Here is a 72,089-nt window from a genome sequence, read left to right on the forward strand (position 1 = left end):
CTGGTATGCCAAGGTCCTGGAATGAGAAACAGAGATAAAGTAGCTCCTGATTTATGTGCGGCCCTGAAAAGCTGGCTTGCTGTATGAGGCAATTTAGGACAAGACTGAAAACTTGAAGGAAAGTGAGAGGGGAATTCCAGTAGTGATTCAGACTGTTGTATGGAAAGATGAAAGAATGCTAAGGTACTCCCTGAGAGAAGATAAGGTGATCTAGCATAAGCTATTAAATCAGAGGTTTTGGGATCTAACTGAGAAAGTAACATAATTTGTATCCCAAGCAGGGGAGGCATGGGTGACATTCAGTTGACACTTGACTATTTGAGTTACTCTAAACAAAGTATGCAGTCAGTGGTTCATTCCATATGAAAAATAAATTAGGTATACACGCTTGAGTAACTAACTGTATTTGTTAAATAGAACACAAAGTCCATTTTTTAACTCAAAAATAACTTAAAAAATCTCATCTCTGACCACATCTTTGATAAATTCATTTTGATGTGTTCACCAATCCAAGTGAATGATTTCAGTTCATGATTTCTTAACTACTCTAACGTGAACTTACATCATTTATCTGCAATCCTCAAATCCAAAAAAGTTCTGAGAACCTTATTTTACATGTATCCTAGTGCTGACAAAAACTGAAGTAGCCACTCATGGGGGGGGGGAGGAAAGGACGGAGGGAGGGGGAGAGAGAGAGAGAGAGAGAGAGAGAGAGAGAGAGAGAGAGAGAGAGAGAGAGAGAGAATATTAATTTTGAAACACATCTGGCCTCGAGGGTGAAAACAACTGTCCTTGGACCTGTAGTTAAAGTGGATTACATAGAAAGTCAGAATTAATTACATATGGGGTTGGGTATTAATACTTAACAGATGAATTAATAGCTGGAGTAGCTACCTCTCTGCCTGCCTTCCTCTCTCTTTTCTCTATCTAAATATTTACTAAGTAGTAGATCAGTGACACATAGCTATAAACAAGATGGTCACGTTTCATGTCTTTGTAGGTCTTACAGTTTAGTAAATAATTACGTAGTCTCAGCAGAGTGTAAGTATTACATCAGAAGATATTCAGAACATTACAGGAACAGAAAGAGAGATACAAAATCTGGATATAAGAGTCTGTGGATTTCATTCTTCTTTATAGCCGAGTAGATGCTTGACCACTGCACTGTACACCTGAAGCTGAAGTTGAATAATATTGTATGTCAACTATAATTTAATATATATGTAGTCACAGGATATGCAGTACAGCACAGGGAATAGAGTCAATGGAATTGTAATAGCCATATATGATGTCAGAGGAACAACAGATCAGGGAGGGTTACCACTTTGTAAGGGGTAAAATGTCTAACTACTGCATTGTTTTGTACACCTAAAACTAATAAAAAAATAAATTAGAAAAAAGAGTCTGTGGAGTTTAGCTGTTTTGCATAATGGAGTGAGAAGTATTTGGAGATCCTAGGAACTATATCAGAGGAAAAGAGTGGAGAAACAGGGCAAAAAAAAAAATAGTTATTACTTACATAGCCCTTGCCTATGAAGCAGGCACTGTTCATAGCAACCCTATGAGATAGATGCTATTAATATCTTCATTTTACAGGGACTTCATGGCATGAAAAAACAGGAAAGATACAATCCATATACTAGTTCACAGGAAAATCTGCTTGACTGTGTTCTTTTGCAAGATTAAAGTATCCTCTCCCACATTAAATTTGATTCACTTTAACTGGATTAGGGGCAAAGTTTCGGAAATGTTAACGAAAGATTGTGACTATAATTTCTGTCAAGTCGATGTCATCTGTTTACAAAATTATATAATCATTTGCTGGAGACCCAGAACCATCTTTCTCTAATTGTAATCCTTCAATAATAGAATTATTGAAGCTGGTTTGTTGGTATGCAAGTTATAACAATTATACCACCAATCTGAAGGGCAAAATAACTTTTTTGCTTATGTCCAGCAACGGTGATTAATAAAACACAACATTCATTATATTTCTTAGAAATTGATTCTGAGTGTATAACATCACATTTATTAATGTATTAATTAATTAATTGAATATAAGTAGAATAAATGCTTGATATTTTTGGGGATTTTAAGAAAATATAAAAGGGCTTTGTAAAAACATTAAAATAAATGTTTTCTTAAATATTCTAAGCACAAATATAAAATCAAATGGTTTAAATAACATTTAAACTTACAATGAATCATTTTTTATAACTAATTATTTTATAATTGATTATTTTCCTTAAAAGAACTATATGTAGCATCATATTTGAACTATGATACCTCTAATGCTTTGGTGTTACCCTATATAAAAGTAATGATACAAAAATCATACTTCTTACAACAGTAATGAGTAACTGTACTGTGAATTAAATTCAAGGCACCGTGTATCCTGTTTCAGTATTTGACAGTTTACTTATAGACCTGAGACACAGATTAGCTTATTGGATTTTATAGAATCAAACAGAGTATTTAAAAAGTCCTTTACATGTGTTTCCACAAAAATAATTTTATAATTAATTTTCAAATACTAGCAATTATGCCAACTTTCTAAGTTATTTTAGATTTCAAAAGGAAAGGATACATACATACATACATACATACATACATACATATATATTTATATGTATATATATATGTATATATACACTTGTATATAGATATAGTAAAAATGAAATAGAATTCTTCTTTGGAATAAAAAGCTTCTTTCTCTCTCTCTTTCTCTCTTTCTTTTTTCTTTTTAATATTTATTACAAAAAACTTGGCTACTTTCTCCTTATATCCCACTGTATTATATCATAGTTAGGTGTGGTTCTGAGGATTCATTTACTCTGTAGCCAATTCTTTTTATTTTTATAATGCAATCCCACATGAACCATTATTCCTAAAATGAAAGAAAAGCCATATGGCTATAATGTATGTTGTCAGTATTCCATCTAGTGAAGAAAGAGAATCCTGATAAAATTTAACCTGGCATTCTAAAACAACCTAAGAAATGTGTTTCAATGAATGCATTTTTTATGTTCTATAATAAAATTATAAGGATAAGTATTATATGTGGATAACTGTTAAGGTTCACTTTTTCCTACTGGTTTACCAATGAACTTTAAGACAAATTTAGGGGACATTTCTAAGAAATATGTCTTTTTCTCTAGTTGTATTTTTTAAATGTTTAAATAAAATTATTAGAAATGCATGAAATAATTAGAATCATAGTATGTCAGTTCTATTTTTATATGAACTCATCCATAGATAAAGTTGACCAATGCTTCTTTTGTGCTTCACTTAGATATTATTCACACTTCTTATTTTTGCATTGATATGTCTAAATTGCAATTCAGTAATCTACTTGTAAATCTCTATTAATTTGTGTACTCTTTGAGTACCGACAATATACATTTTTCTTTGTCCCCAACAATGTGCCTCACATATTAAAAAATTCCATAAATGTTTATTGACTTAAATTTAAAAATTTGTTTAATCACTGTTGTTTATGTTTATTAGTTTTTAATATGAATATTTGTAAAATAAATGAAGAAATTTCTAAATCTGATACAAACTGCAAGTAGCAAGAGAGAAAAAAAGGTTCGCAGGAGACATGGGTATTAAATGGATTGAACTAGGAATATGAATTGTGAGCAAGTTATTCTTTAAGTGGGAATAAGTAACTTTGGTGAAACAATTCAGAAAGGTAGAGGTGATATGAGAAAAGCCTGTAATGTTGAGGAATCTCAAATTTTGATAATTTCTATGATCTAAATGACTACATAGATGTCTCTAATAATATGCAAACTTTATTTTTCTTTACTAAAATTACCTGTGCTTAAATGAAAGATTGCAATACATTAATAGTGTAGAAATAATGATGTTTCGCAAAGAAAATTAAACACAGACTCAGAAAGTGATCTTTATATTGTATCTGGGCTGTGAGGACGTTCATTTACCACTACTGGGTCTTACATTCGTTTCCACATTATATAAGTTTTGACATTCAAAACTTTGAATAAAGAATACAAGTTATATAAACTTAACATTGAGCAAAAGCAAATGATCAAATTATGTAATAATATTTTTTTATGAAAGGTGTAAAGGATATAGTATACTATTATGGCCTTCACTCTTTGGTTTCTATATTGCTAAGAAAATATTTTGAGACTTTTAAACTGAGTAACTCTACAGATCAGAGCATTATACAAAGCCAGAACCAGCTGATTCATCAGAAAAATCTGTTAACCACGGACGGATATTTATTTTTAAATAAAGTATTTTCTATGGATTTAAGCCATAAAATGATGAAGAATTGTGACTCAGAAGGTAACTCCCTTCCAGCACAGCCTGGTATTCTTGATTCAGTAGAAATATTTTCCTTTCTTAGTGGTTTTTGGAAAAATTTCAGGCAATGTTTTGTTTTTTAACTTAAGAGATTAACAAATGTATAGAAGTATAATTTTCTAAAACATAATTTCATCTTTAGATAAACTCTTTTATTTTCTGAGAGAAATATTTGCATTGTCCCCCTTTGTTTTACACACACACACACACACACACACACACACAGACACCCCACATTTTTTAATCATTTCAGGGATTATTGACTTTACAATTCTATTACATTCCTCTTCAATGTATGCTCAGTATAAAAGCATAAAATATCAAAATAATATTTGAAGATGAAAAATACATATCTTTAAATCATTGTAAACTATGCATCAAGGTAATGATCGGTAATTTGTAAATAATCAAAACCATTCTAATCATCTTGGCACCAAATGTGTACATGTGTGTGTGTTAGATCTGGTAATTAACCGACCACCGCAAGTCAGAGGGGAGAGAGCAGAGGCAGTGCTTTCTTCTCAGTGGACTTTCACCTCAAAGCCCATAGTGTACTCTGAAGCCTCTTGCAGTGTTATTCCAGACTGAAGGAGACATATACCTCGGATCTTTGGATCTTTTTTGGTTTCTATCATTGACTTCCTGGGAGTCAATATCTCAAGACTAGATGTTGTTAGTAGATACAAAGTTTTCCAAAGAGCTAGGTGGAGATTTAAACTGAGAAGTGTTCAGTTCTCAGTGTAAGAGAAAGGTTACACCTTAGTATTCCAGAATGATAAATACAGTTCTCTAATTCCTCAATGTAAATTCATATTGTGAAGTTTTCCCTCACACATCACTCATAATTCTCAAGAGCACAAGCCAATCTCAAAGATTCAAGTCAACTCTATGAATAAAATAAAGACACTAGATCTATGAAGCTTGTCCAAACTATTGACTCTGATGAATTAACTGTGGTTATGTAACTTTTTTAGATCTCGTTGAGAGTTGCTGGATTGCTCAACTGATATTCTTCTTATATCCCTTTAATCACTACTATAGTCTATCTTTGAGACAAGATGAGCTTGATTTTCAGACTTGAAAGAAAAAAATCACTGTAGAGAACTATGTCTCAGACATATCCTTTATAATGTAATACATGCTTCTGTGGTTCCTATCCTGCATGAAAATAGAAAGTGTTCCAGTATTTTTTAGTAAAATATTTATATTCCTAATTTTAGAAAAACAATATAAAATTTATCACAAGAGTAATTTAACCTGCATCAGTCCCACAGAATATGTTTACTATGGTTCAATTATTTAATCAGCTCCTTATACACAGGCTGTGAATACTGGTATTGAGTGACCATTAGAGTGAACCAAATATTCCTGTAATTCTTTTAGAATCTTCTAGTTCTAATTATATGATTAAGTGCTTTGAATCATGCATTCAGTCTGAAGAAGATCCAAATATAGAGGCATTACTTAAATTAGACCAAGTTGTCCTGTCCAGATAAAATTACAGTGGGAATAGTCTATGCGAGGTCTAACAATTAAGTTCACAAACTTGTTGCAATGATGTTGCTGAGCATTTTTGATATCAGAGGGATTATTAATTATGAACTTGTACTAACAGGACAAACAGTTAACCAAGTTTACTATTTGGAAGTGTTGAAAAGGCTGCATAAAAAAGTTAGATGAAAACGACCTGAACTTTTCACCAATTCATGCATCATGACAATGCACCAGCTCATACAGCATTGTCTGTGAGGGAATTTTTAGCCACTAAACAAATAACTATATTGGAACACCGTCCCTACTACCTGATCTGGCCCCCAATAACTTCTTTCTTTACTCAAAAATAAAGGAAATATTGAAAGGAAGACATTTTGGTGACATTCAGGACGTCAAGGCTAATACAACCACAGCTCTGATGACCATTTCAGAAAGAGAGTTCCAAAATTGCTTTGAAGGGTGGACTAGGCACTGGTGTCAGTACATAGATTCCCAAGGGGAGTACTTTGAAGGTGACCATAGTGATATTCAGCAATAAAATATGTTGCACGTTTTCTAGGATCAGTTTGCAAACATAATTGTCTCACCTCGTATGTTTATAAAATCTACAGATCATTTTCCAATAAGACTAGGATATATAAACAATTTGAGACCTTGGCATAGCCTTCTGAAGAGAGCTTTTAGTCTTCACTGTCCTCGTAATTTGTTTATTCCCCTTTTTCTCACTCAAGTTTTCTCAATGCAGAACTTCAGTCACATAACTAGCTTGTCTTTTTATATTAAATCTAATTAATGATTATTACATCAAGCATGAATTTCATTTGCCCTATAAATGAAAAGAAATTCACTATCCTTCAAATTGGAGAATCTTGCAAAAACTAACAAATATTATGTAAATGTTTATTAAAAGTAATTCAACTTAATTCAACCTGCACTGATATGGCTATGTTCTCTAATTGCTTTAATATCTAGATGTCATTCTCATAATAAGTATTCAAACGAAGAATGTCATTATGATAGCAAAATTACATCTTGGAAGAAGAGCTATCATTTATTCCCTAACACTGAATTATATGCTTTTACTGTACTAACCTCTCATGTACATTGTTTTATTTAACCATCATAACAATCCTGTCAGTTCTATTAACAAAGAAAAAAACTGAGTCTCCAGCAGTTAAAATTCTTGCCAAAATCATACAAATATTTTGTAGCTGAGTCAAGATTAGATTACAGGCTTGCCTAGCTTGAATGGCTAAAATCTTTGCACAATGGTATATATCCCTGTTTCTAAGAAATAAAATTAAAGATTGGTTATTATTGAATATGAAAAATTTGACTTATTTGCAAACATAAGACTCAACCCCATATCAGGCATTATTCACTACTATTAAATTTCTAATGTAGTTTGTTTCTACACTATATGCAAGTCACAATCCTTCAGAAGTATATGTATGTGTGTGTGTGTGTGTGTGTGAGTGTGTTAGACTTGAAAACATGAACCGATGTGAGTGACATTTTTCTTTTATGATGCATTACAAATTTATGAATCTCTTAGGTATCTTGTAGACAAAGCCATACCCTTTCTCCTCGGTTACTACCAGAATGGTCATAACTAAGGTGCAAATAGAGGTTAATATTTGTGCCAACTTTTAATCTATCTTCAGAAGCTTCAGGGATGTGATTTAATTGCATGAGATTAGGGAGAGGAGTACACAGTTCATAAAAAGCAGAACATAATATACCAGTAATACATTTAACCACATTTGCAATAAAAATAGCCAAATATTAAAAATATGTACCCATTTAACAGCGTTTTGATTAAAATGCATCTCTAAGGCCCTATTAGGCAGAAGGTGATGTCAAAAGTCTCTTCTTTTAATTATCTTACTCTTTATGGTTTCAATTTATTATAAAAGATTCTCCTAAAGAAACAGAAATAAGAGTTTTTGGTGTTAGGATAAGAGTGAGATCAGCCTAAGAATGCATGAGTCAAATTTATAATCTGACTAAGATTAATTGTATCTTCTCAATGCTTTATAGCCAAATGGAATACTCCCACCATGGGAGCTTTTGGCCTGTGTCCACAAACTATAACTGTAAGAATTAAGGGAAACGTTGAGAACTCTCAGATATATTTCTCAGCATTTTATAAATGTGCTACCCTGTAATTAAATACTAAACTAAATATCTTTACTGAGGGTTTTCTTTCTTTTTTTTTGTTTTTGTTTTTGTTGTTAGAGGGCACATGAACATGCACACACTCCCCCAAAACAATACACACACACACACACACACGCACACACACACACACGCACACACACACACATCACATGCCCACAAAGGGAAAAAAAATAAGTCATTAGGTATATCTTTCTAGAACTCTTTTACTATCAAATAAGGTTGGAAAGCATTGAAGATTGGAATATAATTATTTTAATTAAATTCAGTATTTTTTTTTTTTTGCAGACTGCTGACATTTTAAATAAATTTACTTAAACAGAAAACGTACACACTCTAAAGAATTGTTAATCAATCCCCTGTTAAATGACTAAGACAAATTCTGAAAGTGGATAATAGTGAAAAGTTATTAAGGGACCTGATATTTTGCAAAGTACACATGTGAACTATAGATCCTTTAATGTAATGTAAGAATAACATATTCTAAATCACACACAGAAATGGCACATATACAAATTTGGCGGCCATCTAAAGAATGCATTCATATTTCTATTCTAGGAATTGAATTACTATATAAGTCTAAGAATTGAATTACTATATAGTACTAGGAAGTGACTATAAATATAAAATTGGCATCTGTGTAAATTATTTCTAAACAGTCTGGAAGAAAATGTCACAGCTGTTGCTGTGTGATAGCTGTGTATATGTGTCTGTGTGTCTGTGTGTGTATGTGGGGGTGTGAGTTGTGGGAGAATGAATTTTAAATTACCTAGAAATATTGCAAATATTCAGAAAGAGTAGAGGACCCAGAATTGAAAACAGGTTCCAGGTTCCAATCTTGTAGTTTTATATACTTGGACAGCCACTTAATCTCTGCGATTAAGTTGATCCTCCAGTTGGAATAAGTTACATTTGCGATTCCTCTGTCTTCTAAAACCCCAACTATGTAAAATTTATACTCCTTAGCTTTTTTTTCCTAGTGATTTTTGAAGGCACTATTGAATAGGGAAAAATTGCAAGGAGGACATCAAGTAGGTGTTAAAAAACACAAAACAAGAAGAAAGACATAAACGAATAAAACAAAAATTATTCACATTCTACAGGATGATTATGAAGTATTTCATATGCCTGTTCAACTAAAGTTATCACTTAAAAATGCCACCCACTGTTGTAAAATACAATTATTCATCAATTCCCTTTATTACTCTCCTTAAGATCTATTTTTATTGAGTAGGAATCAATCATGAAAAAACTGTGAGCGGAAGTTTGGGACATAATCATAAATGTACAAAAAATAACTATACACATAGAAATTTAGACTACAGATATATTTCATAGAGCAATGTGAGTTCAAATCAGTGTACCTGAAATCAGAAAAAAAAGTGTATGTGTTTCATTCATGTTTGGTGATGTAATATTCTATGTAACATCTTCTACACAAAATCTTCCCACCAGGCTGATTAACACTGCTCTGCTAACTGGTTCTGTGAGATGGAGTGGAAGGCACACTGAACTGTCAATCAAGAAAGAATGGGTAGTAGTTTCAGTCAGCTTACCTAAATGTAATTACCCTCTGTCACCCTAAGTTTTCTCGCCTGGATAAATAAACAAATTGAAGTAATCTCTAAGGTCTCTATCAGTTAAAATTTTGTAGCTATGTTACTATGTATATGTACATGATAATTGGGTTTATAAATGTTACATATACATAACACATATATTCAAGACATAAATATTACACAAGTTGTTAAGCATTAAGATTTTATTCCAAACTATAAACCTGTTTCACACTGAAAAAGACTTTAAATTCTCTATTATTTGGAAGAAATAAATAATAAAAACAAGTCAGAAACACCCCCATGCATGATCCTCTGATATCTAGAAATACCCTTCCAGTGAAAAAAAAAATTCTCTTTAGATTTATTACAAGCATTAATAACCATACTATTCCAAAGATTGCCAGTTGTACCCAGACTATTATCAAAAATCTAAGGAGTTATCAGATAACATACATCTGTTCCCTGCTGAAAAAGCCATTTCTTTAATTTATAGTTTAATTACACAATTTGTTCTACAAAAACAACAACAAAAATACTGGACACAAAACCATGCTATTTTTAAATCAGGGAATCATATTGAAGTCAATAAGTAGAATATTCCAATACAAAGAAAATATCAATAGAAGTATTTTGAAGTTCTTAATTTCTTTTTCTTAATTTCTTTTTCTTTTTCTATAAAAAATACATATGGTATGTATACATGTTCAAATTTTATAATAGCATGTATTATGAAAGCATATTTAAATAAATGCATATCATTCCCAAAAGTTATTTTAATAAACTTTTAGAACCATTTTAGACTTACAGAGTTACTGTGAAGATACTAGAGTTCCCATAAACCCTACACCCAATTGTCCTTATTATTAATATCTTACATTAGTATAGTACATTTGTCAAAATTAATCAACCAATGTGTTATTAACTAAAGTTCATACTTTATTCATATTTCCTTGATTTTTCCCTACTATCCTATTGTGCTTCCAGAATCCTATCCAGGATACTACATTCCATTTAACCATAGTGTCTCTTTAAGTTCATCTGAGCTGTAACGTTTTCTCAGACTTTTCTTATTTTTGATGACCTTGAGAGTTTTGAGGATTCCTGGTCAGACGTTTTATAGAATGTCCCTCACTTTTGATTTGTCTGATGTTTTCTCATGATTACTCAAGACTAATGTATTTTAGGATGGGAGGCCATGGAGACCAAGTACCACTTTTATCACATCATAACAACGGTGCACAGTCAGTATGACTTACTTAACTACTTATCTCTTGTTAACCCTGATTACCTAGCTTGATGTAATGCTTGTCTGGTTTCCCCATGTGAAGTTACTTTTTTGTTTTCTCACTTTCCATACCGTACTCTTCGGAATAAAGTCTCTATATGAAGCCGAGACCTAAGGAATGGGGAGTTACCCCCCATTCCTTCAGAGTGGAATAGTTCCATAAGTTATACAGAATTCTTTCGCATGGGAGATATACATGCATTCTCCCTTATTTAACTACCTACTGATCTACCTACCTACCTAACTAAATTACTTTACATCAGTATGGATTTATGGATATTTATTTTATACTTTGTGTTATAATCCAATACTATTTTACATATTTTGTTGTTTATTTTTTCCAGCTTTGACTGTTGGGAGCACTTTTGGATGCCCCGTTGCACCCCTTTAATATACTCCATCATTGAAGTTTAATTTTTATAAGCACTTCCTTAGATCCTGGCACAACTAGATGCTCCAGGCTCTTCCTGTAGGTTTCCTGTCCCAGTCCTCGATTCAGTCATTTTTCATGGGAGCTCTGGTTCCTTTCATTGAAGAATGGTATTAAAAACCGAGATCTAGGTGCTAGCTGTCAATATAGATTTAATGTGCAATTTTAAATATTTTTCAAATGTTTTCCATTCCAAAATTAAAAATAAAGGTTTAGTTTCTATTCATAAGCTGTATTTATATAAATAATATATTATAGAATCATTTAAACATGTTGAATCGCTATAACTTTCACATGCTCCCAATTTATTTAAAGCACACCCCACAGCAGAGTAAAGAATATCAAAGACTTCTAACTATTGTTAATTTCCCAAAGATACAGAGTGTATTTGGACACTGCCCACGAGTGATAACTTTACACCACATTCCAGGGACCTTCACATCACAGATCTTGGGAGGCTGCCTGTGGCTTGCATGGACATTGCATCCTACCCTGAATTAGACAAAGGAAAACACTCACAATTATGCAAAATCAAATCTAATTATTATACCTATTCAGAATTTATCTGATCTATTAATAGGGATGAGGTCCACTCCACCTCTGCGGAGAGATCACATGTAATTTGTTAATAAATATCATTTCATTTATGATATAAGATCAATTCTACTAATCCAAGTTGTGTTCTCAAATGACAGCCTTGTCTCAGCAACTTACAATGAAACATTATTTAACTGCCTTTTTCTACTTCAGAAAAAAGTGATTACTTTGTTGTTGCCCTTGAATCATAGTACAACATTGCTTTTGAAAATCTTATTCTACTATTCACTCTGTTCCATTCATGGTTACTTTTTTACAAATTTACATCATTAATAGATGAAAAAAATAAACTCTGAAGAAGATTCTCTAAATAGAATTCCATCTGGGAAATCATCCATGATTTTAGAGACCAGTGAAAAGTGTTTAGCAAATATATTTGTTGATACTTTTATTCAAGGTAAGAGCACAGAAGCAAAAAGTTATGTCACATTACACCGATGTGATATTTCTGACCTTAGAATGTTATTTCTTAGTGACAGAAGCACCACCATACAGTTAATTTTCATTTCCTTAAAACGAATTGGGTGTTATGCTAAATTGTGAGCAACACTGGAAATTGCCGGTACTTTGATAAATAAGATACAATTAGTGTAATTAAAGTCTTCACACAATTTGTATTTCATGGTTCATGTGAAACTCTGATACCTAGCTCTCTAATCAGAACCAGAAAGTAGAAAAGGCAGAATATTTATGGAACATTAAGTGTAATGCCACAAAGAAGAAATCAAAGTGAGAAAACTTCAAGGTGGTGTGAAAAAAAAAATTATATACCCCAGGCTGGAAAACCAGGGCAAAATGAAAATCGATCATGACTGATGATGACAGATAAAACATAACATCTTCTGAGAGTATTCCTTGTAGCTCCTCATCGGTAAAAACATGGTGAAATCAAGGATTCACGTGAGCCTTAAAATGCTATAATTTTGTATGTTATTTGTTTTGTAGTATAAGCATTGTTATAATTGTTTAATTTATACCAGTAATTATAAATTGAGTATTTTAATACATGCTATATTACTAGATTATGTTAATAGTTTTGTTTGTTTTTCAAGTCACTGCTCTGATTACTTCATTATTTAGCTAAAGCACAAATTGCAATTGTGAGAACTAAGAAGTGTAATCCGCTTGAATCTCATAAGTAATTGACTTAAATCAGAGTTTTTGTTAAAGTCATGTCTTCTTGTTTTATACTTATATTCAAAGTTCAGTGTCTACTTTCTGATTTTCCTTTTTATTTCCTATTTTGTTTTATTCCTTAGACTCTAATTACTTCACATAATTGTAGAAACATAGAGTTGGTTAGCTGTCACTTGTAAATTCCAGCCTTTACCTGCTGCTGTATTACCTGACTTCCTTGCTTTAAAATCAAAACTCTGAGCGTTTACTGTCCTTAATAAGATCACAATGTTTACTCCCACATTTACTTTTCATTTTTAACTTGATCTTTCTGAGGAATGGAGGAGGAAAAATTGAATAAAGGACATTTTATGTTGAAATCACTACAAAAGCACATTTGGGTTGTGTCTACAGTGACCAGCACTACGTAGAAGAAAAATGAGATTAATTAAATCTCTTGTTTCCTCCCATGTCGTCAATTAAATAATTCATTTCTGGTTCTTGATGTTTCTGCCATTGGACAACACCTGATGGACCTACAGACCAACCCTTAGTGTCCTTAGACCTGTTTTTTCAACTGACAGTGGGTATCTGACATTATACCCTAATTCCACGTTTTGGAACTGACTATCAATGTTGTGCTTCAGGGAAATGAATGGATGATCTTTCCTCTATAGGATTATAAACTAAAAGAAATAAACAATACACAGCAACAGAAGCACACAAAAACAAGATGCACCTATTTGAAGTGGGAGCCGGGATGAAGTAAAGGACAGATTGTATTGCATCAGTATCTTCTGACATCAACTTAAAATTATTTCATTTAGTAAATGCCATAGCGTGGGTTAGCAAATTTTTTAAAGGACTTAAAAAAAACTTAAGAAAAATAGAGAGTTTATTTTAAACATACAGCTGTTAAAAAGGAAAGGAAAAAATCAAATGAAATACAACATGATATTAAAAAGAGATACGGGGTCTTGTAATTAAGTTCACAAACTTGCCACCGTGTGCTTACATTGGCAGCCCTGTACAGCCAGTTCAGTAAGGTTTCTTTTCTTTCTTTTTTTTATTACACTTTTTATTAAAGTATATTGTTAGTAAAGTTACATAGGTTTAAGGTGTACAATTCTGTAATACATCATCTATATATCACATTGAGTGTTCACCATCCCGAGCCAGTTCTCCTTCCATCACCATATATTTGATCCCTTTTACCCTTATCTACCACCCCGTCCCCCTCCCCTCTGGTAACCACTAAACTATTGTCTGTGTTTATGAGTTTTTGTTTCTTCATTTGTCTTGTTCCTTTGTTGTTTTAGTTTTATATCCCAGTGAAATCATGTGGTTCTCGACATTTTCTGTCTGACTTATTTCACTTAGCATTATAATCTCAAGATTCATCCATGTTTTCGCAAATGGCAGAATAGTAGTCCATTGTGTATACATACCGCAACTTCTTTATCCATTCATCTATCGAAGGACATTTTGGTTGTTTCCATGTCTTGGCCACCATAAATAAAGCTGTAATAAACAGTGGAGCATACATGTCTTTATGGATAAATGTTTTCAGATTTCTGAGTAGATACCCAGGGGAGGGATTGCTGGGTCATATGGTAATTCTATGCTTAATTTCTTTAGGAACCTCCATGTTGCCTTCCATTGTGGCTGTACCAATCTGCATTCCCACCAACAGTGTGTGAAGGTTCCTTTTTCTCCACGGCCTCTCCAACACTTATTATTTGTTTTGTTGATGATAGCCATTTTAACTGGTGTGAGGTGATATCTCATTGTGTTTTTTATTTGCAAATTATCTGATGATTAGTGATGTTGAACATTTTTTCATTTGTCTGTTGGCCATCTGTATGTCCTCTACAGAGAAATGTCTAGTGAGGTCCTCTGCCCATTTTTTAATTAGATTGTTTGTTTTTTGTTATTGTTGTTGAGTTGTATGGGTTCCTTATATATTTAGGATATTAGCCCCTTTGGAGGAGTTGTTTACAAAAATCTTCCATTCAGTTGGTTGCCCCCTCTTTTTTTGATGGTTTATTTTACTGTGCAGAAACTTTTTAGTTTGATATAGTCCCATTCGTTTATTTTAGCTTTTACTTCCCTTGCCTTTGAAGTCAAATTCATAAAATCCTCTCTGAACTCAAGGTCTGTAAGTTTAGTACCTATGTTTTCCTCTATGCAGTTCATTGTTTCAGGTTTTATGTTTAGGTCTTTGATCCATTTTGCATTAATTTGGTATGTGGTGACAGATAGCAGTCTACTTTCATTCTTTTGCACGTGGCTTTTCAATTCTCCCAGCACTATTTATTGAAGAGGCTGGCTTTTCTCCATTATATGTGTTTGGCTTCTTTGTCAAAAATTATCTGTCCATATTTATGTGGATTTATTTCTGTGTTCTCAATTCTATTCCACTGGTCTGTGTGTCTGTTTTTCTGCCAATTCCATGCTGTTTTGATTATTGTTGCCCTGTGTACAAGCTGAAGTCACGTAGTGTGATACCTCCAGCATTGTTCTTTTTTCTTTGAATAGCCAAGGCAATCCTAAGAAAAAAGAACAATGTTGGTAAGGTTTCATGACCTTGGTATATCAGTGTCTCACAACTGTGTTTGTGTCGACATGTAGCGGTGTCTTGCTGAATGGTATTCATTATTGTTGTTGCATGTTTTTGTGTGCCATTGCAAGAATGTCTGAGCTTGAATTAGAGCAATGAACAAACATTAAATTTCTTGTTAAACTTGTCAAGAGTAGAAGTGAAATCAGGGACATGTTAGTCCAAGTATATGGGGATAACGCCATGAAGAAAATGGCAGTGTACAAATGGATTAAATGTTTTTCTGAGGCGAGAGAATGCATCACTGAGGAAGAGAGGTTAGGGCGGCTAGTAATGAGCAGAACTGACAAAAACATTACAAAAATTCATTGAATTACGCATCAAAATCATCAGCTGACTGTGAGAAGCATAGCAGACCAAGTAAACATCGACAGAGAAACAGTTAGGAAAATCTTAACTGAAAATCTTGGCATGAGAAAGGTGTGTGCAAAAATGGTACTGAAGAACCTCACTGATGAACAAATGCAAAGAAAAGTCGAAGTTTGCCAAGACCTTTTGAAGAGGCAAGACGATGTTTTGGGCTGTGTTATCACTGGTGATGAAATATGGGTGTACCAATTTGACCCTGAAATTAAGCATCAATGTGCAGAATGGAAGTCAGCCAATTTTTTTTGATATGAGAGTGATTACTCATTATGAATTTGTAACTGGACAAACAGTTAACTATGTTTACTATTTGGAAGTGCTGAAAAGGCTGTGTGAAAATGTTGGACGACCTGAACTTTTCACCAACAATTCATGGCTCTTGCATCACTACAATGCACCAGTTCACATGGCACTGTCTGTAAGGGAGTTTTTAGCCAGTAAACAAATAACTGTATTGGAACACCCTCCCTACTCACCTTATCTGGCCCCAATGACTTCTTTCTTTACCAGAAGATAAGAAAATATTGAAAGGCATTTTGATGACATTCAGGACATCAAGGGTAATATGATGACAGCTCTGATGTCCATTACAGAAAAAAGAGTTCCAAATTGCTTTGAAGGGTGGACTAGGCACTGGTGTCAGTGTATAGCTTCCCAAGCATAATATTTAAAGGTGACCATATTCAGCAATGAGGTATGTAGCACTTTTTCTAGGATGAGTTCACAAATGTAATTGTACGACCTCATATATCCTCACAAATCCTCACATCTGTGTTATCAAGCACGTATTAGGACTTCATTATAGTTAAATAATTATCTAATTAACTTGTTTTTTGATAAATCTACTTTTGAATGCCCAGTATTTCACATGAGATTTGACTTCTAATGTCATTGATGATATATTCACTTAAGCATTTTAATTTCCTGAGAAATTAAAGTATTTAATAATAAAATATAACTCTGAAATTGAGGCTCTTTAGCTTGTGATGAAATAAAAGTCTTAGTTTTTACAAGATATGGACAATTATTTGTATCAATCCTACATACAACTGGGAACAATAAACAGATTTTAATTATAAGAATGATTAATGACTTCAACAACTGTCAAAGTTAGTCACATTTTACCGAAACAAACTAGATGTAAATGCATCCCATATGTTTTGATTTTAACACCAAAAAATGTCTTAAAAAAACAAACAAACATGTTTTACAGATGGCTGCATGCTATAGTAGTATTACCCCTCGAGAGTCTACTCTGATAGTGAATAATGTTTTGACAAAGATTATGGGATGAGCTCATCATAGTATACAAACCTATACTATTTAAGATATTATATTTCTTGGTTGTAGTAAATAGATCTGTCTAGAGAAATAACCTTAAAAACTTAAAATTATCATCAATCCAATCATTAATCCACAGTTAACTCAATTATGAATTTAAAATAATAGAATCAATCATATACAAAATAGGATAATGAACCACTGGGGCAAAATTCACTTTCAATTTCCCAAGTAGTCATTAGCAATCCTCAGGGGCTTGATACATGGACTCCCTTTTCTCTGCCAGAATCTTTGAGATGGGTTTTATTTTTGTAATTCTTGATGATTGATTTTTCCAAAACCACTAAATATTTAGGTAATCTTAAGTATAACATCTACTACTTTGAGATTTGTTAATTAGTTATGTTGTAGTACATTTGTGGCTATATTGCCTTATAGCTATTTTTTTCTTTAAATTTAATTTTCTAAATACGTCTTGAAAATAAGAGCCTTTTCCAGAACACAACCAGGTCAGTAAATGACTCAAGACTGTGGACATTTCACAGAAGAGCAAGGCAACAGTTATGCTTATTAACAATTCAATTAAAGTTGTAGATAACTCTTAGAATGTTGGCTTTGTAGTTCAATTTGATAATACATGAGACAAGGACAAACAGAAATTATGTTGAAATGAGACACACATTTCCATGCTAAAGAGAACAAATAGACACAGCCATTTCAGCATATATATTATGATATCTAATGATCAAAACATAAGTACCAATTTAGGATTATTAAAACTATTTCAAAGTCAAAGAAAGTGAATCTCAGAAATTTTGAATGCTACGCCATTACCACATAGCTGGTAGTCTATCTAATTCCAGAAATAAGGTGGCCTTCTACTGAAGGTACTTAGCTTAAATGTATTAATCTTTATTTAATGAAAATCAGCCTTAAGCTAAACGTTCTCATCTCATCAGGGGATCTTGTATTTGGAACATATCTTTTTAATATCCTCTAAAATGTATTTTATCAAACTGAACTTGATACTGTGTCACCAGCCTATATCCTAAGATGTTTTCATAGCCGATCAAGAAAATCCTGGTTACATTCAGTAGAGGCAAACATTGTTAAAGACATATAATATCCAACTAGATCATATACTCTGTCATTTCCACTTCCCTTCTAAGTTTTGACATGTAAAACTCTATCCTCATCATTTAGTTCTCATGCTATAATAGATTTAACTTTCTTTAATGATGGCGTTAATGACCTTCTAAGACAGGGAGCCACGTATTCCCATAGCACACTACTTTAGTTGTATCCCTCACTGAAAGAGAAATACATATTAGAATAAAGTAAGAATTTTTCCTTAACTGTACCTCCATAAAACTTTTGAGAAACATTCCACTAGAAAATCTTTCACTCCATTAACCCTTGTTCCCTGCCTACCCTGATTGATAGAACCATTGTTCTAGTGGGAATGTCACTGATGCAAGCACGTTGTGTCCCCAAGATGGGCTGGGACAGATAATAGACTGATAACCTCTGCTTAAGCTTATTTAGTTCCACTGGCACCTCTTTACTTCCTGGGAATTCAGGACAGGCTTAAATTCAAAGGCAAGATCCAAAACGATATAATGTATGTTTCCTTGTTTGTTTTTGCTTTGTTTTTTGTGGTTTTTTTTTGATGCTTAGTTTGCCCTGACTATCTAGGTTTTAGCACTGTCAAGTTCTGTGTCTCAGGTAACTTCACGGTCCTGGGAAAATTGAGACATTTGGTCACCTTATTTAGATGGAAAATATTTTGTTTTGTTTGAATTTGAAACAATATCTAAACATCAGATGATTTGATGTTTTTAAAAGTCAAGGTTTTCAGTTTTTCTTGATAAGCCGATTTGGTGGTCACTTTTATGTTTCAATTTGGCTAGTCCAGTTATTCAATCAAACACTAATCTAAGTGTCTGTGAGGGTATTTTGTAGATTTGATTAGTGTTAGCAATCAGTTAACTTAAATTAAAGGAGGTCAACCTGGATAATCTGGGAGTATCTGGTCCAATCAGTTGAAAGGATTTAAGAGCAGAACTGAGATTTCCATGAAAAAGAAGAAATTTTTGTCTGTAAACAGCAGCATCAAATCCTGCTAAAGATTTTCATCCTGCGGTTCCCCACAAGTTTCTATACAAATGTCGAATTTGCTAAACCAGCTCTCAGCAATCACATAAGCCAATCCTTAGAATAAATCCAGAGAGAGAGGAGAGAGGAGAGAGGAGAGAGGAGAGAGGAGAGAGGAGAGAGGAGAGAGGAGAGAGGAGAGAGGAGAGAGGAGAGAGGAGAGAGGAGAGAGGAGAGAGGAGAGAGGAGAGAGGAGAGAGGAGAGAGGAGAGAGGAGAGAGGAGAGAGGAGAGAGGAGAGAGGAGAGAGGAGAGAGGAGAGAGGAGAGAGGAGAGAGGAGAGAGGAGAGAGGAGAGAGGAGAGAGGAGAGAGGAGAGAGGAGAGAGGAGAGAGGAGAGAGGAGAGAGGAGAGAGGAGAGAGGAGAGAGGAGAGAGGAGAGAGGAGAGAGGAGAGAGGAGAGAGGAGAGAGGAGAGAGGAGAGAGGAGAGAGGAGAGAGGAGAGAGGAGAGAGGAGAGAGGAGAGAGGAGAGAGGAGAGAGGAGAGAGGAGAGAGGAGAGAGGAGAGAGGAGAGAGGAGAGAGGAGAGAGGAGAGAGGAGAGAGGAGAGAGGAGAGAGGAGAGAGGAGAGAGGAGAGAGAGATTTTACCGGTTCTGTTTGTATCCTGGCTGATATAGCAATACTAGCTGAGTATTTCTGCATGGTTATGAATCACCGGAGCTTCACTTCTTTAGATAGGGTGCCAGCTCTGAAATCCCCACCGTCAGCATCTGGCTGATTCCCAGAGGCATTGCAATTCACCATGGAAATAACAGTATTTTTGCTGATATAACAATATTTCTATTTTATAAAGAAAAAGTTTGCCTCTCAACCTCGTAACTAAAGATTGAAATAGTAAGGGTTAGAGATAATGAATGTTGAACCTAAACAAAATGTATTAAATGCTACAGTAGTAAAATAATATCACAGATATTATAACATGTTTGGCAAGTGTTTGGAAGCAGATGGAAAGGAGAAATTTGACTTACTATTCAGGAAAGTTCTAAAAAAAGAGTAAGATAGTTTACATTGTCAAGGAAAGGATCATGCCACAGACTTGCAATTAGAAAGGGAGACAGCTTAACTTTGGAGAATCTGATATACATTTTCTTCTATCCTTGAAAAACCAACGTAGCAGCTAGATTTTTTAAAAATGACCAAAAATATTTTTAAAACCACTTAGAAGAGAGGCTTGGTACTTCTTCAGATACCACATCATACTAAAAAAAAAAAAAAAAAAAGAAAAAATCCCATTCATATCCAGGGACAGCCATTTAGGCTTATCACGTATTCATCTGATTATACCACCAACCCCGGGCCACTCTCCCCTCCACAAAACCAACCAACTCCCCTCCTCTGTATACATATAGTATCATGAGACTTCCTAATCAATTATCTAACAATGTTTCAAATGCCATGATTTTCTTTCCATAGCTATGATAAAAACTAATACACTTTGCTTTAAAATCACATTTGCACATTGATTCTTTTTTTTTCTTTTTCTTTTTTTTAATTAGTTTCAGGTGTACAAGACAAGGTAATACTTAGACGTTCATCCTTTACATCCCTCACACTGTGAACCCCCTACCCCCATCCACTATCCCTCCGACATCGCACCGAGCCATCACATTATATATATAAAATTATAGTTGGCATTCATTAATGTTTAGCTTCTGGTGTACAGAGCCATGATCAGGCATCCACAGTATCCCTGAGGTGGTCTCCCAAATGAGACATGTGTCCAACGGATACCCAACAAAATCTTTACAACATTATTAATTATACTATTGATTCTTATTTAACAATATGGATTTTACATCTTGTTTCTGTAGGGTGGAAGGTCTTTAGGAATTCCTCATGGCTAAATTACAAGAATTTTTTCACACATTGAGGCATGCCTCCTTATGCTTAGTAATTTCCAAAATATTACTTGACAGGTTGATTTCTATCCTTCCTCGTATCTCTTCATCTTTATTCTTAAAATTTTTAACTATGAGCATGTCATCGCCTTGCAAAGCCATAGACTATGCCCAAGTGCCATTTGTTCCTGTGTTAAATATTTAGTCAGTCACCTTTCTCTTTCTACATGTCTCTCACAAGCAGCACTTAGCTCTAATCATTTGCAGTTCAGATTGTTCACATTCTTTCCTACAGTTCCAATGGTCAACTAAATATTGGAATTTTAACTTCAAATTTTTCATAGTGGTAAAAAATTCAAATGACCTAAGTATCCATCGAAAAGCACATAATTAAATAAGTTGTGGTTTACTCACATTAAAAGAAAAAAATATCATGAATCCAATAAAGGAGATATATGTAATGAAGTAAAAATTTCAAAGAGATATAGTTTTAAATGAAATGATGACAAAGTAACATATATAATAGAATGTTATTTCTGAAAGACACTTCAGTTTATGAAATGAAAGACACTTAGATAATAGAATAAATATTAAATTGTTAACAAAAAGCTTTAGGAGATGAGAGTGAAATTGTAATCAAGGAGAGGTGAGTAGGTCATTAGTATATTTGTGTACCTCTCTATTATTTGAGTACTTATATATTCATAAATTCATAAATATAAATTCATAAATAGTTATATATTCATAGGTATAATATTCATAAGTTAACTAGAGTATTTCTGAAATAGATTAATAATAAAATATATCAAAAGAATACATGTGCTCATAGGTGATATTAAATTTTGCTACAGAAACATATTATAGGCAAATAAGTGTAGGAATTCAGTGTTTTCAGTTAAAAATTCAGTTGGTAATCAGCACCCTATCTATCTACATTCAGAACAAATGACTGATTCAGGTAGTTTTCAAAACCAAGTCAGTGTGTGTGACATCATGCTGATGGACTGCCTGACTTTTCAAATGGGTGCTTTGTTCCAGTGCCAAGGAAAGTCTTTGCACATTCCCAATTAATGATCCATATAACTCAGATAGAGTAAAGACTGGATTTCTGTATGTGCAATGAGCCCAACAGTTTGTTTCCACAGGTTACAAAAATGAACTTTCTAAAGGCCTGGTAGAAAATAAGATCCAGTGGAGCATCAAAGAGGGAGTCCTATTCCCACACACCTCTCTGCATGTAGAAAGGGTTTATTTCTCACAGTGCTCACATCTGGAGCCTCCTCTGATGCTCAGCTCTCACCTGAAAGTTTAGTGATACAGACAGAAAGAAATAGAAAGTATAAGGAAAAGGGGAAAAGGAAGAAATCTTAACTCAGGAAAGGTAACAATCATGACTCAGAACTAAAGCAGGGTACAAGAAATCTATCCCAATTGTAGCCATGTGTCACGTACAAGGGAGAAAACGTAAAAGTTCAGACAGAAGGCGTGGTGATTTCAAGCAAAACAAGGGTACAAAGAAAGCATTTTTCCCAGAATGGTGGGAAGGGAGGCCTGTGATCCAGTTCTCAAAATTAAGTTTTTGGCAGAAACCAGCTGAGAAAGCTGGTTAGAGGACAGGATCCTCCTGAGATTCTAAGGCCCAGGTGGAGACCAGAGTGGTCATGGGCATTAATGTCCCACCGTGGCCAATTTCAAGCTACCACTACTTTAACTACCATTTGTAAACGTCCTGAAAATTTAACAGTCAGCCCCAGTCAGTCAGTACGTGCTGAATTCAGCATACCATTGGTGGTATGTGTTAGAAAAAGCGTACATGCCCAACTGACCCAGGCAGAAGGTACGGTTGAAGTTGGAATGCAGTAAAGAATAAGCAAGAGGCTGCTGCCTGTGAGTGAACACAGCTGTGTAGACAAAAAGCAATTCCATATACTACTAGAAAGGGAGTGTAATGTGTCAATATTTTCTCTGTTAATTCATTTAACTTTCTGTGGGAGAATGCCGTGAAACTTGTAGACACCTAGACACCGATTGCTAAGTGCAAATAGCTGCAAGGGGGCTCTGATTGCCACAGGAGTGACAAACACAGCCTCTGATATGGGTCAGAAAACCATGTAGAAAAGTATCTAGATGCTACCAAAATAATATGAATGTTTTCATGCTTTGGAGGAACCATATCAAAATGGTAGTATATATAAAACTAGTCCTTCATGCTCTCACATAGTACACATTTTACCTTCTCTACTTAAAAGTATAATAAATATTTAAATAACCTCTAATTCAGAAACTTGGTCGACACTGTACTGAATGCGTCTAACTGCTCTAGCACCTGGAAAAGCCAGTGAATATTTCCATTTTGTTGTTTTGAATAGGCCTTTTTGAAGATTCAGTAACCAGCTCTGGGTTTGTCCCAGTCGAACTCCCAACCTGAGTAACTTAATATGGAAGCCTTTCTTTCAATTTAACTAAGCCTAGAATTTCCCACTTCCCTTGATTCAAGGCCATTTCTCAGTGTTATAATCCTGCTGAAATATAAGTTCATTCTGTCTCTTTTCCTCCTGGTTTTCCTGATATTTTATGTCATTAGATTTCCTACTTCAACGTTCTGCCCAATATTTATTTGAACACTGGAGACATAGTAACTTGAAAGTTACATATGGTAATTGCTTATATGTTTTTTGTCAATATTCTCTCTGGATTTTGTATAAAACAACCATTATCAAAGAGAAATAGAAATGGGGGTGAAAGGAAGCCAGGTCTGTATAGTTAAAACAATAGCAACATCATGAAGTCCTTTCCTAAGTTGGAAAGAAAAAAAAAAATAGTTACAGGGAATTCAGTAAAATTGTTAACTTTATCTTTACAATAGGGTAATGCTGCAAAGAAAGAAAATAGAATTAGACATGACACCAGTGTAAATTATATATAAAAATAAACTCAGATAAAAATGTGTTAATTGAATTTAAGTTTTCCCTAATTCCTGATACATGTGAGCAACAATCCAATTTGAAAGTTGTGGATAGAAATGAATAATACAAATTTTAAATAAAACTGAAATATCTATATTTTGAGAGTATATTTTAATTATGGTAACTATCTTTATAAAGATTCATTGTAACATTAAATAATTTCAATATTGATTTTTATCCAAATATATAAAATAATACATATATACTATTTCCAAATCAATTTCATAATGTGAAAGATGACAAGCAATTGCAGAATTATGGAAAAAATGTGTGGAAGTCTTCGCTTAGAAGTTTCAATTTCTATAAAAAAAGTATAGATAGCAAATATTCTCCAAATCACTATTTTGATTGATTGGCAAATAAAATAATTCAATACTAAGGAAATTGCCTGGTTCAAAAGCATATTATTTACATCTAATGAAAGCACATTTATGAAGGCTGGATATTTCATATTAATGATTAACCAATAACATTGCAATGTTGTAATAATGCAATAAAGAATAAGCATCCCCTGGTTCTTGACCCCCAGACACTGCGATAAATATTTATTTCTTAAGCAGCCAGGTGTAACAATGCTCTTTATGATGTTATTTTATATATTAATTATCATCCACAGTTATTAGGTTGGCGCAAAAGTCATTGAGGTTCAAAATGTTAAAAATAATTGCAAAAACCGCAATTACTTTTGCACCAACCTAATACATTTTCTGACGCTTTGAGTTAAGAATATAATATGAGAAAAGGACAACTCATCATTTTTTTCTACAGGTGAGATTTTTAAAAATGTGTCCAAAAATTCTTTGATATTTCATCCTTCCAAAGGTGAAACTTTATTTCCCTAATCTTGAGTGTGGGCTGGAATTAGTAACTTGATTCTAATAGACTATGGCAGAAGTATTGGGGTATGCCACTGCTAAGGTTCGATGATAAAAAGACTGCAGCTTTCATCTTGAGTGTGCACTCTGTTTCAGGTCATTCTTTCTGGGGGAAGTCAGTCACCACCTTGTGAAGACATTTAGACAAGAATGTGAGGAGAAATGGTTATTATCTCCACCAAACAGCCAGGAGAAACTGAGACTGGCTAAAAATTACATGAGTGAGCTTGAGAGCAGTTTCTCCAGCCCTGATTGAGCCTTAAGATAATTGCAGTCTCCGCTGACAGCTTGACTGCAACCTTGTTGAAGAAACCCTGAGCTAGAACCACCCAGCTAAACCACCCCTGCTTCTTGATCCACAGACACTGAGATAAATGTTTATTTTTTAAGCAACCATATTATGGAGAATAAAGAAGTGCACTTTTCGGGTCAGTAGGAATGAAAGCAGCACTGTTATTTATCAGTGTTTATAGATCATGTTTGGTGGGTTAGAATAGAAAACCACACCTTTTTGTCAGTAATTTGAACTAATTACCTGGTTATTTACCGGAGACATTATCAAACAAACAAAAAAGCAGACAAGGTGGTGAAATATGTGTGTAGTGGTGAATTATTTTGTATACATGGGGCTTAATACAAAAATATTTAAGAGGCTGTAAATTGGTGATTTAAAACAAAGAGCAGAAATGACCAAATTCTTATTTTGAACTAGACCCATGATGACAAAAAACTGACTATTAAAGGCCAAGGATAACAGATTGGATTAGACTACAGAAGGTGATTATGTGAAAGATAGAGATAAAGCACTTGGAATATATTATGTGTTCAGAAAAGAAACAAGTTAGTTGACTATCCACTATCCTGCACACTATTTTTCTAAGTCCAAAACATATCTGGAAAACTTCCATCTCAGTAATACAAATCTTTCTCCTCCATTTAAATAGCAGCAAAATAGTTCATCATAAGGATGCAGTATGTTTTATTTAACCAATATCTTATTGTTGAATATTTTAGTGGATTTTTTTTTCTAGTATTTTGCAATTACAAAAAATACTATATATATTTTGGGAATATATTCATTGGGCAAATTCCGAGAAGTGATATTGGTGTGATCAAACACACATGTTTTTTAAAATTCAATGCATATTTTCTAAATTCCATGCAGAAAGATTGCAACAATTCACATTCCCCCGGGAGGACAGTGAGCATTTTTTCCATGGTTTTGCTATCACTTATTACCAAAACTTGCAGCATGATTGCCAATCTGATAGATGAAACCTACTTTAATTTGCATTTAATTATCAGTGGGATTTTTTTTTTCTTTATATATGTATTAGTCCCTGGGTTCTTTTTTTGTGTTAAATGCCTGATTATTACATTGACCATTTATGCTACTGAATTATTTACTTTTATCATATCAAGTTAAATGGTATTTGGTATATGAGCTATTAACTGAATTTCTTGCCAATCTTTAGTTTTATGTGGATTTGTTTTATTTTATTTGTTTCCTTTTGTTTTTGCTGTGCACAGTTTTTCAGTTCGTTTGTTTGCATTTTATTTGAATTAATTAATCTTTTCCAAATGTTTTCTGAATTTTTGTACCTTATTTAGAAAACATTTTCAGATTCTGAGATTATAAATAAATGATGAGAAAGAAGGGGTAAGGTTATATAATACAAGGAATCCAGACCTGACTGCATCTCATGGATAAAACTCTAATTTCAATCCAAATAAATTATATTGTCTCCAAGCACAGGAAGCCTGGAGATTGTTTTTCTAGAACTGGCGGATTATGCATTCGTCAGCCAGTGAGCACCATATATCTTCAGTTCCACTGAGTGTGTTAGTAGTTCTATAGCCGTAATGAAGAATTTCTCATTGCAGTTGCCCAACGATTGTCCAATAGAACTGATGATTAGCATTGGCCCAAGATTTTCCTCAATTTTTAAAAATTATTCTTTCTAGAAAGTCATCTTTTTTCAATAGCCCAGAAAACACACATTTTTCCCCAAACTAATGGCAGGATATGGACGTCTAGAGAGACCATGAGGGAGTTACAAAGACAGAAACAGTGCTTGCATTTTGTGGAACGGAAAGAAACCTGCACGTTAGGTCCAATTCATTAAGTCAGTGTTTCCAGAAACCTTTATAAAATAGCAAGTGTGTTAAAAATGATTTCTTCCCATATTTTCTTTATCAATTGCTTTTTTTCATTTTATTTATAGTTTACGATGGTCATGTTTATCCACATACGCTCTCAAGCTCTGACTTGTTTGTCCATAAGTTTCACTCTAGCCCTCCCTTCCTCCCTCTCCTTTTTCCTTCCTTCCTTCTTTCTTTCCTTCCTTCCTTCCTTCCTTCCTTCCTTCCTTCCTTCCTTCCTTCCTTCCTTCCTTCCTTCCTTCCTTTCATCGTTCTTTCCTCCCTTCCTTCTTTCTTCCTTCTTTCCTTCCTCCATTTCCTTTGTTCTTTTTTTCTTCCAAGACAATAATATTAATATGTCTGTATAGAGAAGAGCATCACAGGATACAGTAAAATTGTAAGATTAGTATACTGTATTTTGCTGTGTATAACGTGTAATTTTTTTGCCCAAATTTGTGAGGAAAACATAAGGATATGCATTATACATGGGTTGTACTAATTCCATATCTATACAAATGTTTTTAATTTTTTATTTATGCTTATGAGTTAAAAGTGTAACTCTAAAAATCAATAACAATATCTATATGCAAAATAATACCCTGGAATACAATAATCAGTTTTGTTGAACTTATGACGAACTTGCAATGATGAACAGTTCTTGGCCTTCTATGATGGGTAAATATCGTAAATTTGTTACCCATACACAAAATGTCTTGTACCTTGTATCTGTTCTTATGTTCTGTAATTATTTGTTACTAAAATTTCTTGTACCATAATATGTTAAAAAATAAATGCTAAAATTCCTTTATAATACAAAAAATAAGCACCTAAATGTAAACAAATAAAAACTTGAATTAAAAAATTAAAATGAAAGATTGTTTTCCCTGAAAGTTTGGGCCAAAAACACGGATGCATATTATACATGGCAAAATATGATATATAATAAAAGCTTATATTTCAGTCTAGGGTTTAGTATTTTGTTATCTTTATACCCAATATTTAATCTGAGGCTGGATGGTATAATAGAAGAATAATGGATTTTTTTAACACAAAGTTCATCTCTGGGAGTCTATACTGTTTTGTCCGTAAAATTTGTATTACAACTTCTAGACTTTGAATGAGAATTAAGTAAAATCATTTTAGAATAAAGTAATAGCACTTTTTCAAAACTTAGATCTTTTGATCCACAGTTCTGCACTTATATTTTAAAGCACAGGCAAATAGTCTAAAAATAAATCTAAATAATCCCCAATGTTATTCCTATTCATTAAATTTCATGGACTAAAATAGAAAATATAAAAACTTTCTCATTTAGCTAAAGCATTAAGTAGTGTGTTACTTTAAATAGAAGTATTTTTTTATAGATTAAACAGTAAAATATAAAGAATCTTTAATGGTTTACACTGATTTTTTATTTTGTTTTATTTATTTTGTTCTTTTAGATTTCACATATAAGTGAGATCATATGATAGCACCATAGCATTTTGATTATTGTAGCTTTGTAGTATAGTTTGATATCAGGGAGTATGATACATCCCACTTCATTCTTTGTAAAGATTTCTATGGCTATTTCGGGTCTTTTGGGATTCTATATAAATTTAAGATCAATTGTTTTAATTGTGAGAAGAATGCCACTGATATTTTAATAGGGATTGCATTGAATCTGTATATTACTTTAGGTAGTAAAGACATTTTAACAGTATTAATCCTTCAATCCGTGAGAAAGGTATATCCTTTCATTAATTTGTACCCTGTTTAATTTATGTCTTCAATGTCTTAGTTTTCAGAGTACAGGTATTTTACCTCTTTGGTTAAATTTATTCCTAATTATTTTACACATTTGATGCAATTGTAAATGAGATTGTTTTCATTTTTTTCTTCTGATCATTTGTCATTGGTATATAGAAACAAAATGGATTTCTGTATATTGATTCTGTATCCTGCAAATTTACTGAAGTCATTTGTTAGTCTAATAGTTTCTGTTTGAGTCAGGATTTCCTACATATAAGATGTTATCTGTAAATAATGAGAGTTTTACTTTTTCTACACTGATATTTTAAAAAAGGTATGCATATAATGGAAATATTATAAAATAACGTGAAAAGAATTCCACATGTATTTAATTCAAAAGTGAATATTTATCTTAATTTTGTTTTATATTCATATTGATGTTGTAATTCAATTATTTTGCTAGATAACTATGTGATAAAAAAAGATAATAGGGTGTATTATGAGAAAATTTAAATATCCAACTACCCTTAGTTCTGAACAACAAAACAAAATATTAGTTTGGAGAAAAAGCAATTCCCTTTAACAGAGAAAACTTCCCTAGCGCCCTAGCAATTATAAATTGCAAAGACGTAAATTTAATCTATTTTTTTGTCAGTTTGATTATCCAGTCAATGCATGAAACTAATGACATGTAAACATTAACACATGACTTCACTGAAGCCTGCCTGGACACATTGGTAACTGAGTCACTTTTCAGTGTTTTGAATTATTAAGGCTGGTCCTTGCTATACAAACCCTTACTGAGCAGTTTCTTGCACAATGAAGAGTCCCGGTTTATATTTAATACACAGGTAAACCAGCCTTCATCTCTTATTTTGAGTATAGAATGAGATGGCAATAATATTTGGACAGGAGTCATTTTGTCTAATATTATTTAACCTAAGCAATAACCCTGTGGGACAAATTATTTTCCTCATTTTTCAAGTGAAGAAGATAATTCAAATAATTAACTCAAACCAGTTTCTACAGCTGCCTTTCAAAAACTCTAGTACATGACCCGATTACTAACTGGTTCTCTACACTTACGACATTTTTGATGGCCATTTTTCTGAGAGGCTGAAATTATGAGTGGATATAAACATAAAATTTGCTGAGAGAGAGAGTTGTACAGATATGAAAAGAAAACATTTTAACACTACAACATTTGAGCTCTGATATTTAAATTGGAGAATTATAAATGGCAACATTTAATGACCACTTTTGTATTTTATTTGCTTAAAATTGTTCCACTTGATCCAGTATTAACACTTCTGGAATTTTATTCTTATGACTGTAACTAAGATACAAAAATAAAGGATTGAGTTATTTATTAGAGATATATTTGGAAATTCCTAAATGTACAATAATACAATAATTGTTAAGTAAGAAATAGAATATTATGTAGCTATGTTAAAATAGTTAAGACAAATTTGTATAATATAAAAAAATTATTTTGTAATATTAAGGTAAGAAGTAGGATATAAAGTTTTACACATTTAGAATAAGACCACAACTAAGTAAAATAGTTGTAAAAGGCTAAAGGAAATATCAATAGTGACTTTTTTCTGCTTTTTATCTTTTTGTAATTGCTCAATATTCTGTAATGGAAATTTGTTACTTTTAAAGTTGGAATTTTTTCTTTTAATTGAAAGAAAAGAATTATCTCTTTTATTTTGCACGTTTTATAAGGAGTTTAAAAATTAACAAAAAAAATTCTATCTAACCATTTTTCTTGTCATTCACAGATATAAACTCTCTGTGGATTATTTCTTCAGATCTTAGGCAATTTTATTTCCCAATAATTTAAAAGTAAATCAAAAGTAATTTTTGTGTCTAAAGTTTATTCTAATTTATTGATTGAGAAGTTTGTCTCAGCACAAATTCTCTCATAGTATAGCAGACTCATTGATCAAGAACAGTCCAAGAGAATGTTCTTAAAGACATGGACAGGTGTTCTAGCAAAAATGCATGCTACCGAAAGGAAGCTTAAGATACAGAAGAGCTGTGATGATTGTGACGGGCTTTGTGAATTACCACATCAGTATATTTTGTTATCTATAATCTAAACACACACACACACACACACACTTTGTACTCTATTTTATTGTTTGCCCCCATGGAACTGTCTTTTTTTGTTCTCTTTTGAAGAGAGACGATATCATTCTTATTTTCCTTTTCAATTTTTAACCTGTTATTGCTCAGTGTTTGAAACAAGATTGACCTAAGTTCTGTGAACTTAAAATGCCAGTTTTATCAGAAATCTATAAATTTTCAAATTTGGAAATTCGAACTCAAACAGGTAGGTCCCTGGAAATGGCTGCTGATGCTTATGATGTCTATAAAATAGCTGTGGATTTAGAGATGTAGGTAGAACAAGAAATTAAGAGGTTTCTCAGTGAAACTATTTTCATTGCAATTTTAGATTCAAAGTCAACAAACATTACATTTAAAAAAACAAAATTGATTTTCAATGAAATTCTCAAATCCCTTTTTTATGTACAGAAGGTGTCAGTCAACTTTTAATGAGCTGTAATTTACATATAATAAAATGTACCCATTTTAGGTGTAAAGTTTGAAGAGTCTGTCAAATGCATACTCCTGGTAATCCTTTCTACAATCAAGATATATGATGTTTCCATCCCTCTAAAGTTTCCTTTCAATCCCTTCACCTCCCAATTCCAGGCATGCAATGAGTTGCTTTCTGTGACGATAAATTAGACTTGCTATTTCTAGAGTTTGATGTAATTTCTAGTTTAACTGAATCATATAGTACATATTCTTTTATATCTGGCTTCTTTCACTCAGCATAATGATTTTGAGATTCATCAATGATGGGTGTAGTTCAATCCTTTTCATTGCTGACAGGAATTTCTTTATGGATATACCAGATTTTGTTTATCCATTTATCTGTTGATGGAATTTTGAGTTCTTGCCAGACTTTGGCCATTATATATAAAGCTGCTATGCATAGAAGTCTTTTTATGAATAATCTTGTGAAAATTTCTCTTGGATTATAAGGAGTGTATTTAACTCTAGGGCAAACTGCCAATGGATCTGTAAAGTAGTTGTACTATTTTACATTACCACCAGGAATGTATGAGAGTCGAATTACTGCACATCCCAATCAACACATTTTAGTCATTCTAGTGAATATGTTGTAGTATCACGTTGTAGTTTCATTTTTATTCCCCTGGAGACTAATGATGTTGAGCACTTTTCCATGTGCTTATTTACATATCTTCTTCTGTGAAGTGTCTGTTTGAATTATTTGCCTATTTTTGTATTGGTTTGTCCTTTTATTAGTGAGTTGTTAACAGTTCTTTATATATTCTAGATATAAGTGCTTTCTCATATATCAGTGTTGCAAATATTTTCTCCTAGCCAGTGGCTTGCCTTTTCATTTCTTAGTGGTATGTTGTTTCGGTTGCATTCAGCACTTGAAAATAATTTTTATCATGTTTTCTAGTAACATTCTCTGTGGTTTTAACATGAGTTAATATTCATCATCAATATACTTTTCTGAAAAGTAAAGGAAATCAAATATAGAGAAACATTAGCCATTTAAATATTATTTCATTCTTAAGATATTGTGGGGGCTAATTCTCAAGTTAAAAATGTCGTAATATTTTGGCAGCGAGGTGAAAGACTCAGGTATCAAACTACTGAACATATCTCTAACTTATACAGTACCTATTGTTTCAAACAAGAGAGTGTATCTCACTGGAGAATATTTGCTTTAAAGTATAATCACAGCACTGCATTTCAAAGTTATCTGAAATAATGTATTATCTTGCATGTTTATGTTGTTACCCTTATTTAAAAAGTTTAAGTAAAATATGTAAAATTTATATGGCTCTAAAGTTAAAATCATATTAAAAATATTCTCAAAGTCTTGCTCTCATTGCTATGAATTCTGTGTTGTTTTTTCCTCCTTGAGGGTGTGTGCACATTTGTACATGTACATATGTGTATGCATGTGCACAAAATACATATATGCATAATCTTATTTTCCCTTTTTATATCAGAAAGATAGCATTCCATTCTTTTCTGTTCTTATGCTGCTTAACATCTTTTTTTTTTTTTCAAATAAGTGCCCTCTCAATGAGTAAAGATTAGAAAAATTATTTTGGAACAAAAATAATACAGCATTTGGGAAACTTGTATAATTCAACAATCTTATAAATTTTGCCTGATAATACATTTTTTATAACAATGATATACAGATTCGCTTTATCCTAAAACGACTAATTCTAAAAAAGACAATAAATACTTACTTCACAAGAGAACACAAGAAATATAATTATAAAGGGAAAATAATAATAATAATAATATCTAAAATATCTGTTTAAATGCCACCTAACATTCTGAAGAGTTTATGTGTATTATCTCTTTAAATCCTTACAATCACCCTATGAAGTAAATGCTATGGTTAAACTCATTTTGAGCTAAATTAACTGGGTCAATGAGAATTTTAGTTACTTGCACAGGGTCACAGAATAGAGAAGAATCTGAAGCCTTACCCTGTAATTATACTACTTCCCAATCAATACCAATAGAAAAAAAGAATACATATTTTTAAATATATATTATATTAGATTAAATATATATGGTAACAGATTGTTAGCAACAACCAAAGTGAGATTTAGAATTAAAGAAACATCTTATAAATTTAACTAGTTTACTTTTACCCATTTAAAAATCATACTGTGAGATGTTTATTAAGACAATAGAAATAGCAATTAAATTATACATGAATATTATACATGTATATTTTATAGAAGATCCACTTTTTATTATACATGTATGTGCATATTCACCTAACCTTTCATACACTCTTTGTAGCAATTTCCAAATTGAACCAGATGTCAGAAAACGCAATGATCAAAGTTTAAAAACATAGAATTGTTAAATAATATACACAATAAAAGATAGAATCCAGCTGTACACTGTTGCAAAAGAAGTGAGCACACAAGAATAGTTTGTTTCACTTTACTTCATTATTATTATTAACCTTGTGAAATGAGATTAAGTACTCCACCTAAGTATTTATTTTCTTGCTAGAATTGTACCAGATGAAGAAATTTTATATAATTAAAAACATTGATTGGTATGTCCTGTTAAGATACATTATCACCAATAGAATTCTACTTTCTTTTGTCTCTCAACAAATATTATATTTTCTTTTTGTCATGCCATGTGACCCTTGTTCTGTTATTATTGTGTCACACTACATAACCCTTTCAAAACAGCCCATTCATATATTCTACACATCTTTTCAAAGCCAAGCCACTTATGAGTAATATATCAACACTGAATACTAAACAGGATAACTCAAAATGTAGTTACATAACCTAACCAATCTGCTAAGAAAGAAACTAAGAACATAGTAAAATGGAAAGGATTGTTATTAGGTTCTCAAATAAATATTTATGGAAAACAGTTTAGGGCAAGAAGTTTCTAGAGGCTCAAAGGGAATGCTATAAGGAGACACTAACCTTTACTTCATTTAATCAAGTGCAAAGGAATATGGTGAATTGAGCAGTCAATGCATCAACTAAGGGATATAAATGGGAGAACCTCATAAAGCAAAAACTTAAAATTACAAATTGTAGCTTCTTTAAACTTCATATGCAGAAAAAGAAGATCCTTTGCAGTTCCACAGTGTTGAAAGAACTGTTAGGCATGCATCATCATTTACATAATCTATCTATAAGGACAGCGTCAGGCAAAGGATTTGTATATGCGTTTGTATTTATGGAAACTACAGATAGATTTATTCAAAATGTTAACCTAAAAATGTCTCACCAATATATTCCAACAGACAGGACTATGCTACATGTATTTTAGCAGACAGAAATGAAGAATATGTTTAATATCAAAAATCACCAGTGCTCAGGTATTCAGACTTCATGGTATAGTATAATTTAATTGAGTACATTTTTGTTTTGTGTCTTGTCTTCTTTCTTCTCACCTACTCATTTACTTAGCATAATTTATGATAGCTTGTCTTATTTTCTTACTAAAATCTAAAACGATGAGATGCAATAAATAAACATTAAAACCATTCATGTTAGCACCCAAAGATAATTGTTAGTTAATAGCCTGTTATATACACATAGTACATACTCATATATACGAGTTGCTACTGTATGTATGCAGGTATGTATGTATGTATGTATGTATGTATGTGTACATGTATGCATGTATGAATAAGTCTTATTTCTTCCAAGTTCATTCTGAATGTATTTTTAATCATTTAAAAATGAACAGCATGATATGCACATATTTCCATGATAATAAATATAAAGCATGAACTTTATTCTTTAATGGTTATTATAAGCAATAATGTACAAATTATTTAAACATTGTTAAACATAGTCTAAGCATAATTTCACGGAATTAGAATTGTTAGATCAAGAGACATTTTTATGGCTTTCAGCACACTCTGCCATTTTTATTTCTATTTCTTTATTTTTTTGCTCCTTGAAAGACTGCCTCCCATGTGATCCCCTGACTGGAAATGGAGTAGAATAATCTTTCCAATGCATCCTTGGTAACTTCTTAACAATTTTGCCAATTTAATACAAATAAAATATTTTGCTTTAACTTATATTTTTTCAAGTATTTATTAACTTTGTTGTTTTCTTTTTAAGATGTTTATTAGTGTCTTTACTCATTTTTAACATGGAACATTTGTCATTTTTGTGTTTTGTTTTGTCAGCCTTTTCAGAGACATAGGACTTTATTGTTTAGAATAAATTTAGCAAATTATTTTTCTTGCTAAGTGTTTTGATTTTGTACTCATTGTGATTTTTTTTACTCACTGATAACCAATATTAATTTTTATATAGGTAAAAAGAGTCTACTTGTACAGAAAGGCATTGAAAGATATATATACCTTATCTGTATATAAGTAATATATTACTCTACTATTTATAATATAAAATAATAATAAAAAACATATGCTCACACACACAATTTACTCAATTTGCTTAACTCTCCTTAATCATTTGGCTTTAAGTTCAACTAAGTTTTTACATACACAATGGTGTCATACTTTCCATTGTTTACTTCTAATATATACAATCTTGCTGAATATTGAATATCACATTATTATAGTTCTTATTTATTGAACACTTACAATAAGCCTAGCTCAAAATTGCTCTAAATTTAGTTAAAACTGGTCATAAACTATAAAGTATGTAGTAAAATCCCATTTCATAGATGGGGAAGAACAGAATCATTTAAGATAATTTAAATAGTTGAATGAAGTTTTGATACCAGGTCTGTTTAATTTTATTTTGTGACCACTATGAAATATTGCCTTATAAGCTATTTTAGACATTTTTGAAAACTATCTGTAAGTGCATTAATAAGTAAAATAATTATAATAATATGTGCTGTAATTTATTGGGTAAGGGCATTATATTTTTCTAGTCTAATACTAATCACACTAAACAAAGGAATTTCCTTGAATGCCATTATCCTAAAGTTCCAGGCTAATTTTCAATACTAATCAAATAAAGCTGCTAATGAGATATTGAATTAGGAAGAATTTCACCCATTGTGTGATAAATAATCAAATACACAATTATTAACAAAAATAATGGAGGACAGATTTTGCATAGCACTTATTATCTAGTGTATAAGAGTTTGCAAGCAAATAAGATTTTTGTTAAATCAATGAATATGACAACATCAATGTTTTTTTTTATTTTATTTGCCTACAATACACCATTCTGGGGGAACCAAAATCAATGTTTACCCTCTACTTTCAATGCACACAGGCAATTATAAATGAATAAAGCAAAATAACTAGGTGTTAAATACTAGATCACTTATTTATTGGAGACTGTTAATCCAATTCCTTTCTCCTTTGTATATGCAAAGCACAATTTCAGTCCATTTTAAAGTTAACCTGCTATAAACTCTTCACGTGGCAGGTATATGCAATAATGTGAAGCAGATAAATTTCAGCCCCACGGGAATTTGCAGTGAGTAAAAGGGGTTTTATTATCCTTCTAGGCAGTCATGCAGATAAGTATCAGAATGTCTGATTTTTAAGCTCATAAATGAGGTAAACTAAGTAAACAAGTTATTCCCAACATCTTTCTAGCGACAGAGTAAACTTAAAATGATTTAAAAGATTTGATGTTTCATGTAATTTAACTACAATTTGAAAAAGCAGAGAAGCAGTTGTTTTAGAAAATGTTACAGAAGAGGAAGGACAAAAAGAACTAAATACTTGATTATGACTACAGGAATACTCTGAGTAAGAATAATAATAATAATAAAAAACTATGAAAGAAGTCTGCATACTACAAGAAAGGATGCTAATTTATACTCTACTTGCTTTAGAAAAGTCATTTCTGTTACTTTGTGTCTTACCTAATAAGTAGATATGAGAAAAAATTTTAATATAAGGAAGTTTTTAAATACTTGTATGCAATTTCAATTGATTGATACTATTTTTCTAATGATTTTACCGATGAATAAATTATCGTTCAAAGTCAAGCAGCCATTATGTGGCAAAAATCTCAGCTCATCTCCATATTTGTTTAATTTTAAAAATGCTCCTCCACTTGGCCATGAGAACATTTGCAGAAGATTCCATAAAAATGAAACTATGAATATTTGCTAGCTATATGCAAACTCATTTTAATAACATTACAATAAACATACGTAAAATAATGTACATTAGAATATCTTAAAATATGTTATAATGAATATGAACCACAAATTAGATTTTTAGAAAGCTTCAAATAATTATGGTAATCTCCAAAACTTACAGTCTTTTAAATATTTCATGCAATAATTTATTGCTACCTACTAAATATAGTAGCACTCCTCCCAGAGTACTGTATTCTCTAGATACAAACAAATAAACAAAAACAATGCTTTTCATTTATTTTTAAATTAAAGCTGACTGGGGTGACAATTATTAGTAAAGTTACATAGGTTTCAGGTGTACAATTCTGTAATAAATCATCTACATATCACACTGTGTGTTCACCACTCAGAGTCACTTCTCCTTCTATCACCACATATTTGATCCCTTTTACCCTCACCCACTGTCCCACTCCCCACCCCTTTTTGGTAACCACTAAACTATCGTCTGTGTCTATGAGTTTTTGTTTCTTCATTTGTTTGTCTTGTTCCTTTGTTGTTTACAGTTTTATATCTCACTTATTAATGAAATCATATGGTTCTTGTGGTTCTCAACTTTTTCTGTCTGACTTACTTCACTTAGCATAATAATCTCTGTTGTCGTGAATGGCACTATTTCATCTTTTCTTATGGCAGAATAGTATTCCATTGTGTATATATTAGTACCACATCTTCTTTATCCAATTGTCTATGGAAGGGCACTTTGGTTGTTTCCATGTCTTGGTGACCATAAATAAAGCTGCAATGAACATTGGGGCACGTATATCTTTATGGATAAATGTTTTCAGATTTTTTTGGTAGATACCAGGAGAGGGATTGCTGGGTCATGTGCAATTCTATTTTTAATTTTTTGAGGAATCTCCACACTGCCTTCCAACTCAACAACAAAAAAACAAACAATCCAATTAAAAAATGGGCAGAGGACCTGAATAGATATTTTTCCAAAGAGGACATACAAATGGACAATGACATGAAAAAATGTTCAACATCACTAATCATCAGAGAAATGCAAATAAAAACCACAATGAGAGATCACTCACACCAGTTAGAATGCCTATCATCAAGAAGAAAAATAATAACAAATGATGGAGAGACTGTGGAGAAAAAGGAATCCTCATACACTGTTGGATGAAATGCAGATTGGTGCAGCCGCTATGGAACAATGCTTTTCTAATGTAAAAATTTAGATAAATTCAAACAAAGCACACTAGGAGCTAAGATTAAGTCTTCATGATTTATCCAGAATTTTGTAAGATTTTAAAAACAAACAAGCAGAAAAACAATAGAAAATATCCAGAAATTATCACCTTTTACATTTTAGCTACTGACTTCATGTTATTTTAGATTTTATTGTTAGATTCTCATCCTACGAAGGTCAAAGTCAGGGAGAAATATGTACGTATATGTCTCGAAGTATATACTTGTGTGTAAATCTCGTAGAAACATGACATATAGAATATAAATTGTAATCAAAACGAATTTTATTTTTGTTTCTCATTTGCCTTTCAAAATTTATTTAATAAATATTTTCCAGCACCACTGGATGAAATACAGGCATGTGTCATGACTTTTTCGTTAAGCTACTTTGGTAACCAATGGTCTTATATATTCACTTAGTAAAAATGGAGGTCAAATCAGACACTGAAAATATCCAGTCCCAGATGTCACATAATACATAAATCTTCATCATAAACAAAGACTGCTCTTCCACCTTGTCAGCACTTGGGTATTCTCTGACATTTGGAAGGAGAATGGTTTGGGTTTTCGTTTTTCCTGCCCCTCCTCCCTCCAAGTATGAAAGAGCAGATGGTAACAGGAATAAGTTTTCACTTCAACTGATTGCTGTTTTTTCCTTTTATAAACTAGTACTGTGCCTGGCACAAGTTTAGAATCATCTCTTTTTCTAGTTGGACACTTCATAGGTTCTTCTGATTTCTCCTGGTGCTCACCCACCTGTATGTAATTCCCTTGACTCCAACAGATACATCTCTATTTCAGACAGTAGTTTGCAAGTCTTTCACAAGCCCCTAGGAAGCCCTTGTATCCTCTGGCTTTTTGCTGATTGGGTCTCCTTGCACCGTATGTGAGCGACCCTATTGGCCAGGACCCGAGAGGCACACTGGCTGGCCTGCTAATGGCTGGCTCACTTCTGGTTCACAGGAAACACATCCTTCACTCCAGCAAACTCAGAACTGTGTGAGTCCAACCCTGCAGCAACTGTCCTGGCCAAAAAACACAGAATTGATTCTCTGTCTTTGTCTTCAAGATTTCTTGGGTCAGACATTCCCCAAATTATAGTGGTCACATACCAAGTTCTTAAGTGATCCAGGTAAAGGTCCACCACCCACAAGACTTCATGCCACAAAGCTGGCAATTACCCCTTTGGGTGGAAGAAGAAATGTAGCTCACAGAAAAACGTGTTCAGGAAATTCATTATCTCCTACGTGTTCTAATCCAGCTTTCACATACTTGGTTTCACTAAATCGTCTAGGATTCAAGGCCTCAGTTCTAGAACATGCACTTCTAAGCCCTGCATTATGGTCTGGCGTTTCACCCTGGTTCTCAGTACCTGTTTATCCGGGTGCCAGGTGAAAATTTCGTGTATAACATTCAGTGGCACGAACGACTCACAGCTTACAAAAGACACACGGTTTTAATGAGTGAGGAAAATATAAACAAAAAATACTTTAAAAAAATGAACTTAAAGCAAATCAAATATTTAGACCTTCATCATGATTTGGCTATGGATATCCATAGAGTGAGTCCATTCATAAAATTCATATACAGTTTGTATATATCCGTAGTGAAAATTAAGATATAGAGAATCAGATTGTGTAAAATCTGCATCAGTGCATGCTAATAGACTTATTTCAGCAAAACACAGCTTAAAATGCAAATGGGCAAAATATTAACTCTCAATTTCTAAGTTACTTTGAGAAGTAACATAAAGATGAAAAGCACATGCTTATATTTTCTTGAAATGCTACTTCAGGCTACACATGGCAGCTGGTCTGGGTGGATATTTAGAAGCACCAGTTGAGGCTTTGGGTCTACTGGACTTTAATGAGAAAATGATTGACTCATAGAATTGAAATAGGAACCACCACCAAATGTTTCCAACATTTTCATTCTCTTTGGCTTTCTTTTTTCTCTGCCAGGAGGGCAAAATAATTGCCATTTTAATAAGACTACAAGATGTTTATGATAGTAGCTTTTTTTTTTCCTTCTCCATAACAGTCTCAGTAACACCGTGACTAATGCTTATTCATTCTCATTCTCTCTCTCTCTCTCATAAACACGGACAGACATCTCTTTGTGCTAACTCTGCTTTGTGTATGTTTTTAATAAATGTCTACAAATTCCAATTCCTATATAAATTTGTGTCTAGATGCCTGTCAGTGGGCTTCCTCTGAAGCTTTAAAGGTCAAGACAGATAACCAGGATGATGTCCAATAGCTGACCTGACAATGAGCAGGTGGTTGAAAAGTAAACAGAGACTTGACTGGTGTTACAGTGCTGGGGAAATGGCGCCAGGAGGAGGTATAAAGTAATTATTCTAGTCATGATGTTAATGAATGTTTTAATATGCATCTTACCTATATTGGTCACTCAGTCATACAGTCTAACAAAGTTTATAGCTTTTAGCTGAAAGTATGCATTTTTTTTTAATCTTCATAGGTCCAGTTTCATTTACTCAAATAAGAGCACCAACTTTTCCCATGCCCTTTTCTAAGCCCTGGAATATAGCATTGAGCTATCTCTGTAGTGATGCCTACTATCATAGAACTTTTTATTTATTGAATACAAAATGGTTGAGATGAAAATTAATATTTATTGAAAATGTAATAAATGCACTGCATGTACTATATTTTTTAGTACCCTCTAAGTGCTAGAAAGAATGGCGTATATGAGGTTAATGTTCTATGCTAGACTGCTTCTGTTAAAATCCTACTGCCTTTGCTTACTCTCTGTGTGACTTATGCAAGTCAACCTCTCTGTGACTTAGTTTTTTATTTGCAAAATTGAAATAACAATATTACCAACACCATGGATTTATTAGCAGAACTAAAATATATAATACACCTAAAGGGCTTAGAACATGTCAAATAATATTAAATTAGCCATGATTTAGCCTGTGAAATTAAGAAAGGTAGATGCTTCTAATATGTATCTTAAAAGAGATGTTTGTAAAATGTGAATTGGGGGGTTCAAGAAGTTGTAGAATATGCAACAAAAGTCTATTTTTTGTGTGTTTAACTAACTACTTAGTTAAGAAGTAGTTTCTGAGGCAATTCCTGCCATTTTCTGATTAATTGGCATTTCTTGAGCCTATATACACCTATATTCATTTAGAAATAATTGTGTTTGTGTAGATAGATAGACAGATGGATGGGTAGACAGATAGATGATAGAGATGATAGATGATAGATAGATAGATAGATAGATAGATAGATAGATAGGTAGATAGATAGATAGACAGCTTCATTATTGAGATTTTCTCTCTCCATCTCTTCCCATCTAGAGTCCTTTAGTTTTTTAGAGTAATTAAAAAAAATATTCTCAATTGGAATAAGTGGGACATATTTTTCTGAACTTTTTTTTTTTCAATTTCCTTAAATATGTCCACATTTACAGGGGGAAAAAATAATGTGTTTGGCAATATGATTCACTTGCCTGGTATATGATTCTTGGATTGCAACAGTGTGAAGATGTTATTCCATGTTTTCAAATTTTCACGGTTTCAAATGTGAAGTCTGATACCAGAAAGAGAAATGGAAGAATGATATTCATGTTTTGGTTTAAGCAATCAAGAGAATAGAGTTCCCATTCATTGAGATGAAGAAGAAATTCAGGGAGCCAGTTTGCGAGGAATGACTAGAGATTTGTTTTTGTTTTTGGATCTGATAAATTTGAAATAGGTGTCAGACCTTCACATGAAGATGTAAACTCAGCAGTTAGGTATCTGAGCCCAGATTGCATGAGAGATTAAGCAGGAAATAATTGAGATTTATACACCTATAGGTAATATTTAAAGCGATGAGACTAGGTGAGATGAGTTAATGAGTAAATGATGATAGGAAAGAGTTGTGTTTCAAGAATTGCATCCTGTGGCATATCAACTTCTGGTGATCTAGAAGCAGAGGTGAAAAGGAGAAGTCTGAGGAAAGGGAAGTGAAGAAAAACCAAGTTAGTGCTGTTTACCAAACCTAAGTGAAGCCAGATTTTCAAGCATCTTAAATACTATTTATCAATCAAATAAGACGAGAACAGAAACTTTACCACTAGATTTATCAACATAGAAATCATTAGCTTCTTCATGGAAATCAGTTTTGGTAAAGTGCTAAGGGAGGATGAAAGTCTAATTGTAATAAATTTAGGAGACAAGGTAGGAGGGAAACTAGAAAAAATCAGTGTAGATATATATATATATATATATATATATATATATATATATATATACATATATTTGAAGCTAAATAAAAAATCATTTATTCTTAGCTCTTTTTAAAATATTCTTTCTTAGATATTTTTTTCAAGAGGTGTTGATGTGAAGGGGTACAGAGAAAAGTGCTCCTGTAGATTCCTGTTTGCCAAGCTCCTCCCATTCTCACCTCTCATGTCTGACGGTACCTGGCATTCATCCAGACTGATGAAAGCAAGCTGGTACTGTTTCTCCTATTCTCCTAATCCCCATTTCATCACAACTAATATCCAGATCTCATTTATACCTTACTGTCCTGAGGTGTCCCAGAAATAAACAGAAAAAAAAAGATAGTAATTGAAAGATTTAAATTATGGATCATAAAATTTTAGAAGTAGAATTTAGAAATTATATGTTTTAAACAAGTGATTCTCAATAGTTTTCCATCACAACGCACAAATATAGAGCAAATAATTTTTATATCACATTTGGAAACTACTTTGTTTCCCCACTCAGGGGTAAAAAATAGGAAATTTGTTCATTTATCTGAAAAATAAATGATTTCCAAAAATTAGTAGGTTCACATTAGTAATAAATTATGTCCTTCCTACTAATCATGAGACTCTAAATATGTGTTGACACAATGCGGGCATTACTTTTATTACTGATTACTTTTAGAAATTAGGAATAAGCAATCTGAAGGCATAAAGAAACCCGCTAAAGCTATCTAACTCTGACAGTGAATAGCTTGGACCAGGACTAAACTCTCTTAAAGGACAGAGACAGCAGAAGTTGCAGGCAGGTAAATCCTGAAGGAAATGAAATGAGATTTGGCATAATTTCCTGACTGGAAATTTTTTTTTCTGAGAAGCAACTGGGAGTCAAACCTCATTAACACAAAAGTTTTTCTGAGATCTTTAACCTTTATAAAGTAAAGTAACTAGCAAATAACTGCTATCCCTGGAGAAGGAAACCAGGCCAAAGTTGCAAACTGCAATTGTGCTAGAAGCTGGAAATACCAGAAGCTAACAGAGCTCCATAGAATTTTTTTGAGTCTCCAGGAAGGAGTCAATGTAAAATTATAATATTTTACAGCTTAATAATAGAGCTTTACAATTTTCCATGGGCTTTCACATAATTTTTTTGATCCCCATGACAAACTTTGAAACAAGCAAATGTTATTTTCTCCATTTTACTAATGAGGAAATGAAAACACAGAGGATATACAATATTCGCACATGATCACAAAACCAACAAACTGTAGAATTGGGATTGAGTGCAGGTCCCCCGATTATGACTCAAGCACTGTTTGCACTAAATTAAGTTGTAAATCATAACAGGAATGGAAGACTGCCAAGAGATTACATGATTTATAGAGCAATTGGTAAATGTAATCTAAGGACAATGTTTAAAATTTAATTATGTTGTACTTGTAGTGATTCATCTTATGAACAAAGTGATGTATCAACTGAAGTTACTGTGCTCTTTTCCTTTTCCACTCTCGAAGACAGGATATGACTGCCTAAGTAGTTAACAGGGTAATTTGAATTCTGTGTATTGATAACAGACTTGAAAAATTTCTCTACCACCCATTTCCACTTTCACAATTTAATACCTGTAGAGCCTTGGGTGCATTAATTAATTTTGATTCATTTTTTAAGTAGAATTTACTAATATTTGTTTATTCAATATATATTGAATTTGATTCAATTTTCTAATTTTTAAATTAGGGAAAGTTTTTTGTACCACAAACTATTTATATGAATAATAAGGATTCAATATTGTAAAGTGAGTACAATACAGTAGATCAACTGTATGGTGATAGATGGCAACCAGGCATAGAGTGGTGATCGATTTGTAGTGTATAAAAACATAGAATTATAATGTTATACACCTGAACTACATAAACTCTTGAAAACCAATTTTACCACAACAAAATGTGAATACAATGTTTGTTATAAATTATAAATGTTCATCAATAAATGTGTTTCAATTTTAGAGCCCCCAGCACAGCATAGTGGTCACACTGGCGTAGCTTAAAATAACATATTTTGAAGAATCTGCCCTAATGCAGTACACAAATGGTGAATTAATCAGGAAGGATAGTATAGAACAATGGAAATTTTTTTTTAAATTAATTTTATTGGGGTGACAATTGTTAGTAAATTTACATAGATTTCAGGTGTACAATTCTGTATTACATCGTCTATAAATCCCATTGTGTGTTCACCACCCAGAGTCAGTTCTCCTTCCATCACCATATATTTGATCCCCTTTACCCTCATCACCCACCCCCCACCCCCTTACCCTCTGGTAACCACTAAATTATTGTCTGTGTCTATGAGTTTTTGTTTCTCATTTGTTTGTCTTGTTCTTTTTGGTTTATATACCACATATCAGTGAAATCATAGGGTTCTCTGCTTTTTCTGTCTGACTTATTTCACTTAGCATTATTCTCTCGAGATCCATCCATGTTGTCACAAATGCTCCAACAATGGAAATTTTAAATTGAGAATTTGAACAGTTAACACAGAAGAAAGAAAATTTCAAAGCATGAAAGAAAAAACAAATGAAACAACTCTAATACTAAAATACCCTGAGTAATGAAGGGAAAATCCCATAAGGCAAATATGTTATTTTATGTTATTAATAATTGTTTTCTGATATCTTTGGTCATAATTACCAATAATTCAATGAGACAATAAAAATATGTAGAACTAGACCTCAATTGTATCTTACTTATCATTTACACAGATAAATGATCCAGGTTCTCTACCAAAATCCTGGTCATCCTGAATTCCTCTTTTTCTTACAACTTCCATCTAATTGTCAGTAAACCCTGCCAGATATAATTTCAATGTACATTGATAGTAGGGCCACTCTTACCTCCCTGCCTCCACTGCTAGCAACATTTTCCAAGCCACCATCTCTCAGGCTCCTGTGTGGTCGGTCTTCCTGTTACCTACTTAACTCCATCTTCCAGGGCCTCAGTACCCTACTTCATATGCCCAAGGCTCAGGACATCAAAGCTTTGGACTTGACCTTGCTGCACAATCTTAGATTGCTCTCACCCATGTGGTTACCCAGTACCTGGCTTCCTCTTTTTCAGAATCTGCTTCTCTGTAAGGCCACCCTGAGTTCCCTACTTGAAAGTAAGGCACCATATTCCATTAATTTCTGCTTCAACTTTGCTCCAGAGCCAGAAACATAACACTATATTTATTTTATTTTCCCCCCTTGCTAGGATGTAAAGTTCTATGAGAGCAGGAAGTTTTCTTTGTGTTTTTAACTGCTTGTATCTGCACCACACAGAATAGCATCTGCCCAATAATAGCTTATCAACTGATACTTTTTGGAACACATTATCTTTTTTAAATAATTTGAAAGAAATAAATTTATGGAATAATATAGTATTACACATCTAATACTTTATTTCTATCCTGTATCATTTTTCACATGAAACTATTCTACCGCTAGTATTTGTTGAAAGAATCTTAAAGAATACCTCTACAGAAAAACAACAAAAAATTAACTTTAACTAAATTATTTTTCTTAATATCTATAGTATGTTTATATTTTTGTCTTCTATGAGGCAGTACAAGTCTGAGCTGTTAGATGACACCTCGTTATTTCTGCTTTACTTGGATTTTAGAGGCATTCAAACTATAAAACTATTAGGATGAAGTACACTTAGCAATGGGGATATACCAAAGAGTAAATAGCAAAAAAATCAATGCCCCAACCTGAGGGCACAAATTATATTTCCAGAAGCTGTTTTATGTTTCCATCAATGATAGATTAGACATCATATACATTTGGGTTTTGAGCAAGGAGCAATAGTTGGCAGAAAACATGCTCAAAGTTCAAATTGATCTTTATTATTTGGAAAAAGGTCATAAATAAATATAATAAAATTAAATTACAAGTCACTATAATACATTATAAGGGGAAAAGACTGAACAAAAGAGGACAAAAATACAATTCATGAAAAAAGCAAAATTGTTTAATCTATGCTTTATTAGCCACTATCCTACACAGAGAATAAGACACAAAATGAGTACAAGATCCTGAGGCCTAGCTGTTGGCTGTTTTTGAACATTTCAGAACTCGAACAGTCTTCTGGAATGAATTACGTTAGAAAACCGAGGTACCACTGTACCATGCTAATTGAGGTAAGTTCCTGAAGGTTGATAGTGAGCAATTCTACAAGAGAGGGGTTTCAGCAAAGCAGACCCCAATTATATTGGAGCTCAAAAACTGCTTCTATATATAATCTATGAATGATGGAGAGAAGGGGCAGGTAAATGAAAGAATTCAAGCCACTTACTTCCTTTTCTTCTCTAAATGGACACAAAAAAATTGTATTCATCACTTATTCAATCAGTATACTAGTTCAATTCTGTTGCCTACTTGTATAATCAGAAGAATTAGAGATTCTCAGCCCTTGAGAATAGAAATAAGCTGTTGTGCTTCAGTCATGGATAACGTTGATGAATAAAAAGAAATAAAAAATTTTGAGAGTTTTATGTGAAACTTGAGAACAATCTTGGTTCTGTTATTGGGCTAATTACTCAATGAAAGATAAGCTCATGGGGAAGAATACTGGAAACTCATTGTTATTTAAATAAGTAGATTTCACCTGAACCATAGATTTTTTTTCCTATAAGATCAAATAAGTTTGAGAGAGTCAAGATGGCAGAGTAAATAAACACTGTGCCTGCTTCCTTCTGTGAACAAATTAAAGTTACAATTAAATTATAAAACAATCAATCTGGAGAACTATGTGCCGCCTGACTGAACAAAAGTTTTCTGACTGAAAATATAAAGAAGCCATGTCTCAGCAAGCAGCCATACCCACTCGCAATGTCTTCTTTATTGGAAGACTATCAGAGTCCATGGGCCTGAGGCCAGTCGTGACTGGCCTTGGTGTGTGGAGACTTTTGCTGAGTAGCTCCAAGCTCAGCACTGGCACCAAACCAGAATCTACATTAACCTGGTGACCACAACTCCTCCCACTCTAGTGACTCCCTGAGATCCAGCCTCACCCAACTTGCGTACTGCACGTGGCTTTGTCAGTGGCTGACCCTTAAGGGAGCCAGTAGGTGGCAGCAGGCCTCGGGTGTCCTGGCTTTTTGCTGAGCTACCTGAGGCTGGGTACTAGAGGCAGGCAGCCTTGGTTCACAGAATGGCCTCTCCCACCCTCGTCCAGGTTTAGCACAGACAGTGAACAACCACGGATTTCTTTGTAGCTCCTACAAGTTAGTCCCTCGCTGATCACAGGCAGTGGCTGATCTGGGCCTACAGTAGAGCCCCTCCCAAGAGGCCCCAAATCAACATATTTAGAGATTTACAGCAGAGCACCATCCAATTAACCCCACAAGCAGCACACACAAAGGGCAGTCTCAACAGGCACCAGAGACAACTGGAGCAAATCCCACTCCATGTGGAAAGCCCCCTGCAGGGCAGTCCATAGGCTGCTCAAGACTTAGTGAGAACTTCAACAAAGAGATAGCAAGCATAAAAATGGACGTAGAAACCGTACAAAAGAACCAGTCAGAAGTGAAGAATACAATAACTAAGATGAAGAAAGCACTAGAAGAAATGACCAGATTAGTTCAAGCAGAGGATCAAATCAGTGATTTGGAAGACAAGGCAGCATAAAACACCCAACTGGAACAACAAAAAGAAATAGAATCCAAAGAAATGAGGATACTTTAAGAGATGCCTTGGACAACATTAAGTGTAACAACATTCACATCATAGGGATACTAGAAGGAGAAAAGAGAAAGGAAAGGATTGAGAATCTATTTAAAGAAATAATGTCTACAAACTTTCCTAACCCAGTGAAGAAAATAGATATACAAGTCCAGGAAGCACAGAGTCCCAAACAAGATGAACCCAAACAAGCTCACACCAAGACATATCATAATTAAAATTCCAACATAAAGTCAAAGAGAGAATCCTAAAAGCAGCAAGAGAAAGGCAATTGGTAACTTATAAGCTAGCTCCCAGAGTGAATAATATGGTAATAATTACCCTGTTTCCCCAAAAATAAGACCTAGCCGGACCATCAGTTCTAATGCTTCTTTTGGAGCAAAAATTAATATAAGACCCGGATTATTATATTATATTATATTATATTATATTATATTATATTATATTATATTAGACCCCATCTTATAGTAAAATTAGTATAGTAAATAATAATTATAGTAAAATATCATAGTAAAATAAGACTGTGTCTAATATTAATTTTTGCTCCAAAAGACTCATTAGAGCTGATGGTCCAGGTAGGTCTTATTTTCAGGGAAACACAGTATGTATAGTGCCACATGGGTACTAGACTAGTCAGAGGGATCATTTCTTAAATTATATAAATGTCTAATTCCCCACACACAAAAAAAGATCAAGCAAATTAATAGCCATTAATGATATCTAGTGGAAAATGTAGCAAGTAGAAAATTTTACATATGCGTTTCTGACAAAGATCTAAAATACATGATTTCTAAGTATAGTCATCATAAAACAGATATGAGGTAGAACAAATCCCAGGTTCAAGTACATCTTTTAATTTCTCCTGTTAATCTCAGCTAAATTACTTAGATATCTCAGCTAGTTTGTTGAGATAGTTTGCCATTCTGCTCAGTCATGAGGAAATGACTAGGTAACACCTCAATGTCCCCACCAGAACTGTTATTTCTGTGAAGAAAAATTAAATGTATCAAATCAATTCTTAGGATAACAACTTACCCTTTACTATTATTTTAGTTTTTGAATTTACAAGAGGAAGATTCCTTTTATGGTTCCCCAAAAATCTTACAACTGCATTTTCCACAAGTCCTTTGAAACTGTTTACATTTGGATAGTTAACAAGTCACCAGGGAGTTTGTGGACAAGAAGAAGCAAGGTCTTAACAGTAAGCCCATGTTTTTCTAAAGAATGCCTGCTGTTTTGAGGTCATACGCTGTGAAGCTGTGGTTAGTAAAGAAATTAGTCATGAAAACACAGCCTAGCACAGCAGGGATTTATTATGCACGAACTGCTTCCATTTTTTGTTTATTTGAAATAAGATAGATTGTGAAAGTGTTGAAATTTCCTCATGGTACATAACTTTAGGGAAGTGCCCCTGTCTCCTCCTCAACACATCATGCTAATGAGATTATTTGGAAGATGGGACCTTTGTCCAAAACCAAAAGTAAAGCAATTTCAACTCATGGGAAATTCCAAATGTGCAAACATGAAGTTACCACACCCATCGTTGAATATTCGGTTTGTTTTTCTGAAAATAAGCACACATGTACATCTGAGTTTTAAGATTAAAGTGGATATGTCTCCCCAAACATGAATAAGAAATGCTGACCTTGGTGCAAATAGGCCTACTCAGAATTACAAATCCTAAATGGAAAAACTTAGAAAACATATTCAGCATTCCTCAGAGGAATAATTTTCAAGTTCCTGTAATATATTTAGCATACTAATAGGCTTTGGGGGAATTTAATAAAGGGTTTAAACTTTCAGAAGTTTCAAATAATTCTCTTCAATTTGTACATAATTTGTTTTTCTTCTTCTCTACTTTGCATGGCACAAGCACCTCTCCTTTCTGAGGGTACACATGTGCAGCTCTGTGTTTTTATTTCAATAACATATCAGTATACTCAGAGAATGGACACCTTACTTTAGAGTAAAAAACTTGATATCACATTATCACATCAAATTGTAGTTCTATTTGATATTCTGTGTGACAGAAATTATTTTTCAACTGTAACTAATGTATGGTAAGAATCATGAAAGCCTAACCTGTCTTTACATTAGATGGAGCAAATGTATTCTGTCAGGTGTTTTCATAAATAGCCTCCTCCCCCCAAATTACTCTCTCACCGAGGAGCTGTCTTCTGTTAAAATGAGATTATTTTAATGGTTCCATTTTAATATTAGAGAGTACATGTCCTATAAAGATGGTAGCATTAAATCAGAAACATTTTGTGGGAACAAGTTTATGCGAACCTCTTCCTTTGCGTTAAGGAGGACATAGAAGACTGGAAGAAAAGAAAGACTGAAGTGAGGAAAGGTTACAAAAAAGAAATGGAGATATAAAAGGTTCTAAAGCAAGATGATTTGTTATAACATGTATGCCTTAAACGAGACACAGTAAAGTACATCAATAAATCATGACACATTGATACAGTAAGTACTCTAACACAATCAGAAAAAATAAGTTGATGGTATATATGCAATGTATAGGAATCTCAGACAAAATATTGATAAAAGAAGCTGGAAGCCAAACAGTACTGATTGTATGGTTACACTCAGGTGAAGACCAAAAATACCTGAAAGCAGTCTATAGTGGGAGAATTCAGAAAAATTATTAACTTTGGGAGGGAGGATGATGACTAGATGATGTTAGAACTCTATATCCGTGTAGAATGTCATGCCATACAATGTTATATAGCGATATATATAAATAATGTCAGAAAATTATATATAACTGATCTTAACTACTCTGAGAGCCAAGTATGGCAGACAGACTTTTTGGTCACTACCTCCTTCTGTTTATCCCCTGGTGTCATTTTGTCCCATTCAATGTGGACTGGACCTAGTGACTTACTTTTAATAAATATAGCACAGCAAATTACTTCCGTATTTAGGTTCCACACAGTTAGGACTTCTGTCTTGATGGCAATCTCACTTTTTTGTTGCCTTTTTAAAGCTTATTTCCATTTTAGAGAGAGGCCCATTAGCAAGGATCTGAGGGTGGCCTCCAATCAATTACAAGGAAGGAACCAAAGCCTTCAGTCCAAAAGCCCAGATTCCTGACCCATAGAATACGAGATAATAAATGTGTGTTGTTTTAAGATGGTGTTAGGACAATTTGTTACATAGCAATAAGTAATACACCAAGCAAAACATGTCTGTAAGCTAAATTAACCAATGCGTTTCCAGTTCTGGATAACTGAAAAGTATATAATGGTGGAAAGCAGATTTGAAGTCACTATTTTTCTACAATTATATTCTGACAGTTAGAGTCAGATGTGCAAACAAACAGTCCTACTTTGGATTTGCCTAGGACTAAGGAGTTTCCCAGGATGTGGGTCTTTCATTTTAAAAAGCAGTATTGTCTTGGGCAAACCAGGACAGTTGGGCAACCTACATAATGATTACAAAATCATTGTCTGTATATTATTCTTAAAACATAACAGAGGTTTAATATTTGTTATATGAATTGAGTTTCAAAATATATGTGTATTTCAAAAACAAATACTTCTGATCAAAGAGATTCAAGAAAAGAAAGTTACAAAGATTTATTTAGTTTTTTTTTTTTATCTCTATCTCTCTTTTTTTCCTTTTATTCTCTCTTTCTGGCAAGAAACCAAGATATGAGAAATCAGTTATTATAATGTTTTAATAAAATAAAGCTTTGGGGGCCCTATTTTAAAGAATTTGCTTGAATACATTGCTTTTAATAATGACAAACTCTTGCTGAGATGTCATGAATCGAGTAAGTAAAGGTCAGTTTTGACCAGAGTTGTCATCACTAGTCAGTCTCACTGCAGCAATTTCCATTTTGATGGCATTTAAGGGAGTGAGAAAGAAAATATTGAGCTCTCCAAACACAGTTATTCTTAGAGGAAATGGCATCTTCAACAGTAAAACTTGTAGAAAAGACTAAGTAACGTCTTCAGGATTATCCTCTTAAACACAGATTCTATCTGTGTCTCTGCTTCACACACACACACACACACACACACACACACACACACACACACATTCACACACACCAAAAGCCTATCTTTAATTCCACATACCTCTATTGTGTGTTATAAATATTGCACATGTACCCTTGAAAAGTGTAGAAAGCCAGTGTTGATTGTTCAATGATTGTTACACATCCTTATTTATGGTTAAAGAAAATACAAAGTAAATCACAAATTAATGACTTTTAATTTACTTCAAAATTTCATAGACATATGGCTTCATTTGTTTGTTTAAAAAATAGTGTATATTATTAAATATATTGAGGCTGATGACTTTCTAGGACAGCTGCTAATTAAATCTAATAATGACTACAAGTGTGCAGTGAACGTCTCCCTGAGTCAGATGATTTGGATAGCACTCAGTCAAATTTTCTGAAGTTATTTATTCCATGAACCTGAAGGTTGTCTGAAATTACTACTACTTTTATCTCAGTATTTTGGGTTGTGACATTAGAAACCATAGGCAACTAGAAAACCTTGTTAAAATGCAATTAGATCACTTGAAAGAGAACTAACATGTAGCAATTCTTATCTATTCACCCATCAGTACAGACAAATTAATCATAAATGTCCCATTTACACCCCAGAAGAGAACAAAGCTGGACAATGAGAAAATAAGACCAGTGTATTTCCTGAGGAGGAGAAAAAAATGAATTAGATGTGGTTTCTTTGCTGAATGATTGGATAAGAAGCACCAGGAATGGTATGGAAACTGGTATGGATGATTCCTCCCAAGGCAGGACAGTATTTAATATTGAAAATAAGCTGTGTGGCTTATTGTACCTGGATTTTAAGTTTTGTTAGTACCTTCTTCAGAGCAGTTCTTCCATGATAATGGACTCATTCACTCAGATGCACAGGTTGGAAAACAGAAGCATGGTCTTGAAGGCTTACATAGAAAAGTTCACTTGTCAGGGGAGAGGCAGAGTCTCCTCGAGGAGAGTTAACATTTCAATACATCTTCATAACACTTTGTATATACACATAGAACCTGTCCTTCTTCTTAACCAAGCAGCATATTCTCTGATCTTTCCAGCAATCTGATGAAAGGAAATCATTTCCCTGTCTGAACTAAATTTTTAGAACCCTGGAGTACACAGGGTTAACATTTAAAAAATAGATTTCAATCTCTTGGAGCTGAGGAAATTAAAAAAAGACAAATGACATTCCAGCAGAGGCATATCTACAATAATTCACAATATAACAATTTCAAATCAAAGATTTGAGTAACTTCCTTAGTGGATTGATACTTAGCTGTACTTAGCATAAGACATCCACAGAGCTCACATCTGTCCTGCTTTATGAAAAGTAAATGATCAGCATCACCCAGAGACCAGCGGAGCACAATGTTTAACCATGCAGAGCACATGGAGCCCTGCCCGGGTTCACTGCCTAAGTCTGTCAATTACCAGCTTTATGCTCTTGGGCAAACTACTTAACCTCTCTATTTCCTCAACTGTCAAAAGAACCACACTAGTTAAAAATATGAATGGACTAAATTGGGGGAGGGGGTGTGTGTGGAGGCACCTTCTGAAAACTAAGTGTGTTCATTCCATAGCCCGATAGGCACAATCTTGAATAGGAAAATAGAGGATCTGAAGGAAGGAACAAAGAAATGTAGCAGATTAGCGAATTATATTATGAAAAGAGTAATGGGTATGGTGACGGCATATGGAATTGAGAATTAAATACTTAAATATATTAATACTAAATTTTCTAGAGAACTAAACTAACAACAGAACCACCAACTGAGACCATAAGAAACTGTTGCCTAAAACAACCATTGGGCCAACCTTCTAAGAGCAGAAAACAGGATAGGAAAGCTGATCGGCCTCCAAGGAACATATGTCACTTTACAAGTATAGTAAAGTGTAGACAAGTATAGACACTTCCTATGTGGCTAGACATAAAAATGGAAAAGTATTTCTTAAAGAAAATGATGAACGAAAAAGCTACTCCCGGGGAGCAGAATCGGAGGCTTAATAAGGGGCATTCCCCAGCAAGTCCTTAAAATATCTGCCCCAAAATAATTTCAGAATTTTCAATAACCAGTTTCTGCTGTGTTTCTCCATTTCCCCCTATTCCCAGTAGGAGTATTTGGTGAATTTTCTCTGTCCCTGTACCACCATTATGTATCAGGTATCAACAGCAGCACAACTTGTGCTTTTAGTACAAAGTTTTCTCTTCATGGGCGGCTGGATTGCTCAGGTGGTTAGAGAGCAAGCTCTGAACAGCAAGGATGCGGATTCCATTGCCTCATGGGATGGTGGGTTGCTCCCCCTGCAACTAAAGATTGAAAACGGCAACTGGATTTAGAGCTGAGTTGTGCACTCCACAACTGGATTGAAGGACAACGACTTGGAGCTGATGGGTCCTGGAGAAACACACTGTTCCCCAATGTTCCCCAATCAAATTTATTTAAAAACAAAAACAAAAAACAAAGTTCTCTATTCAAGAAGAGCCTTCTGTGAGCCTCATTTTAAGACTACTAGGTGTTTTCCCCTCAGGTGGAGTTGTCTGTTAATTACCCAGCGATGCTGGACTTTGATCTGGATTCTATGACTGAATGAGGCTTTTATCTTTCCTTCTTAGAGGAAAGAATGAGTGTATTTAGCACAATAAATAAATAAATAAATAAATAAAAAAGGAAAATCCTGATGCATTGATCAGTTGGAAAATACTAGCTCACTGAGTTATACAGATATTCCAAAGAAGAGTGTTGACACATTGCCTTATGATATCACAAAATCACATTTCTTAATATCTCCACCAATCTCATCAGATAAGTTTTTAAGTACTGAGAAGCTATCAAGTGCACAGTGACAGAACAAGTTTCCCCAAATTTTAATTTTTGCTTGGACGCTCAAATTTTATTATGAGCAATAATTGCCAATTGTTTCTCTTGAAATGACAGTCCCATGTCATTCATTTGTAAGAACATATCTAACAAATACCCAAGTCTAAATTACCATGATTTTGTCACTCATTCTTTCAGGGAAAAAATGATGTTTCATGAAAAAAGTATCTACCTGAGCTCACAAATCAATCAGAGATTTACTTTCGAGGTTTAATAGGCAGCAGAAATAATTTCTGTGTATTTTCAGTTTCATCCCGCAATAGTAAAAAGATGTACCTGAAGGTCAAGAGTTAATAAAATTTAAAAATTTTGCTGCATGTGATGGCTGGGTGTGAGGTCGGAGGGATAATGGATGGGGGAAGCGGGGTTCACAGTGTGAGGGATATAAATGATGAACGTCTAAGTATTACCTTGTCTTGTACACCTGAAACTAATAAAAATAAAATAAAATAAAAATTGTGCTGCTTCATCAGAGATATTCTGAAGTGAAATTGACTTGTTTGCTTACTTATTTGTTTTCTTGTTTGTTTTCCTGCTCGAACTGGAGTTAATTATTTGATCTCAACTAAGCACCCTAAAGGATGCCAGCCAGACAGCCTATTGAAGCACTAATGTGCCTCCCACTTGAGTTCTTGGTGAGTGGTACATTAGGGATTATCGTACAAGAACATAAGAGACCAAAGTCTTTAAGGCGAAACTGTCTGCAGCCCTCAGATGACTAAAGCTATCCTCAGTTAATAGGAAGAGTCAGTTGTCAGGATAGCTGACTTGTATTTACATACCTTTTGAGATGTTATCCCTATTATGAGAAATCCAAATAGAATATATAGCATAACATTTGTCCCTAATTTTAGGTGATATAAGCAATGATACTACCTCAGACACGAAAGACATTCAGCTCAGCCTCAACTCATTATACAGGGTTATTTTTAATGATAGAATTGGCCTAGACCTCTTTGTGGGTTAAGGTGGCATTATTTTTGCAATCATTAACATCCTGCCTTACCTGGACTAAGGCCTTTGCCCATGTGGAAAGAAAGATCAGTATGTAAAATTAAACAGGAAGACACCAGATTTCCTAAGGTAGACCCTGAGGGTTTGTGACACTGTTCAGCTAATGGGGTCAGTGATCCTGGAGGACAACTGAGGTCAACAGGGCAGGCTGGGTTCATCCTGATGCTCATTGTCACGCTTCGGTGGGCGCTTCGGTTAAATGCTATATGAGACAGATTAAATGAATTTTGTCAGTCTTTGCTGATCAGATTATTATGGCCGACGTAATAAATAATTTCATATACTTTTTGCTTTCTCTAAGGAGAGAGGCGATTTGGGGGGAGGTAGAGGCAGAGAGGAAGATGAGCACCGTACTGTCACCCCCCTTAGGTGACAGAGTGAAGGCTGCAGACAGATGACAGCTGTAGCAGTGGTAAGAAGTCAGAGTCTTGGCACTTCGAAGGGGAACTAACAGGACTTTCTCATGGAGCAAAGGGAGACTCAGTCAGAAAGATGAGTTCTACTGTGGAGAGTTCCTGAGACACTTACCAGGCTGAGACCTGCCTGTCCTGAAGGCACAGGGCACCGAGTATTCTGTGACTTCTGAGGGGACACCCATACATTAAAGCCTGGAACAAGATGATCACCAGGCTTCTTGGGGTGCAAGGACAAGAAGAGGATCCAGTCCCAGCCTCTCCCCTCCAAGGAAAGCTGGACCCACTGCCGCCTTCCCTGCAGGGCATACTTCTTGGAGGGCTGCACCCTCTGCTTCCTTTGCAAGGAAGTCTTTTATAAGCTGCATTTCTGGGTCTCACAGGGAGATATCTGAAAAGTTGTTAGCTAATATGTCTGCGGCCATCAAGCCCATCGTTTTGAAGGAAAAAGTGGAGGTCGGTGCTGTCCAGAAGGCAAGATAATGTTGTAGAAACAAGGGAAGCAAATTGCTGGGCCCAATTCTCCATGAGTCTCTCACTTTCCTTTAAAATCTGTTCCAGGCTATCTTTACAAGAATGGTTTTATAGTGAAAAATCCTTGGAGGATATAGTGGTTCCCTTTGGACATAAAAAACCAACCAACCAACAAACAAACAACAACAAACAAACAACAAACAAACAAACAAAAACCACATTGAGTTTCACAAACTCAGAATTCCTCTGCTGTGATGTAACCCCCTGTATGTGCAGGTATTATCTGGCCCACTTTGCATGGCCTTGTGGGAATAGCGACAGGAGGAACCAGATCAAGCAAATGCTATTACTCTGCTTTCTACTATTACAGTGAGTAATAAACTGTATTTTGTCTCTGACACATGAGGCTTATATTTTTCTACTACTTGAAAGTGTGACTGGTTAACTTGCCAGCTTTCTTATATATATAATTAAATATATGTATATATATATTTAATTTATTGGGGTGACATTTGTTAGTACAATTACATAGATTTCAGGTGTACAATTCTGTATTACATCATCTATAAATCCCATTGTGTGTTCACCACCCAGAGTCAGTTCTCCTTCCATCACAATATGTTTTATCCCCCTTACCCTCATCTTCCATCCCCCAAACCCCCGGACCCTCTGGCAACCACTGAACTATTGTCTGTGTCTATGAGTTTTTGTTTCTCATTTGTTTGTCTTGTTCTTTTGTTGTTTTTGGTTTATATACCACATATCAGTGAAATCATACGGTTCTCTGCTTTTTCTGTCTCACTTGTTTTGCTTAGCATTATACTCTCAAGATCCATCCATGTTGTCACAAATGGTCCTATATCATCTTTTCTTAGCGCCTAATAGTATTGCATTGTGTATATATACCACAACTTCTTTATCCATTCATCTATCGAAGAACATTTTGGTTGTTTCCATGTCTCGGCCACCGTAAACAAAGCTGCAATGAACATTGGAGCACACGTGTCCTTATGTATAAATGTTTTCAATTTTTTTTTGGTGGATACCCAGGAGAGGGATTGCTGGTTCATATGGTAATTCTATTTGTAATTTTTTGAGGAACCTCCGGACTGCCTTTCATAACGGCTGCACCAGTCTGCATTCCCACCAACAGTGGATGAGGGTTCCTTTTTCTCCACAGCCTCTCCAACACTTGTTACTATTTGTGTTGTTGATGAAAGCCATTCTTACTGGGGTGAGGTGATATCTCATTGTGGTTTTTATTTGCATTTCTCTGATGATTAGTGATGTTGAGCATTTTTTAATATGTCTATTTGCCATTTGTATGTCCTCTTTGGAGAAATGTCTCTTCAAGTCCTCTGACCATTTTTCAATTGGGTTGTTTGTTTTTTTGTTGTTGAGTTTCATGAGTTCCTTGTATATTTTGGATATTAGCCCCTTATCGGAGGCACTGTTTGCAAAAATCTTCTCCCATTCAGTTGGTTGCCTCTTGATTTTGTCGATGGTTTCTTTTGCTGTGCAGAAGATTTTAAGTTTCATATAGTCTCATTCGTTTATTTTAGCTTTTATTTTCATTGCCTTTGGAGTCAAATTCATAAAATGCTCTTTGAACCCAAGGTTCATAAGTTGAGTACCTATGTTTTCTTCTATGCAGTTTATTGTGTCAGGTCTTATGCTTAAGTCTTTGATCCATTTTGAATTAATTTTGGTACATGGTGACAGATATCAGTCCAGTTTCATTCTTTTGCACATGGCTATCCAATTCTCCCAGCACCGTTTATTGAAGAGGGTGTCTTTCCTCCATTGTATGTTTTTAGCTTCTTTGTCAAAAATTATCTGTCCATATTTATGTGGTTTTATTTCTGGGTTCTCAATTCTATTCCATTGGTCTATGTGTGTGTTTTTCTGCCAATACCATGCTGTTTTGATTATTGTAGCCCTGCAGTACAAGCTAAAGTCAGAGAGGGTGATTCCTCCAGTATTGTTCTTTTTTCTTAAGATTGCTTTGGCTATTTGGGGTCTTTTGTGGTTTCAAACAAATATGATGATTTTTTGTTCTATTTCTTTAAAAAAATGCCATTGGGATTTTGATGGGGATTGCATTAAATCTGTATATTGCTTTAGGCAATATGGCTATTTTACCTATGTGGATTCTTCCAGTCCATGATCACGGAATGTCTTTCCATTTCTTTGTGTCTTCTTCAATTTCCTTCAAAAATGTCTTACAGTTTTCAGCATATAGATCCTTCACATCCTTGGTTAAGTTTATTCCTAGGTATTTTATTCTATTTGTTGCAATTACAACAGGAATTTATTTTTGTATTTCTTTTTCTGAGATTTCATTGTTAGTATATAGGAATGCAATGGACTTTTGTACGTTGATTTTGTAGCCAGCAACTTTACTCTATTCGTTGATTGTTTCTAATAGCTTTTTGGTGGAGTCTTTAGGGTTTTCTATATATAGCATCATGTCATCTGCAAAGAGTGATAATTTAACTTCTTCATTCTCAATTTGGATGCCTTTTATTTCTTTCTCTTGCCTGATTGCTCTGGCAAGGACTTCCAACACTGTGTTGAAAAGCAGAGGTGATAGGTGACAGCCCTGTCGTGTTCCTGAACGTAGAGCAAAGGGCTTCAGTTTTTCACCATTAATTATGAGATTAGCTGAGGGCTTGTCATATATGGCCTTTATTATGTTAAAATATTTTCCTTCTATACCTGTTTTATTAAGTGTTTTAATCATAAATGGATGTTGTATCTTGTCAAATGCTTTTTCTGCATCAATTGATATAATCATATGATTTTTGTCCTTTATTTGTTTATGTGATGTATCACATTGATGGATTTGCAGATATTGAACCATCCTTGTGCCCCGGGGATGAACCCCACTTGGACGTGGTGAATAATCTTTTTAATGCATTGTTGTATTCGATTTGCTAGAATTTTGTTTAGGATTTTTGTATCTGTATTCATCAGAGATATAGGTCTGTAGTTTTCTTTTTTTGTGTTGTTCTTGCCAGGTTTTGGTATCAGGGTAATGTTGGCCTCATAAAATTAGAGAGTACTGTCTCTTCTTTAATTTTTTGGAAGAGTTTGAGCAGGACTGGTATTAGATCCACTTTGAAGGTTTGGTAGAATTCACTAGTGAAGCCATCTGGTCCAAGATTTTTGCTTTTGGGAAGGTTTTGGATGACTGATTCAATTTCGTTACTGGTGATCGATCTGTTTAGATTTTCCAGTCCTTCATGGTTCAGCCTTGGAAGGTTATATGTTTCTAAGAACTTGTCTATTTCTTCAAGGTTATTGAATTTGGTGGCATATAGTCCTTCATAGTATTCTTGGATAATCCTTTGTATTTCTGTGGTGTCCGTGATAACTTCCCCTTTTTCATTTCTGATTTTCTTAATTAGTATCTTCTCTCTTCTTATGTTAGTGAGTCTAGCCAAGGGTTTGTCAATATTGTTAATCTTTTCAAAAAACCAGCTCTTTGTCACATTAATTTTTTCTGTTGTCATTTTGTTCTCTATTTCATTTAGTTCTGCTCTGATTTTTGTTATTTCCTTTCTTCTGCTGACCTTGGGTTTCACTTGTTCTTCTTTTTCTAGTACTTTAAGGTGTAACATGAGGTTATTTATTTGGGATTTTTCTTGTTTTTTTGAGATAGGCCTGTAATGATATAAGTTTCCCTCTTAAAACTGCTTTCGCAGCATCCTAAACATTTTGGTAGGATGTATTTTCATTGTCATTTGTTTCTATGTATCTTTTGATCTCTCCTCTAATTTCTTCTTTGATCCAGTCATTCTTTAAAAGTATGTTGTATAATCTCCATGTATTTGTGTTTTTCCCTGCTTTCTTTTCGCAGTCGATATTCAATTTCAAAGCCTTGTGATCAGAGAATATGCTTAGTATGATTTAAATCTACTTAAATTTTGAGGCTGATTTAATGTCCCAATATATGGTCTATCCTTGAGAATGTTCCATGTACACTCGAAAAGAATGTATAGTCTGATGTTTTAGGATGAAGTGCTCTATATATGACAATTATGTCCATTTCATCTAATGTGTCACTTAGGGCTGCTATTTCGTTATTTATTTTCTGTTTGGATGATCTATCCATAGCTGTCAATGATGTATTTAAGTCCCCTAGTATAATTGTGTTTTGGTCAATTTCTCCCTTTAGTTCTGTTAGTAGTTGTTTGGTATATTTTGGTGCTCCCTGATTGTGGGTGTAAATATTGATGACTGTTATGTCTTCTTGTTGTATAGTCCCCTTTATCATTATGAAATGTCCATCTTTGTCTCTTGTTATCTTTTTCACCCTGAAGTCTGTTTCATCTGATATCATTATGGCTACACCTAATTTTCTCTGGGTAGCATTTGCTTTGAGTGTCAATTTCCACCCTTTCCCTTTGAGTCTGTGCTTGTCCTTGTAGCTGAGGTGTGTCTCTTGGAGACAGCATATAGTTGGGTTTAGTTTTTGATACAATCTGCTACTCTCTGTCTTTTTATTGGTGAGTTCAGTTCATTTACATTTAGGGTGATTATTGACATGTGAGGATTCCCTGTCATTCTATCTTTATTTTTCTGGTAAGGTTGTGTCTCCATTGTTTCTTTGCCTTTTTGTTTTTGTCTATTATTTCTGTATGGTGGTATTCTATGATGTTTCCCTCTGTTTCTTCTTTTATTACAGTATATATTTCAGTTCTGGTTTTTTTTGAGTGGTTACCCTTAAGTTTATGTAAAAGAAAGTTTGATATTTAGAGTATTCCATTTTCTTCAGCATGCTTACTCTCTCTATTCCCATATTCCGGTTCAGGCCTTTACTTTCCCCCTTTTTATGTTGCCACAAATTGTCCCTGTTGATGGTGGTCAAATAGCCTCCTTTCGTATTTCTTGTAGTGCCAGTCGTGTATTAGAAAATTCCCTCAGCTTCTGTATGTTTGGAAAGGTCTTTATTCCTCCTTCATATCTAAAGGATATCTTTGCTGGATATATTATTCTTGGCTCATGATTTCTCTCTTTCAATAGTTTGAATATTTGGTTCCACTCCCTCCTGGCTTGTAGAGTTCCTGCTGAAAAATCTGATGATAATCTAATGGGCTTTCCTTTGTAGGTTACCGTCTTCTTTTCCTTGGCTGCCTTGAGGATTCTTTCTTTGTCGTTGATTTTAGACAGCTTTAATACAATGTGCCTTGGAGAAGGCCTGTTGGGATTGAGGTAATTAGGTGTTCTATTTGCTTCTTGGATTTGAGGATCCAGTTCTGTCCACAAGTTTGGGAAGTTCCCATCAACAATTTGTTTAAATATAGTCTCTGTTCCCTTCTCTATTTCTTCTCCTTCTGGTATACCCATTATTCTTATATTGCTCTTTCTGATAAAGTTAGAAAGTTCTTGTGGAGTTCTTTCATTTCTTTTAAGTCTCAAGTCTCTTTCTTCTTCCATCTGTGTAATTTCCAGGTTTCTATCTTCAATGTCACTGATTCTTTCCTCCATCTGGTCAACTTTACCTCTTAAGCTGGTTATTTCATTCTTAATTTCTTCTATTGAGTTCTTAATCTCCAGAAATTCCATTTGGTTCCTTTTAAAATTTCAATCTCTTTAGTAAAATGCTCATGTTATTCTTTGATTGTGTTTCTGCGTTCATTAAATTGCCTTTCTGTGTTTTCTTGCATCTCGTTGAGTTTTTTCAGAACTGCAATTTTGAGTTCTCTGTCATTTAAGTCACATATTTCCATATCTTTAAGTTCCTTTTCTGGAGACTTTTCACTTTCTTTCTGAGCTGTCTTGTTACCTTGGTTATTCATGGCAATTACTGATTTATTATTTCTCTTTCTAGACATCTACGGGAGTGGCAACACGTTGATAGGAAGAGGTTTTTCTTTTGTTTTCCAGTACTTGAGGTAGAATGTTTTATTTTCTCTCCGACTGCAGACTTTTTTTTCCTCTCTCACACAGTGGTGCTATGTTTTCTCTGCACTATTTCACCTTCTCACACAATGGGGGGATTCCCTGGGAAACGGGCTTCTCCTTTGTTAACAGTTCGTCTGGGTCATAGGTCGCCATGTCCCTATAGGGATGCGGAGAGCTTTTGAAGTTCTAAAGCTCTTTCAGCACTAGATTCAGAGCCCGTATGTTTCAGCAGTTCTGTTTACTCCTGCAGGGATTCACCCAGATAGGTGAGGCCAGGGGCAGGGTGAGTTTTGGGAGGTGGCCCAGAGCTATGGCGGCAACCACCACCACAGCTGGTCCCGCTTGCACAGCTCCCTCCCCTTTGCCGGAACTAGTTGGGCAGCGAATCTGTGCCTGCAGTCCACAGTTCTCAGAACAGCAAATATCCTGTCATTTTAATCTGACACTGCTACTGTTCCTCTTCTAGCACTGGGCAGGTGGGGGCGGGGCAAGCTTTGGGAGGGAGGGAGGGGGCGCTAGTCTTAGTGCCTAAGGCTTCCGTTCTCTGCTTGGCAGTGAGGGCTTAAACCACCATTTTCATCCTTCTTCCCTCAGTCTTGTCTCTGAGGTCTCTGCCGTGAGCGTTGGGTTCAGCCGTGTTGTATGCTGTCCCCTCAGTTCTGTGGGCCATAAGCGGAGTCCTAGCAGTCCAAGTTCTTCCCTCTCCCGCAGCTGCGGTAGTTCTGGGATGCAGCGAGCTCGGAGCTCTGAGCTAGGTCTGTGTCCTGTGCCCTCGAGGGTCCGTGTCGCATTTCTCCCTTCCCTCCTCCCCCACTCATGTGATTCTCCCACCTTTAGGTGAATTCAGTAGTGGGCCTGTTCGTCTTGCCTGTCTGCTGAACAGGGAGTCCTTTGTGGAGTTATCGTTGTTTGATTATTTGTAAATTCCGGGGGAGCTTTACAGAGGCTCACCTCACGCCACCATTTTGATGAAGTCTCCTGCTAGCTTTCAAGGAGGGTGAAAAACCTCAGACTTGTCACAGATTGTGACTGTTACAGGGCGTAATTGATGTCATTTGGTAGGGCAAAGCAGAATCACCTCATAAGTTGTGTAAGAGGAAATTGTGTTTGCTAATTTTATACCCTGTTGACCTTTCTCATACGCACAGATTCATACAGTCATAGATTGAAGCAAAAAGGCCTACATTACATATTTAATACATATATTAGCTCAAACTTCATCAGTTGTTTTGATCTTCCATATCATGACTGATTTTAAAAAAACTTTTCATTTATTCATTATCAGAGATGTAAAATCTACCAATAAGATATACTTCCATAGTAGTACTCTTTATAGTTCTGTCAGTCTTTTGCTTTATTTTTGGCCTGGATTAATTGATACATGGAAAATTTTAATTTTTATATTTCATTGGTGAATTGAGCTTTTTATCATTATATAGTGACTACCTTTATTTCTTTTTTCTTTTTTTTTAACATTTTTAATCTTATTTTTATTTATTTAAAAATGTCTCCTGTATCCTGAGAATAGATTATTATCCTAATATTTTCTTCTAATAACTTAGTGATTTCATTTTTACATTTTATTTATTTATTTATTTATTTATTTATTTATTTATTTATTTATTTATTAGTTTCAGATTTGAAGTATGAAAGTTGTATGAAATTAAGATAGTGATGTTATGTTTCTTTTGGTTAGTATTTAAATGGTAAATATAAAAATTATGTGGTCATGTGCGTATAGGAGTGTGTGTGTGTGTGTGTGTGTGTGTGTGTAATTAGTAAATTATGTGTAATTAGTCAAACTTAGTTTACCCCTATAGGTGTTTCTTGTAAGCACCACTTTGCATTGCTTTTTGTTCTATTTAGCTCTAGTCTAAAATATTTGTTTTAGAGTCATTTATTTAACACACTAACTTGGATTTATTTTCAAAATCTTGTTGCATGTTTTATTTACCCTATCTTGTTGCATGCTTTTTAAATTTACCCTTCTTTTTCTATTTCAGTTTTTAAATTGTTCTTTATCTTCTCTGTGGTTGATTAATTTTTTTTCTCATTTTATTTTTCTTTCTTCTAGTTAGTTATACATTCTATTTCTATTATTTTCTTGGTTTTCTTAGAACATCCAACATGCATATTTCACTTATCATTATTTAAAATTAATAATTTTATCCTTTATCACATCACTTTAAAAATGGTGGAAAACTTTAAACAATGTTCTTTCCATTCCAAATCACATTCTATATTTTAGTTTGTTTCTCCATTTTAATCTTAAAAGACTTCTAAAATTGTTTTATACAGGAAATATTTGTTTGCTTTTATCTTTTCCTTTTTCCTTGTTCTGGGAAGTAAAGAATTCTTCCATTGTTGTGAAGTCATTAACTGTCATTTCTTTTTATCTATTATATTTTTCTCTTTGGTGGTTTAAGATCTTAAGATAGTATCTTTTCCTTTTAGGTTATGTACAAACATTAAGCTTTTTATGTGGTTATTTGTGTATGCATGTTTGATTAAACTGCTTGGGCATTATTTGACTTCCTGTATCAGACTATTGTCATCTTTCGTTGATTCTTGAAATTCATTAACCAATTCTTCTTTAAATATTGACTCTCCACCATATTATCTCTCCAGGCTTTGGAACACTGATTAGGTATTAAAATGTTTTGCTCTATACTCCATGTAATTAATATCTCCATATTTTATGTGCTAGTCAGAATTCTTTGTCAGCCCCAATATCTCTTCTCCCAGGGATTACACGTATCTTGTATAATTCCATGAGATAATCACTGGCATGATTATGTTATATTACATTATATTACATGTATATTACATTACATGTTATATTACAGAGAGATTAACCTGGGTGAAACTGACCAAATGAAATAAGCCTTTAAAGGGAATGGGCTCTTCCTGAAGAAGAGATACAAATCTTTAGAGACATTGGACACAAAGGAGATTCTCTGGTGCAGGCTTTGAAAATGGACAATGCCATGGTACAAGGTATGCAGGGAGAAATCTAAAGTCAGCAAGAAATTGAATGTTCCGGTTCTTTTTTCTGCCAACAACCTAAATAAGCTTTGAAGAAGACCTCAGATCAGAACACAGCTGGCCAACACCTTGCTTTCAGCCTAGGGAGACCAGAGCAAAAAACGCTGTTCTGTCATGACTGGACATGTGACATACAGGCTGTGACCTAATAAATGAGTCTTGTTTTGAGCCACTAAATTAGTGGTAATTTGTTACTCAGCAATAGAGAGCTATTACATTACTTCCCTTCCTTTTTAAACATATTTCTTTCTGGATAATTCCTTCACAAATATATTCCAACTCACTAATTATCTCTTCAGTTTTGTCTAATCCCTGCTAATCATGAATGTTGAAATTTGTAACATCAATTATTATATTATGTATGTTTTTTTCTTCAAAAGTTTTATATTTATTTATTTATTTCAAATTTTATGGACTCTTATACCTTAATGATATATTTTCAGTTCCTTTAAAAATTTATCTTTAAACACAGAACTTTGCCTGTGGAAATGTTGAGGTCTGGATTGAAGGTTGGTTCTTCAGAGAAAAACTTTGTTTTTCTGCCTAGTGCCTGGGGAGATTATCAGAGTGAGAGTAATTTCAACTGAATTTTTTACTTAAAAATTTGGGGACCACTTAATGTGCTATCAATTCTGACTGAAATCCTGGGTAAATATTAGCAAATGCTTAAAAAATTCTCAAGGGACTCTACTGCCTCTCCAACCAATAAAAATATTTGAGAAAGACAATCTTCATCATTGCCTTGCTGGAAGGATAGTGATTAGGGTGGAAAGAAAATACTCAGTCCTAATTTATTATTACAAATAGAATTCAACCTTTTAGGATCCAAACTATATGGAATTAGTTCTCCTATTTGATTCCTTACCTAGAATTTGTTTCCCGTCCCTTGTGGTCTAACTTTTTAGGTTATTAAAACACAAGCTTAGGTCAATAAACTTGGGACACTAAGAAAAACTGACATCAGGTGCATGGGCATTTACCATGAATGAATCCAGATTGTTTGTTCTATTTATCATGACAAGTTTTAGGTCCTCTTAGTTGCAGGATTTTGAGAATTCCTCACTTTATTTAAATGATACTATATTTCTTTGAATATTGTTACGATGTTTTTAGGTTTTAGAAAATTCATAAGAGAGTCATCTGCATGCTTTCTATTTTATTCCTGCAATTCATAAAACATGTACACCAAATATTAACTATATAGTATTGCAATGTCTTGAAAATGGTATTTCTGTAAAGCAATATATTTTAGAAACTACTTGAAAGTAACATGTGTATCAAGTATACAGTCAAACATATTGACACTAAAACCATTACCAAAACCAGTCATTAGCTAACAATATTCCTCTATATAAAGGTGATAGGATACTGCATATCAAATTAGTATTGCTATATTTTACATGGGGAAAATATAAAATAATTTTAATAAGAATGAAATTAAATTTAAATGTTTTATTTATGAACAAAGTTAAATTGTGGTTATTATTTTTTCAAGTTTTACTTGAAACAATACTTATAACTTTATTTACTTATGTTTAAATATATACACATACATATTTATTTTTAATATTAAAGTCCTTAGAAATATTTGACCAATCACATAGCACACAGATGTTTGAAATCTAGAATGTGGAAGAAATGTAGACAATCTATCAATACATGATTTTAAGGCATTTGTTCAGTTAAGCATAGTACATTTATTGCTTATTCTGGAATATTTCTAAAGTAGTTCATTTATTATTTGTAAGATGATAGGCATTTTTTTCCTTTGTACAGGATGGTCTTTAATTTGTGGATAAATAAATTAAAAAATATTTTAATGGTAATAAAATGCAGTTGGCCTTTGAACAGCATGGGTTTGAACTGCCTGCATGGGTCCACTTACACACGGATTTTTTTCAATGAATACTTACAGTATTGTGAATGTATTTTCTCTTCCTTATGATTTTTAAAATATTTTCTTTTCTCTAGCTTACTTTATTGTAAGAATACAGTATATGATACATAAAACATATAAAATATATGTTAAATAACTGTTTATGTTATCAGTAAGGCTTCTAGTCAACAGCAAGCTAGTTTTTTGAATAGTTAGTTTTTTGAAAGTGAAAATTACACATTGCATATTGACTATTCGGGGAACAGTGGGGGATTCAGACACCCCGACCCCCACATTGTTCAAAGCTAAACTCATCAAAACTGTAGTCAAAATATGATGGACCCTAGTTTTCGATAATTTGGAAAAATACTATTTGCATGTTCTTCGTGTTTTGATAAGTTACTGATTTTACTATTTCTAGATACTGACTTTACTGATGGAGTATTATAATTTTCAGAAAAATTGGAAAAACGGACAATTAGCATCTTAATAAGAAGTAATTAAAAGATGAAACTATAGTTAAATACAATGGGTCTCATCCTTACCTAATTTTTTTTTGAAAAATATGTTTTATATATTCCGTATAGCAATATTGTCTTTAGTGAGTGTTACATTTTTTAAAAATTAATGAATCTTACCAAGCCTATTTTTTATTACCCTAGAAGTGATAAACAAAACAAAACAAAACAAAAACAAACACAAAAAGGAAAGTTGTTCGAAGCCATATCAAAACATTCAATCAAAGAATGAACTAGTCTCGTCTTTGACCAGATCAGTCAAAAAATCAGTCTCTCCATATTTGCAAGAGCCTGGCCATTAAGTGAGAGAAATTCTGCTATAAGAATATAGCCATGGTCTTGAAATAATACCCTTCCTCTTCAGTGAGAATAAGAACCAGAAGATTATCAGTCTGTGTACTGAGAGTTGGGAGTGCTGTAGAATGGTCCAAAAAGAACAGTTATGATTATCCACCATGGGGTTAAGAGTCTTTCAAGAATTTTAGAAGTGAAGAATGATGAAAAGAAAGAATCCAGCTACTCTTGGCCTTCATGATATTCTTAAGATGTGCGGCTGCTCAAAGTTCCTATCTGTAATAGCTTGGGCTTCACTGATGGAATACTAAGACTGGAAGAAAGAAGAGCATAAGATGCCCCTGTGTCTAATTTGCTGAGGTCAAAGCAGAGAAAGGGCAGGGATGCAAGAGAAGACAGGGCTCCTTCTTGAGATTGGTAAAGTTAAATGAAGAATTAAACAATTGCTTAGAATTGACTGCTTTAGTCAGGAGGTCAATTTAAAATGAATATTTTATTTTCCCCTCATAATTATAAAACTACCATTGTAATCATCTGGATTCTGGCTATTTTTATATTCCACTCAATCTATTTTGGTGCATAACCTAGGTAGGTAGGTAGGTAGGTAATACATACATACGTACCTGCATGCAAACATACATACATACATACATACATACATACATACATACATAATACTTAAGCATTCATACACATACAGAAAGAGAGAGTACAAAAACTGAAAGACCGAAAAGAGATATGAGTACCCTCTGATGGGACTTTAAAATCTCAAAAAGAAAGAAATAAAAATAAACAAACAAACAAACAAATAAATTAAAAAATAGTTTGGTTTTCAAATTTATAGAACACATTTTACTCCTAATATTAAATCTCATTGTCTCCTTTTCTTCCCACTCTCTTTCTGGGACAGTCTGAGAAACTTTCACATATTCCAAAGGCAGATTTGGAAGCATATCTGCATTTTATTTCCTCATAACCTAGTGGTTTGAATGTACTCTGATACCCTGCAATTGACTTTCATAACAGAAAATAAATTATTTCCTGAATTATTTATCCATAACTCTTTAATGCCATATAATTTGTGGATATTGAAGTGATTTAATTTACAAAGATAATAATACAATTTAAAGTCAATGAGAGAATTCCTCTCATCACATATAACACAATCTCACTGAAGTCTTAGAAAGTAATGATACTGTATCATTAATACCAAAACATGTTAATACTTTGGAAGTATCAGTACAGTATGAGCACTGGCATTTTAAAGTTGCATATCAACTGCTTAAGGGCACTTAAATGCCTAACCACATAGCTAAAGTTGTAATATTTTATCCACATGTTGCATTCCTTTGAGTTTTGGCTTTGTCTATTGCAAAAAATGTCTTCCAGATGCCATCACCATTGTTATAGATAACTTTCACATTTTAGACTACCTAAGCTAAAGGGAAATATGTTTTAAAATAAAAAGTTTAAGGTCGAGCAAATCCCAGGAGGAGAAAATTAACAGATTATCTTGCTTTTATTTCCAATTTTATACTAATATACAAAATGCAAATGGATAGTTGCTTTTTTGAATCTTCACGAGGCTGTGATGTATGTTGTAACTTTTTTACCACTGAAAATAATTTTGCAGGGTAAAAATACTTTTTTTAAATTTAATTTAATTTAAATTATCTAGGTGAAGAATAATAAAATGTCCCATTCCTACAAAATTGTAAATAAATGGAACATTAAATTAGTATTACACAAAATAGAATGTCAAAGGTTTGCTATTACTTCATCATATGCACTATAAACAGTGGTTAAATTTATTAGCATTTACTTGTAATGTTTTATATGTTGATGTAATCCTGGTATTAGATGATGAGTAAATAATCCTTCTTTTAGATTCAGAAATTCTAGACATTTTAATTATAATAAATATGCTAATTTATGTTTCTTATTCAATTCCTTCACATTTTACTTGAATTAACCCTTATATGACTTTTGGCACCCACGTAATTCTAATATAAAATAAAATGAATTAGAACTACTTTTCATTTCTCATGACTATTCTTTTTAAATAGTGAGTTAAAATATTCAATATAAAGCAAAAACTAATGCTAATTTTATTTTTAAAATAGTTAACTTATAACATATATATTATTATGTATCTACAAAGTACCCAGTACTATACAATTCTGAATAAATTCAAAAACATTTGAAAAATAATAATTAAACAAGTTCACCTTTATTGAACAAAATGTCTCCAGTCCCTGTTCTAAGCGCTTTAGATGTACTAACTAAATTATCATAATAACTCTATGAGATAGTAACTCTTCTTTTTCCCATTTTACAGATGAAAAATTAGTATTTAAACATTTTGTAATCATTTATTGAGTAAACTAAGTAAATTTACTCTTATATAGTACTTATTTCATGATCTGCTGGCAAGATGGTATTCCAATCCCATCTAAAGTAGGAAAGGTCATTAAGTTTGACCTATTGAAGCTTTGACTGAGAGACTGAGATTGTAACTGTCATTTTTTTCCTACAATCATGCAAAATTATACACATTTTTCTACAATGCAAAATTATATAAATCAAAGTGACAATTCTTAGTACAAAATATATAAATATTTGTTGCATCCAGCGCAACAATGCAGTGAGAGAACGAGAAGGGGTGGCGAAGGGTTAAGAAAGAAACAGAAGTCAAGAGATTTATGCACTAGGGGCCAAAGTTCTCACAGCCTCAAAGGACTGAGAGCCCCGAATTGGGCCACCTTGTGGCTTTTATTGATGTACACACAAAGAAGTAACATTGTTTACTCCACGGTCTGTGAATTTCATACATTATACTAGG

This window comes from Rhinolophus hipposideros (genome assembly GCF_964194185.1).
Source record: "Rhinolophus hipposideros genome assembly, chromosome: 18".
In the NCBI taxonomy this organism is placed as follows: domain Eukaryota; kingdom Metazoa; phylum Chordata; class Mammalia; order Chiroptera; family Rhinolophidae; genus Rhinolophus; species Rhinolophus hipposideros.